This window comes from Protopterus annectens, chromosome 4.part0 (assembly GCF_019279795.1).
Source record: "Protopterus annectens isolate FY-2018-M chromosome 4.part0, PAN1.0, whole genome shotgun sequence".
Lineage (NCBI taxonomy): Eukaryota > Metazoa > Chordata > Ceratodontiformes > Protopteridae > Protopterus > Protopterus annectens.
The window spans coordinates 785,841,301-785,913,389 of record NC_056733.1 but is presented as its reverse complement, the minus strand read 5'-3'; positions in this window follow the sequence as shown (position 1 = coordinate 785,913,389).

The following is a 72,089-nucleotide window of genomic DNA, read 5'->3' as shown; positions in this document are numbered from 1 at the left end:
GTACCTACATCAATGTCTACAGTGTAGGAGTTTAATAAGAGTGTTAAAAAAACAGTAACAGGCATCAATACAATAGACAGGTAACCATAACTGAGGCAACTATAGCAGCAGTCACATGCCCACCATGGTATACACTGAAAAAGGAACACAACAGTCATGATGCTGTACCAGCAGTGATACATAATGTTTGTTAAAAAGTAACATGGCAGGCATGATGCGTCATGGCAGTAAAAAGGAGAACAGCAGCCACGAAGCACAGCAGGAATAAAAATGAATAAACGAACCATGACAGGTAGTGGCAGTGGAAAAAGAATCAGTGAAGTGAAAATGAACGCAATAACTGTGCTGCAGTGTAAAGGGAACACAGAAACCATGACAGGCAGTAGTTAGGAATACCATATTGAATATGCTGCTAAGATAAAGCCTACAGCAAAAGAAATACAATAATCCATACATTAGAAAAAATAATAATAAAAAAAAAATAAAATAAAAAAAACAGCAACGGAAAACCCGGTAAGTGTAAACCACCAAAAAGAAATAAAAAATAAAAAAACACAAGAATCCATACATGTGTACCATGTCATAAGCTAGCAGGCAATACAGAAGTAAATTATTCACTGACCATATCTGAAAGACAAGATCTGAGAAGACGTACCTAGGTAACCCCAGATGGAAATACAGACAGCAAAATAACCCCAAAACATGAAAGCAGAAACTGAAAAATGCAAGATGACCATGACAGTGAGACCACTAATACCAACACAAAGGCACACCACAACATGCATACCTAAACGATACAACACAGTAGCCTCCCTGTGGTCAAAAAAACCCCAGCACATGTAATTTAATTCTGCTCACTGGCACATCTCCTAGGGACTACACGTAGCCATGCAAATGATGCCATGTGGACAGCAAGCCCAACAACATAAAATGGTGCCCAGAAAGTAGTTGCAGCAACTCTACAGTATGGGAGATGACCTATACTACAGAAGGAACACAGATATATTACATATATATTATGTCAATGATGTTATGTGAAACCCTACAAACACAGACAGAAAAAAAAATTCCAGCTGGCAGTGTATGTGTGTTAACACCAGGAAAGAACTTCCACTGAAATGAAAGGCATGCAGCCAGCAAGGCAACCAACACAAGAAATGGTGCCCTGTTTTTGTACCAGCCAAAACAGACCAGTGCTAAGACAGTTACAATGTGGAAGACTATCTGTACTGCAAAGCAAACTCATGTTAATGACCATTTACTGCAGTGATTAGAAAAGAACATTACTTCTCTCCTTACCACAGTGATGCAAGTATGAACAGTCTTTAGACTCACAGACAAATCCCCAGTGGGAGTGGGTACACATGTGGGTAAAGCTCTGAGCCCACTGCTGTTCATTCTGGTGATAGACTACATCGGCAAACAGATTGGAGTGGACAGACCAACACACCTGCTCTATACAGACAATGTGGCATTGCAATCAGGCTCTGAACAGGAACTTCATCACATTATAGGGGAATGGAATGCAAAACTGAAGGCACATGGGTTGAAATGGTGTATAGACAAGACATTTATCAAGGCAGCAAATGGGGAAAATGAGAAGAAGTTGAAAACTGAAATAGAATGAAAAATAGTGGAATGGGATAACAGTTTCAAGTATCTAAAATGGGGTGAATGAGGAGAAGGGATTTCTGAATGAGGATGTCAAAGCTAGAATCACAGGCATTGCAGCCAGCTGGAATGGAACCTCAGGGGCAGTGTGCAACAGAATAATGTCAAAGAAGCTGAAAAGGTAGGTGTACAAACACTGGTTCGACCAGCAGTATTGCATGGTACAGAAACCTGGACAGTAAAGGAAGAGCAACTGAGGAAGCTAGACAAGATGGAGATGAAGTGCTTGAAATGGGCAGTAGGATGCATACTAAAGAAATTATGACATCAGAACAAAAGACAGAGTTATTCAAAGTACAGTTAAGGTAAAAGAAAACAGATTACTGTGTTTTTTGCTCATGTGCAGGAAAGCCAAAGATATGTGACATACAGAGGGAAGGCAAGAGTAAGCAAGGATGTCCAGTAAAGAGTTAGATGGATCTTGTGAGAGAAGACCTGTGACAGTCAGGCAGATAAGGTAGGAAAATGGCATTGACTTAAGAGAGATGATGACAGTTGATACAACACCCCAACCCCATGTAGAAAATGGGAGAAAAGTGGGTTGATGATGATAGTGTTGCCAAGCTAGGATGCTTAGTTGGAATGGCACACTGAGCAAAACAAGGCTCCACTAATTCATGGTGTAGTGCAAAATGGTATACTGAAATTCTTCATCAATGATTCATGTGAGCTATACTTCAAACCCCATTTCTAAACTGCTGTCTTAGAGTTGTTGGTGTCAGAGATTTGTCACAGCCAAACTCCATCTCACACTTTGGAAATGCAGCACACACTGTAAGGCATTCATCTTTTAGGTGAGATGCTAAAAATAGGTACCATCTGCTTGCGTTGGCAGTAGCTCAGCTGAATGTAATAGATCCCACAACAGCTATGAGAAACAGTAGGGGTTCTTTATTTAAAAACCATTATGTATAATACTATTTACAAACTTGTATATCTACATATTTACAAATCTATACAGTAAACATTTCCATTCCTTTCCATTGTCATATAGTCATACATACCTAGCCTTTCATTGTTATGTTAAACTTTCATTACCTTATTTGAACCCCACTCCTTTTTCCAAAACCTCCATCTAATCTTTCTTAAAATTACTGCTAGTCTCTATTTAATTAAACATGATTTCATTTAGCCTTTAATTCCAAATGATCCGCACAACAAAAAATAATCTTTTATCTATTTTACTTACATATTTCTTACTTTATGGCTGTAATATCCATATATAATCATATCTATATTTATTTTATTTAGCTCTTTATATTTTCAAAGAAATTTTCTTTACACAATTTTCCCACAATTTTGCAACCCTTATGCATTGTAAGAAAACAGGTTCTGTAGTTCCTTATTTACCACAATACATACAAACTCTTTCACTGATTTTTTTATTGTATATTTCCTTTTACTGGTAATTTATTAGCCACTAATCTCAATAAAAAATCTTGAAAAACTATTTGCTTATTATACCATGCTTTTCATACTTTTATATCTTTAACTTTTTCATTCACTAGCTCATCTCAGGGATCAACATAATATTATTATATCATGATATTTTATACCAGATTTTCCTCTCATTTCTATTTCATAGATTTTTATTTTCCGTAACAGATTTTTTTCTTGATAACATCTCATTTAAAATGCTTTTCATTTTTTTAACATATTCAATGTCACTTATATTTGTACTTTAGTAAATTTACCACTAACTTCATTTTAGCATTCACCTGAAAAAAACTTTATACAAAATCATAAAAGCAGCATAAACAACTGGGTTTATTAATCCTAAACCTCCATCTTCCTTGTTCATGTATAAGAATCCTCTCTTCATCTTCAATGGATTCAATTATGAACCCTATATAAAAGAAAAAAAATACTTGTAGTATTTCTTTTTCATAGATTATTGGCAACATATAGGCTTTAGCCAAACATGTAATCTTTCCCACTATAAATTAATTGCTCAAACCTTTTTATTAAATGATAGCTTGTTTGTTTTTCAAAAACAAAAAAGCTCCTTTATTTCATCTAGTATCTATTCCATTGCTCCTCACTTACATTTTTACCCCAAACCTTATACATAACACAGAAATTTATTTAATTGAGAAAGATCCCCCTCCTATCTTTACTATATCACCCAGTCATTTTTTTCTTTATTTAAAGTCATGCTTATTATATTTAAACATTGATGTATATAACATATAACTTCTTTCATCTAGACTTTGTTTCTCATAATCAAAATGACATCATCTTCATAAGTAAACATGATTGGAATGTTTATCCTTTCATTAGTAATGTGCAAATGTACATCTCTAACACATTCATAACTAATGCAAATAATTGCATCATGGCTACCCTTTTCTGTCTATAATACTCCCCATAATAGATGTAATTATGTAATTCTAGAACAATGTCCATAAATTCTGTGAGGAGGACATCATCCCTAATCCTATCACTCACCCCCCTCTACTACTAATATAAATCTAGATATTCATCATCCCTTATACAGGAAAAAAAATCCTGTACATCTATTGTCACATAAATATTATTCAATATCATATAGGGGACCAGAAACTAAAAAAAAACCCAGGAGTCTTTTCATATAATGTAATATGTTATGCTATATCATTTTGAGTTTGAGTTTATAGTGGATTCCTAACAAAAATTAAAACTTTGCCAGATATATATGATGGGATAAGTGGATCAAGGGTATCCTATATCCTTGTGGACCTTAGGAATGTATACTCAAGTCAGCGTAGATGGGAAATTCAACTTTAGAAATTCATATATCTCACATCCACTATGAAATTCTCTATTTGAATCTTTCTAAGTATGAATCAGAAGCCAATTCCTCATCATTGACCTCATTTATAGAAGGGGAGTATACTGTGATTTATTAGTTTTATTATTGTTCCTGGGATCATAGAATACATTTGAATACCCTTGTCCGCAGTAGATTTAAATTATTATCACAGTCATTTTGAATAGCATCCATCATTATCATAAATTATGAATAGCATATAAATTGTTGCCCTTTGTATGCCCTGATATAATATTTATATATATATATTTATTATCACATTTTCAATTTGCAATTTTTGTAAGATGTGGTGGGAGTGAAAATTTTAATTATGTAAGTAATCTTTCTTGGAACTGTCTAAGTTCTGATTTTTTCTAATATAATTCTTTTAATTATACCCAAATTGAATTAATTAAAAAATTTTATTTAGAATATCAAATAATACATCACTTATTAATTTCATCAATAGGTAGAGATTGGAATTATTTAGAAACTTGTCATCCACTTGGACTCAAAATATCAAATGATATAGTGATATAAATGATATAATTGACCTTGATATGAATCCCTGTCTAAATTTTTACACAGTCCCCATTTACTTGAATGAATTCAGATGTAAATGATTTATTTTTTATTATTTGTATTTTGATTTATTAGATTTGATATTTCTCAGTATTTATTAGATGTCTAGGCTGTGATGAGCCTGTCACCAGGATTATGGACATTGTTCTCAGTCATTATATACATCTATTATGAGGGGAGTATGATCTGTTTGAGGGGTACACTATATGACGCCTGGTAATAATTTACCAATATTCCTTCTGTGCTCCCTATAGTGAAATAATTTTAAATTACATTGATTGTCCTTTATTAAAATTAATTCTGGGGATTTGGACGATTAAGATATACTTTCCGTTATTGATGTCGATATATAATTTTATAGTTACGGAAGGTGAAGTAAAAGTGTTTGGGAATTCACCCATCACATCTATACCTCAAGTATGAAATTCAAGTGGATAGATAGATCTTTAGCGAGGAGTAAATCCATTGGACTAGCGGTCTGGGTGAATTTCACTGCCAGTATTTGGCACCAATGACTTACTTTCAGTACACACATATAGGTGACACCAAATATGCACACACAAGGCATCTTATAAGGGGCAATCAATTAGGACATAGTGCATACTACTAGTGCACATATACTGATTGTTCTGGGACAGTGGACCAAGATTTGGAATATATGAAAGACTGTACAGACAATAGGGATATCCACCCAATAAAATATAAGCCATTAGAATAATGAGGGTAGAATTCGTGGTAATGGGGGTGGCTATATTTTGAGGTGGATTCACCAAATCTACACCGAGGGTAATATAGAAGAAATATAAGTTTATACGGTGCTGCATTATAAACAATGGTAAATAAGAAAAGAACACAATTACTATGAAGGTAAAATTATGGTATCATGACCAGTGATAAGACCTGATGAAGATAGATACCAACATGATTAGCCATGTGAGCCATATTGATAAACACGCTTAACTTAAAAGAATAAAAAAAATAAAATCTATATAAAATAAAAACATTAAAATGAAGAGAACAGGAACTACAAGAATGTAATATGTGAATTAATGCAATTATAGATCCAAATCTAAGCAACATATTTGTGATATTGTTTAATAAGTTTCGGATTTTTTTTTAACTTTTGTTATTGTTTATCTAATCATGTATGTTTATTAATTGTTTATATAACAAGAGAGGTGTTATATATAAAAAAAGGCGCTGGAGCTGTATTAGATACAGGAAAGCTCATATCTTAATAATAAGATATATGATCATATATAACTATATGAGAAATCTTTTCTATAAGTACAGTGCAAGATTACATCTTAATGTTATTCTAGATACTATTTGTTTCATAAGGTAAATTTGTTTTCCCAAAGCCCCCAACGGGAAAGGAAACATAAAAGTGTTGTTGGTTGAGGTGGAACCCCCAGGAAATAGAAGCTACATTCCTACAAGTTCACTAGTCAGGGAATGTAACAATAAATTTTGCAATATGTAATTATATATTCATTATGTATTTATATAATGTTTGTTATTTATATGTATGTATATATGTCATGTATATACTAATATTATATATCATTGCATATATTATATCATATTATATGGGCAATAACACTACATGGCATATATATTTTATTTTATATATATATATATATATTTTATTTTTTAAATATCAAATACCAATATTTTAGTATATTATGATTGATTTGAGTTGATTATATATTAAGATTGCATTTTTTTAGAAAAATTGAAAATGATAAAATGGCAAAATATTATATAATTTAATTTTTTAATATTTTTGCTGTATATTGTATATTATAATATATTTATTGCTTTTAGATATTTAGTTTTTAGATTATTAGGGTTGTATATTTTTATATGGTTTATATTTAAGTGTGGTTATGTAGCAAGATGTACATTGCATTTGTATGAAATGTGTAAGATAATAATTTTTAATAATTGATTGATTTACAATTTAATTATTATTAATGACTTTTTTACTTCAATTATGATATATAAGCGTCATGATTATGTATGATGTTCTGAAGAAGACAGATTTATCAGAAGAAAGCGCCAACCTATTTTTATATAAATTAATTGTTTCCAGCACAGTATCCTGTATTCCTACTGTCGTTTCACCTTTTTGGTGTGTGTTTGCAATTTTGTTGTTTCGCTGGGATTATCATCTTTAACTAATGCAAATAATTTACTATGCAGTGGACATCCCTGACATGTGCTATTCTTTATATTTCTTTCTTTGCTTAACTATTCATTCACTAAAATTCTTACTTTTTTATTATATGCAGAACAACACACATTCTTAATTTTCTTACTAATGTTATACTCTTCCATAATTGTTCACAAAAGTTTATGTTGTACTGTATGAAATGTTATATTTAAATCTCGTATCATGATCTTGGTTTGTTCAGTCCTGTTTATAATATCATTCACAGTCATCCTTACTATGAATTCCTGACATCCTTTTCCCTTTAAACTATACTATGAATTCCTGACATCCTTTTCCCTTTAAACTATATAAGCTATTTTACTTTTCATTTTTACTTTCAATTCTCTTCTGAATTATTTTCATAAAAATCTTATAATCTGTATTCTTCAATATTGTAGGTCTCCAATTTTCAATTGTATTTTTATATTCTTTTTTCCATACAACTTTAAGTATATGACTGCGTAACTCTTTATACATAAAACCTTCAGTTAACCACTGTCATAAGTTTTAAGAAGTATTTTTCTGCCAATCCATAAAATTGTTATAAAATCAGTATCATCCTATTCCATCTGATCCTGAAAATGAATGTAAATTAACTTGTCTAAGAACCTTATCTAATTGATTTAAGAAAATTGGTGAATGTAGACACAAAACAAAAACCAAAGAAATGTTGTAGTTCCAAAACAGCCACAGCAGTCAAAGTATGAAAATCCTAAACGTAAGTTTATTTCAACAAACACAAATGTTTTTGTTACTGTTATGAACAGTAACTTCGTCAGAGAAACCAACAGGAAAATTGGATAGCGCCAAATTTAAGAAAATCTCATTTTACAATTCCTTATTTCCTTCTTCTGTCAATTTTTTAACATCATTCTTTTTAAACTTTCTATCTTGAAACATTTTCGTTACATAATTTTATTACAATAGTCATAATTTGTTCCTAAGATCTTCTTACCTCTTGTGACACCCCTACATTGGCTCAGTAATCAAGGAGCCTCAATCTTCCCCACTGGCAACAGCAGGGAATGTACACACTGGGAGGATGACAAGTGCACAAACAATAAAGTACAACTTCCCTTAAGAACAAACAGAGATCACCGTCAGTCTGGGGATGGTTTCTCCCTCTTTCTCCAAATCCCCAATAAGACTCCCTACTGGCACAGCTATATAGTGGATTTCTTAGCCAGGGTTCCAAGCCAAGTCCTCCCAACACTCCCTCTGTCCAACCACTGCTTCATGTCCCTGCCCATGTAGCTGACACTCACACACACACACACACACACACACACACACACACACACACACACACTTTGATATTTGATTTATACACAAACACACACATGGGGAAGGCTGGCGCAGGTTTACTAGCTATGCCCACTTCTGCCCAGACTATAAGATAGTTACCACTGCAATCAGAAACCCTTAATAAAGGGTGTCCAATCCTACTGTGTAATGTTACTATTAATCCAAATGGTAATCTGACCAAGAGCAAGGCTATTTAATAGTGGCTTGTACAGTGTTTACCATATAGATATGCAAGTACTCAAAGAGCTTAAATATCTCTAAACAGACAAGCCACAATTAAAAGGTTTAAATATATTTACTAATAAATAATAAAAGAACAAGACAATACTCAGTAAGTAATCAGTGAAATCAGAGTTCAAAATCACATGAAATATTTAAAACAACTTTGCAGGACAGTCTGAAATAAATAAAGAAAACATCTAAGATATACTTTACTATTTTTCTATCTGAATCTAAGAGTTACTATGCCCTAAAAATTTACTTACAGGAAGGCAAGTGCAGGTGAATGGATCTTCTAGCTGATGTTGTTGTCAGGTGAAAAGACAGATACAAAATGCTCAGTTTCTCTCAAAGACTTCCTAAATTAATATCAAATATTACTGCTAGGTTAGCTTGGATGACATTATCCTTTGTCACCTGACTTTAGTTCCCAAGCTAAACCCCTGTTGTCAGGACTAACAGAATTTAACATCTCCCTGTGAAAACTTCATATCTCTCAGATCTTTGCAGATCCTGGAAGTCATAAAACAGTCAAACACTTCTATTTTGTGCCCCTCTACTCATCACTCATCAGGCCCATAATTGAATACAATGCCCCATTTGGGATGTACCTTACCCGACACCTGCTACAACTAGAAAGACCCTAAAAGTACCTCACCAAGAGGATCAAGGGACTCAAACAGATGCCCTACGCAGTTAGGCTAAAGAAACTCCAGCTCTACTCAGTTGCTTACCGCCCACTCAGAGGCGATCTGTGCCTGACGTATAAAGCCATGTCCAACCCAGAATTAATGGACATGCTCCACCTCAAGAAATCCAAATCCATCAGAACTACACGCTCCAGTTACTTAAACCTCAGCACAGAAATAAATAGAACATGCTGGAGGGACAAATTCATATCCCAGAGGCTCCCCTCACTCTGGAACAAAATCCCAATCCATGTCAGACAGAGCCCCTCAATGACACTCTTCAAGAAGAATCTTGACGTTTGGATGGGAGATCGTAAATTTACCCCTGAGATCTCTTCTGTGTCACTGCTAGACAGAGGCACAGTAAACTAACCTTAAATGGGCTATCTTCTGTGACCTACTATACAGAGGCACAGTCAACTAATCGAAGAAGGGTGGCAAAAGCGAAACACACTCTGGCTAGGCTTGTAAATGCCCTAGGGCAGATAGCCTAGTATCAACCTATGAACCTATATCTCAAACCTAGTAATTACTTCTCTTTCAAGACAATACAAAAAACTTCCAGCTCTAGACATTGTGTCTGCAACTGCACTGAAACTGAGAGATAACATCTTCAGTTTATGGCCCAGCAATTAAAAAAAACAATTTAATTTCAACTATTTTCTCTGAATATTTTCAAGTTAACCGCCTGTATTCCAGTTTCCATTAAACATATACATCTAATCAGTCGCAATAATGCAGGTACATTCCTGTTCTATTCCAATAGGGCAACCTGTGGTTACATTTTAGCTCAGTACTTTACACATACTTCTGTATAAATGATATCAGTATTCACAAATGACATAGGATTATTTACAAAATTCCCTATAGCTGGGATGGCAGTGTGACATTTCTTCCCCCCGAAAACTCAAGCTAATTTTTCAAGTGACCCCTTGAGAAACTCTACTTGAGAGGGTTGACTATCTGGGAATACCTCATTCCATTCCCTGTCTTGAGAGCCCATCTGCGTTGGCATTGTTAACCCCATGCGGTGCTGCACTGTCATATATGCCTGCAACCCTAGGCTCCACCTTAGTAACTTGGTATTTTGCTGGCTGGCTCAATGTAGCCATGTTAAGGGATTGTGGTCTGTAACTACAGTGAATTTCCTTCCATACAGATAAGGATGAAGCTTCTGCAGTGCTCACACTATAGCTAGACATTCCTTTTCTACAGCTGCATAGCATTCCTCCCTGGGCTGGAGCCTATGTCTGAGATATACCACTGGGTGCTCTTCTCCCTCTGAGGAGACCTGGCTGAATACAGCCCCCACCCCATGGTTTGAAGCAACCACCTGCACAGCAAATTCTTTGCTGTAATCTGCACAGGCTAACACAGAGGGCTCTCCCAAAGCTCCTTTAAGCTTCTGGAATGCCTGCTAACATGCTGGGGTCCACACTACATATCTGACTTGTTTTTCCTTGTCATGTCTGTGAGGGGAGCAGCTATGGAACTATAATTGGGTACAAACTTTCTGTAGTATCCTGCTGCCCCTAAGAATGTCCTCACCTGCTTTTTGGTAACTGCGGCAAGCCATGCCTGAATGGCTTCCACTTTGGTAAGTTCTGGCCTGATCTTACCACTTCCCACTCTATATCCCAAGTAGGAGACCTCTGCCATACCCACTTGACATTTGCTGAGCTTAATGGTCAACCCTGCCCTCTGTAGTCTGCCAGGCACCTCCCTGACATGCTGAAGATGCTCTTGTCAGGAATGGCTGTAGATGGCAATATCATCTAGGTAAGCAAGGGCAAACCCTCCTGCTCCTGCTAGGATATAATCTACCAGCCTCTTTAAAGTCGGTAGGGCATTTTACATCCCAAAGGGCATCTTTGTGAACTTATACAATCCAAAAGGAGTCGCAAAGGCTGACCCCACTCTCTAGCACTGGGAATCAAGGGCACCTGCAGTAATCCTTGGTAATATTAATAGTGGTAAGATATTTAGCCCCACACAGGTGCTCTAGGGCTTCATCTGTTCTAGGCATGGGGTAACCATCTGACTCGGTGTGACTATTTAATTTCCTGTAGTCCACACTGAACCTGGTGCTGCCATCCTTCTTTGGTGCCAGCACTGCTGGGGAGGCCCAGGGACTGCTGGACTCATGAATTACCCCTAGTTCCAACATTTCTTGTATCTCTTCCCTCAGAGTCTGTTTGACCCCCTCAGGCACCCTATAAGGGCCTGCTTAATAGGACTTTGGTGTCCTGTATTCACATGGTGTTGTATCAAGTGGATGCACTCTGGTTTGCCAGTGAACATATCCCCAAACTCAAGTAACACTGCTCGGATTTCTCGAACTTGGGTAGGGGATAGCTGCTGGGACATTGCTAACCCTTCCACTGAGGTGTCAGTCTGAGCCTCACTGAGGAGATCAGTCACCAGATCCCCCACAGCCTCCTCCTGTCATCCACTGCAAATACTCAGCACTCAGGCCTCTCTTTCATGGTAAGGTTTCATCATGTTAACATGGTACAATTTATGCCCCTGCCTCCTGCCTAGCAGTTCTACCATGTAGCTGAGATCACTGACCTTCCTTACTACCTTGAAGGGTTTCTCCCAAGTTGCCTGCAGCTTGTTGTGTCTGAGAGAAATGAGAACCATAACCTGCTGCCCTACAGCATATTCTTATGCTTAATCATTCCTGTCACACCAGACCTTTTTCTGCTGTTGGGCTTCTGCCAGGTTCACGTGGGCCAAGCCCATGAGTTCCCTGCACCGTGTCTTGAGGTTTAGGACATATGCCACAACAGACTTCTTATGGGATTCACATTCACCCTCCCACTCATCTTGAATCAAATCTAGAGGCCCCCCTCACTCTATGCCAATATAGCAACTTGAAGGGTGAAAAACCTGTGGATTCCTGGGGCATCTCTCTGTAAGCAAACAATAGATGGGGCAAATATTTGTCCCAGTCCCTCTTAAACTGGTCTGAAAATGCCAGTAGCATTGTCTTGAGTGTAAAGTTTAACCTCTCAACAAGACCACTAGTCTAGGGATGGTAGGGGGTGGCCTTTAGGTGATTCACCCCACAGTGCTTCTAAAGACAAGCCAGCAGGCCTGACATGGAATTGGCACCTCTGTCAGTCAGTATTTCTTTTGGGAAACCTACCTTGCTGAAAATCTCTAACAAAGCATTTGCCACCTTTTCTGCCTCAATGGAGGACAGAGCCATCACCTCAGGGTATCTGGTAGCATAATCTAGTGCCATTAGAATGTACTTTTTCCTTGTGGAACTTGGGTTACTCAGAGGCCCCACAATATCCATAGCTACTGTCTGAAATGGCTCCTCAATCACAGGCAAAGGCATCAAAGGAGCTTTCAACTTGTCTCCTGTCTTTCCTACATTGTGGCACTGCTCACAGGTCCTGCAGTACCGTGTTACATCTCAGGAAATTTCAAGCCAAGAAATCTTTTGCATAATACGTCTCTTTGTCATTTTATGCCCATATGACATGCAAAGGGAATATCATTGGCTATGGCTAGGAGTGTCAGACTGCAGGCTCTGGGCACTACCAACTGCTATATTCTCTCACCCTCTAGCCTTCCCTCAGGGGTCCTCTCTCTATACAGTAACCTTTTGTCCCAGTATACAGATTCCCCCTTCCATTGAGAATCAGGTGCCTCACTGGGTCATCTCTCAGACCTTGTAATGTAGGGCCTAAAAGCTGAGCCTGTCTCATCTCTCTCTTTGTAACCCTTTCCAGCTCCCCTTCCACAGGAAGTCTGGCATCCTCTGACACCTGTGCCTCACTGTCAGCCTGCATACTACTACTCACCTCTGCCCTTGCAGTTACTCTGTCCAAGGGAACATCAGTACCACAAGCAGCTGTGGCTCACCTTCAGTCCCATTGCTATATGGTAGCTTCCTCCCTGAAGTAACTACCTCACCAGTCCTAGCTGCATGTGTGCAGTCTGTCTGGATCTCCCCCAGGCTGCCAGACCCACATGCTTGTCTACAAGCCTGACTGCATGTAACTGCATGTGCCCAAGGTACTGCATTATCAAAATCATTCCCTATCAATACATCTGCAGGGATATCCTCCAGCAAGTTCACTACAAAATCCCAAAATACTGAAATCCTGAATTTCAGTATTTCAAAATTCTATAGCTAAAAGCTTGAAATCCCGAACCCTCATAACTGTGAAATTTAAAATTGCGAACCTACACTACAAATGCACCACACACATACACATGCACACACTCTCCCCCTACAATCAAACATACAATCCTACACTACAGACAAGCAGGGGGGCAAGCCCTCCTGCACCTCCCCCATGTAGTGGGCTGCACCCCCCACACCCTCCTACTTATATATACTAACTCCGAAATCACACAATCACACCCACACATGTCACAGCCCCTTGCACACACACATAGGTTCATAGGTTCATAGGTTGGTAATAGGCTATCAGCCCTAGGGCCTATACAAGCCTAGCCATAACAATTCCCTGGCTATTTCTTCCCACACTATTTACTTCCCTGGACCCCTGTCTAGCAGGGCGACAGATGTGATCCCCGGGGTGAATTTCCTTTCTCCCATTCAATCATCAAGGTTTCTTTTGAAGAGGGCCAAAGAGGCACTCTGCTTGACATGTATGGGCAATCTATTCCAGAGTCTGGGGAGTCTCTGGGTCAGGAACCTATCCCTCCAGCATGTTTTGCTTATTGTGATGACAAGGTTTAGATCCCTGGAGCGTGTGGCTCTGAGGGATTGGGATTTCTTTAAGTGTAGCATGTCTAACAGCTCTGGGTTTGACATGGCCTGTATGTTAAGCAGAGATCGCCTCTGAGTAGACAATATGCAACGGAGTATAGCTGGAGTTTTTTAAGGTGATCAGCGTAGGGCCTCTGCTTTAGGCCTATGATTCTTTTAGTGAGGTATTTCTGCAGCCTATCCAGTTGTTACAGATGTCTTGAGAGGTACATACCAAACGAGGCATTGTATTTTATAATGGGTCTAATGAGGGATGAGTACAGTGGGACAATGACCTCCTTTTTTCTGGATGAAAAGCCCTTAGTGATGAGGTGTGCCACATAGAAGGATTTCCTTACTGTTGTGGTGATGTTGTTATTGAAGGTGAGACCACTGTCCACCTGTGTCCCTAAGTCTCTTATCACACTTTCGGTGTTTAGTGTACTGCCATCTATATGGTAATTCATGGGTACATGTTTTTTCCTAAAAGGGAAAACTATACATTTCTTGGCATTGAGCTTGAGCCCATGGCTCTGGCACCAAGCATCTGTTTCTGTAAGGCCCTTTTGTAAAGTATCCACATCATTTGGGGATTCAATAATGGCTCCCAGTTTGCAGTCATCTGCGAACTTTGTTATCCAGAGTCCCTTAGTGTTGGCCTGTACTTCAGAGAAGTAGATGCCACACAAGAGCGGTCCCAGGTCTGAACCCTGAGGTACTCCACTTGTCACTTGCCTGGAGCTGGATTTGGAGTCCACTACTTTTACAGTGTGGGTTCTATCAGTAAGCAACCAATTGGGTGACGTAGGGATTAATGCCCAGCTTAGTAAGTTTATCTATGATTCCAGAGTGGGGGATGGTGTCAAAGGCCTTGGCAAGGTCTAGATAGGCTGTGTGGACCACCTTACTCTTATCCATGGCTCTGGAGACTGATTCGAAGAAGTCAGTCAGGTTCAGGAAACAAGATTGGCCCTTCACGAACCCAAACTGGGTGGGGTCCAGTGTTTTAAGGTTGCCAATGTCTTTGTTTATAAGTTCCATGATAATACACTCCATGGCCTTGCAGATAATTCTCATCAGACTGATGGGATGGTAGTTTCCGAGATCCAAGGTGGATTCCCCCTTGTGGAGTGGGATAACTGTAGCTCTGTGCCACTCACTGGGCATGAAACCTGAGGTGAGGCTATGATTAAACATGACACTTAGGTGAGGTGCCAGTTCATCACAGCCAAAACACACACTAACATACACTAAAGCCCCTAACCAACACACTCATACATACTTACCTGAACTCACACCTATCCATTCACAAACTGCAACACCAGAAGCTCTGAACTTTGGTATTTTGAATTTTGCACTTCTGGTGTTTTGGGATTTCAAGACTTCGGTGTTATAATTTCAAAATACTGAAATTCGGGATTTCAGTATTTCAAAACTATGAAGGGGAACCCCCTCAAGCACACAAACTTGCTGGCTCCCTTTTCCACCCTCCTAGTCAAGGTGAACCCTAGCCAAAGATATTTGGAATAGAGTCCCTCCTAAAGCTCAGACTGGAGTAGACTGCCCATGCAAGTAGTACTCCTCTGTAACCATTATAGGCTTTGCAATGGTTAGGTCAGAGGCTGTGTCTCTCTTAGCAATGGCCTCTTTCCCATTTACTAAGATAGGATATAACCTCTTGTGGTAGTTTGGTACCCTTCTTGTTTCGAGATAATTTATTGCTGGCATTCTGTCATTCCCACTTACTGGCTCTCCCACCTTTTGCTCCCCACCTTGCCTCTGTAGACATCTATATCCTACATGGCCCCACTGGTTGCATTTAAAACATTTAACCCTTGGTCCTGGACATGTACCTGGACTAGTGGCTTCCCTTGCTACTGATGGACTCTGTTGGGGCAGTCTGGGCTGCCCACCATGGGTTCCCTTAGACCCATGAGCAGCACTGGATATCACATTCCTGTAGAGTGATGCTCTGCTTGCTAGGTATAGGTCTCCCTTCTTCCCCAAATAATCTGCAGTACTGTGTTGCCTGTCTTCTAACCAGAGTCTCATGTCCTCAGGCAAAGTACTAAGGGCTTGTTACCTCATCAAAAGGTCTGCCAGCCCTTTAAAAGTGGTGACCTAACATCTACTCACCCACCTATGGAAATAAGCGCTTAGTCCAGCAACATATTCACACACACTTTCACTTCAGGTGTTCACTTAAAACATTCTAAAATACAGTTTTTGCAGTATTATAATTTAAGCAATCAGTATCATGCAATTTAGATATAGCAGTTACAGCTTTACCATGGAGTAAGGGGGTCAGGAACCGTACCTAGAGCCCTTGGGCAACAGTATACTGTTTACATACCCATTCAAACATATGAATGAAACTATCAAAATTATCCCCCTCTGTAAATTGTGGAGGAATTTTACTGACCTTTGTTGTTTTTGAGTTTGGTTACTCCTAACCCATTACCTCCATGACTCTGGTGGAGAGTCAGCATCTCATAGGTTCATAGGTTCATAGGTTCATACTAGGCTATCTGCCGAGGGCATTTACATTTACAGGCCCCACTATTTTTTTGTGGCTTACGCCACCCCTTTAGTATGGGGAACTATACCCATTATTTTGCCTCTGTCTCTGTCTGACGTGACAGAGGTAATCCCTGGGGTATATCTGCGATCTCCTTTTCATGTTGCCTCTGCCTCTCATTCTCTTCAGCTTCCAGACATCTCAGTCTCTCAGCTGCTTCTAATTCCATTTGTTTCTCCTGCTGCAGTCTCTCTGTTGATTCTATTTTGAACCTCTTGGCCTCCAGTTAAAGTCTCTTTAACTCTAGATGGATTTTAAGTCCTCTGTGGAAAGGTTAAACTATCCATTTTCAGTGAGTTGCACATCTCCAAAGCCAGCCTGGTTGTCTTCCTGGTTGCTATTCCGTGATGCAGCTGTGACTAAAGCTGCAATTATTCCTGCTTTAGTCAGGATGGCATGTACCAGTCCTTAAGCTTGGCAATCTCAGCTAACTTTATAAGCTTGCCATACTTCTCTGCTGACATGCTTGTCTGCTCTCCCTAGCTAACTAAGCTACCAAAAAAAATAAAACAATTGTGACATAAAACTCTGAATGTTCACTGTGTGGCTGATTGAGAGTACAAACATCTTCCTTAGTGAACACTGTTTACAGGCTACATGAATTCAATATCCACACCCCTACAAGCCAATTAATATATGATGTGGCTACCCACCACTGCCACCAATTAATATGTGATGCCCCTACACTGGCCCATTAATCAAGTAGAGTCAGTCCTCACCACTGGTAACAATGATGAATGTACACACTGGGAGGATGACAAGTAGACACACAGTAAAGTGCAATTTCCCTTAAGAGCACACAGAGATCACAGTCAGTCTGGGGCAGGTTTCTCCCTCTTTCTCCAGATCCCCAGTAAGACTCCCCAGTGGCACAGCTATAGCGTGGAGTTCTTAGCCAGGGTTCCAAGCCAAGTCCTCCCAACACTCTCTCTGCCCAATCAGTGCTTCATGTCTCTGTCCAAGTAGCTCACACACACACACACACACACACACACACACACACACACACACACACACACACACACACACACACACACACACACACACACACACACTTTGAGATTTGATTTATACACAAACACACACATGGGGAAGGCTGGAACAGGTTTACTAGATATGCCCCCTTCTGTCCTGACTATAAGGTAGTTATCATCACTGCCACTACTAGAACCCCTTATCAGCTATGTTAAGGCCCTTAACAAAGAGTTTCCAATCTTACTGTGTAGTGTTACTATTAATCCAAATGGTAGTCTGACCAAGAGCAAGGCTATTTAGGAGTGGCTTGTACAATGTCACCGCATAGATATGCAAGTACTCTATGAGTTTAAATATCTCTAAACAGACCAGCCACAATTAAAAGGTTTAAATATATTTAATAATAAATAATAATAAAAGAACAAGACAATACTCAGTAAGTAATCAGTGACATCAATGTTCAAAATCACAGGAAATATTTAAAACATTGCAGGACAGTCTCAAATAAATAAAGAAAACACCTACTTTACTATTTTCCTATCTGAATATAAAAGAGTTACTATGCCTTAAAAACTTACTTACAGCAAGGCAAGTGAATGGATCGTCTAGCTGATTTTGTCAGGTCAAAAGACAGATACAAAATGTATAGTCTCTCTCTCTCAGGGAGTTCTTAAATTAATATCAAATATTACTGCTAGGTTAGCTTGGATGACATCACCTTTTTTCACCTGACTTTAATTCCCAAGCTAAACCCCCATTGTCAGGACTAACATAATTTAGCACCCCCCTGTGGAAAATACATATCTCTCAGATCTTTGCAGATCCTGGAAGTCATAAAACAATAGAACACTTCTAGTTCTCAAACCTAGTAATTACTTCTCTTTCAAGACAATATAAAAAACTTCCAGCTTTAGACATTGTCTGCTACTGCACTGAAATTGAGGGATAACATCTTCTGTTTATGGCCCAGCAATTGTAAAAAACAATTTAATTTCAACTATTTTCTCTGAATTTTTTTCAGGTTAACCTCCTGTGTTCCAGTTTCCATTAAACATATACATCTAAACAGTCGCAATAGTGCAGGTACATTCCTGTTGTATTCCAATAGGGCATGCTGTGGTTACATTGTAGCTCAGTACTTTACACACACTTCTGTATAAATCATATCAATATTCACAAATGACAGAATTATTTATAAAATTCCCGATAGCTGGGCTGGCAGTGTGGCACCTCTCCTCGATCATCTTTCATTTCTCTCATTATACTAGTACCCCCTTTAACTATGCTACTTAAATAAATTGATACCTCTTCTTTTTTACCTTGCAAATACTATCTTGTTTAAATAATATGTTTTTTTTTAATTTTCTCTTTATTCTTTACTCTTTATTATTTCATAAATTCTCCATTCTATCACATAATATTCTCTATTGTTCCTTTCCAAATCTATTAAAGCATCCATACACATTGTTTTATAATTTATTTTTTCTGCTTTTCTTATATCTGACTGACATTCTAAAAAACATTTTTGTATATTTTTCTTTCAAAGCTAGCCATCACTCAGACCAGTTTTTATTACACAGTTTAGTGGAAATGTGATCTCTTTCTGTAAACACATACTTATTTTTTCATCATATAATTTCTCATTTCTTTTTATTCCTTTTCCCAGTCTGATATACTCCTTATTGTCTTATACTTCTATCCATAAGGCTGAATGAACTGAAAAGCCTGTTACAAGTGTCTCTCCATAGGTATAGTTAAACCTTGTGATATAATAAAATAATCTGTTTCCATTATATACCGTGATTATATGTCCACAAATTATTATTACAAATCTTTAAATTGCCACATTTTATAAGTTCAAAAATTTCTTAACATCATTTCCTTTCTTCTTCTTTTTTCTCTCAAATTGCAATTAAAATATCAATTTAATATTATATTCATACCAATTACTGTATAATCCAAAATGAAATAAATGTCCCCTTTCTTTACTTGTAACAGATACATCCCATGCTATAATTCTATATACCTGATTATGCCATCTGAGATCTACAATTGTTTATCTTCCCATCGTTGCCAATGTTATGTTCAATATTTTCACTGACTGTCTACAAAGTACAATACAGGTCCTTTCCTAGGTTGCATATTGTATTCTTCCTCAAAGTTTCTTTGTTTGTAATGTCTTCTTGTGTCAAAAATCTTACATATTCTAATATTACATCAACATCATACTGCACCGGTTTAGGATGCCTATTCTTCTGCTTATATTTTGATGCTATTTACATTTACTGAAAGCACTCTAAAGTTGTCATTATGTCTGTGTTGTAGCTTGCCAGAAATTGTGTAAAGTTGAAGTATTTATCTCATTCGCATTATACATTTCCTTTCTTTTTCTCATGTATACTTATCACATTAAAATGTCTTTTTCTGTCTCTTACTTTTTTTTGCCATGAAAATTCTTTTTACTTTTCACTTTTTTCTAATTTATGTCTTCCTGGTCACTTGTTTCACAACCTTTTTTTTATGTTATCTTCTATTTCATTTTTATCTTGATACTTATCTTTATTTTTATACTGAGCTTGCTTCCCTACTTCTGCTTTATCTTTTATTGGGGTTGTTTCTTCTCTTTATATACTTCTGTTTTTGTCTTTCTCATTCTTTTTCTCTAGATTGCAATTCAGCTATAAATGCCCAATTTTGTTACATTTGTAAGATTTCAGTTCACGCTTTTTTGCATCATGACTTGGATCCCCACAAATATAACATTTTCTCTTATCACAGTTACTTATCAAATGATCATCTTTTCCACAGAAAAATAAACATGTTTTTGGTTGTCCCCGGTAAATTACAACACCTCTGTTACCCTCTACATTTATCATACTATAGATATGAACAATTTTTTCTTTCTTCCTTTTCAGTATAATGTGACAGACCCATCCCCCAGTCCGTAATCCTCTGTAACCATAGACTTTGCTAATGTCCATAACTTCTTTACAAACCTTGCTTAAATGTCTCTTTAAAGTCTCTTTTTCAACTTCAGTTTGAAATTGAAATGTATTTTCATTTTTGTTTCTCTGTGAAATGCTTTAACCAAATAAAGTTAAATGCCAAAAAATGCATAGTCAAACCGGGGGGAAAAAAAGGTACCCCCCTATACCAAATAGGTGGCAATCCACTGAGCACAGGGACCCAGGTTACTCATCACTCATCAGACCAATGATTGAGTACAATGCCCCTAGTATGAACCTATGAACCTATGAACCTAAGAATTCCATGGATTACTGTTCTTTTTCTTCTCATACCCCCCCAAAACTTCCCAGAACAGATCCAGTCTCAAAAACAATGTCATAAAGTGTCTCTTTACAAATAAGAATAAAAACATCTACCTCTTGAGCCTTCACTCCCAATGGGAACATTAAATTATCCCAAATGCCATACCTGTCCATTTCCTTTTATTTGTTCTGAATTCTCACCATAGATCTCCTTTGATTGTTTACATTTCCTTTCCTTTGTTGATCTGTCATCATTTTCTTTACATATGATTTCTTTGTCTAGCAATCTTCTTTTAAAATAGTTTCTGATTCCTCTGATTGAATTCAGTCCATAATTTCACCCTCTGAAACATCTTTTCCACTCTCCAACTCACTCTGCAACAACAATTCACCCAAAATATCATCCCACAACCCTCCTGACTGGAGGGTTGTGATAAAACACCCATCGTTCTTTTGAATACTTGCTTCCGATGAAACAAGCAAATTCTTCTGTAACAGCTCCTCCCTTGTAGACCTTCAAGCACTACATTGGAATTCACCTCTGAGCTATCCACCATCTTGGATCTCCAAACAGAAGAAGCCCTCCACTAATCAGTAGGGGGAACTTCCCCAATGCCCTGGCCAAATTTCCCACTGCAGTATAAATACCACCTTGGGTCTCCCCTGAAAAGAAGCTATTAGCCTAGTGGGACTAATTTGGTCAACAAAGAATAAATAAAAAGTAAATAGATGTGCTTGTCATTGTGTACAACCTGAGAGGTGGCTCTGCTGTGCAACATGCTACTTGATATTAACTGTGATGGCTCAGTTGTGCATGTTAAATAGAATATGCTGATGTGACTATATACACAGTACAGCCTGTGCAGGACAGTACACTGATTTGTGGGAGGATTCAATAACTTGAATAAACCAATATCACGCAAGGTGGAACAAGTGCCCGGCTCCAACCATACAGATTCCAAATACCACAAACCGAGCTAGCACAGAGGAAAGACAAGCCAAAATATTTTTATTGTGGCATCATAAAACAAAAAAGTAACAACTGCAAACCGGTTTCGGCTATAAGTCCAGCCTTCATCAGTGCAAACAAAAAGTTTGAATGGTACATCCTGGTACTCCTTATATACTTAAGAGCTTAAAGGTGTATGCACCTAAATCCAATATTTAAGTGCATACTCAAAAAATAATAATGTTGAAAAAATAGCTCCTCATAAATAAAGTGAACTGCAGGCCAACAAACTCGCAAAAATATCCCAATTCAGATGAATAAACCATACCATGAACAAAATGATCCAAATTGAAGTAAATGATCAGTCCAAATACCTAAGATGATCGTCAAGCCACAAAAAATGCTGCCATCTCTCCCAGGCATCCCCAGCATGTGAAAGAGCAAACAAGAATAAATCAATATCATGCAAGGTGGAACAAGTGCCCGGCTCCAACCATAGAGATTCCAAATAACACAAACCGAGCCAGCACAAAGGAAAGGCAAGCCAAAATATTTTTATTGTGGCATCATAAAACAAAAAAGTAACAACTGCAAACTGGTTTTAGCTATAAGTCCAGCCTTCATCAGTGTAAACAAAAAGTTTGAATGGTACATCCTGGTACTCCTTATATACTTAAGAGCTTAAAGGTGTATGCACCTAAATCCAATATTTAAGTGCATACTCAAAAAATAATAATGTTGAAAAAAATTCTTCTGAAACAGCTCCTCAGAATATTGTAGACCTTCAAACACTACATTGAAATTCACCTCTGAGCTATCCACCATCTTGGATCTCCAAACAGAAGAAGCCCACCACTAATCAGTAGGGGGAACTTCCCCAATGCCCTGGCCAAATTTCCCACTGCAGTATAAATACCACCTTGGGTCTCCCCTGAAAATAAGCTATTAGCCTAGTGGGACTAATTTGGTCAACAAACAATAAATAAAAAGTAAATAGATGTGCTCATCGTTGTGTACAACCTGAGAGGTGGCACTGCTGTGCAACATGCTACTTGATATTAACTGTGATGGCTCAGTTGTGCATGGTTAAATAGAATATGCTGATGTGACTATATACACAGTACAGCCTGTGCAGGACAGTACACTGATTTGTGGCAGGATTCAATAACTTGACACTCGACCTCATTAAAAGCTTCTTTTGATCACTGTTTATTTGTTAAACAAAAGGTCCAAATGAGCAGACTACATCTGCAGCAAAGCCCTAAGAGAAAAGCTCCAGAAATTTAAGCTTTACAAATGAACATTCAAATATAAACACAATTTCTACAGAGAGAGAAAATTGAGTATGCATTTAGGAATATACAGGGAGTCCAAAGGGAGTGACAAAAACAGGTCTATTTTGTCATTTGTAAGTTAGCAACAACTGAAGAAACTCTACATTTACACTATGTAATAACAGCTTTCCTTGCTTACAGAGCTACTGCTCCAAGCAACCTGACATTAAAGTGACACCTTACTAATGGAAGGAGCACTTGACATGCTTCTAAAATGAGTGAGTAAACAATTTTTATATATTTCCTCTTAAAGAAAAACAAAACTTGCCTACTGAGTGTTGTGTAAAGAGGGACAATGTCATCCCTAGATATAGAGACAATCCTTTTGTTTATAAGCAGTGCAATACAGAAGGACATTCTTACAGCAATGGACTCTTTGGTCAAAAGTTAGGTGCTATTACCCTATTCCAATTTTATGTGTCTTATCTGTTAGCCAGTTGGTAATCCAATGGGTAATATAGGGGTTTATTCCTAGTTTATTTAGCTTTCTACTATGCCTGCATGTGGGGTTGTGTCAAATGCTTTTGCCAGGTTGAGGTATGTGGTATGTATTGTTTTACCTTCATCCATTACTTGGTGACCTTTTCAAAAAAGGTATATGTCTATCGTGCACTGCTATGTCCATGCTGTATGACTGAATAGCCATGTCTATATTATGCTGTGCCACATTGTCCCATGCATTGTTATGGTTCACATCACATCATTCCAGACAGGAAGATGCATTTACCTTTAGAATTACCATTTTGTAAAAAAGTAACATTACCCTGCATCCCCATATAAGGGACAGCACCCCTGGGTCACAGCACACATCCAAATAGTACAGAGGCTGCTTAAACTGCCACAGTGGATATGATGAATACGGACACCTTCAATATACTGACTGTCACCATATACCTTTCATGCAGGCCATATACACTCCCTGTGGGTATGCTCACATGAAAGATCTACAAGTACCAAAGGATGGTAAACATGAAGCCCACATCATTAGTGATATCTATATCAAACCAGACAATTCAACGGAACACTTCATTCAAAATAAGGCCAACATTTTCAGAAGGTGATGGAACAAAGTCCTCCAAATCCCCTTGCAAGAGGATTCATGCCCTAGTTCTCTTATATTTTTATACTGAACTCCAAATCTCCAAAAAAACAAGGAAACCAATTTCACCCTTCACAAACAGAGCATTCATTTCAGAGGTCCAGTCTTTTAAGTTCCAGCCTTTGGAATTTCAGATTATTCCATTTAGTAGACCCAATCCTACTCCTATATTTTAACGCACTATAACAGTGCACTTCACGCATATGATCGCTTATACAACAAGCTCACTAAAACTTATGTACTATAAACATACTGTAGTTTGTACAGATACTTATCTGTATGTACGACAATGCAAAATGTGTTCTGCACCTCCACAAGTATAGACCACAACACACTGCACATTATTACTTAGTAACAACAGAGGAAATAAACATTTAATACATTATCTCACATGCAGTATGTGCTCTGTATGGCTGTTATGTCATACAACTGTTGTATGTCTTATATCTGTAACCAACAAAAAGCACCCAGTTTCCATCAATGAAAAAACTCCTTTATTAACGAACAATAGAAAATAACCTCCAAAATTAGTTACGGGCTTTCATCATAGTATAATGACTTCATCAGAACAGGTTAAGTAGTTAATATCCTTCAAAATGCACAGTTTATATATTCCAGCTGATTCATAATTAATTGATCGATTAAAAGTTAAAAAAACAGTGCAAAATTTCATAAAACAATATGTTCAAATTTGTATATAAAATGTAAAATGTTAAATTCTGGAATAATACAAAATATAAAATTCCGGTACTTACGTATTATCGCAACCAGATTTCTGCACTGACATTATTCTGGCGGTGTGCACAGAAACAGGTTGCTTAACCTAAAAAGGGGTCTGTCGAGAATTAAGCATTAATCTGTCTCAGTGGGTATGAGCCCAGAAGAGGAGTACTGGTGACATTTTGTACTTGTGGATGACGCGCTTCATTGCACCTGTAACTCCAAGTTGCCGAAACGTTTGCCCTGCTTTTCGTAAATTGATTCATGTTCTTGCGAATCGCTGATGTTTACTGTTTGTCTATAATGCCAGGCTTAAGATTTTCATACTTACATGGATCTTACTTTATTTGCTGTAGAATCAGGGGCAAATCCAAAAAGTAATTGGGAGTCATCAGGAACCTTTCTTTGATATTACTCTAATTCACTTTAAAAGTTAATAAAATACAATGCTTAACATCAAAGTGCATTTTTTAAAGACACAAAGTATGAAACTTGGGTATTATTGACATGTCTGTAACCCTCACCCCTTCACCAGAAACTCTAACATTTTACGAGGGGTAGGGCAAAAGCATGAGGCAAAATTAGGGAAGTTTTGCCTTCTCTGAAGGAAGCCTTCCATTCAGTGCAAGGAATCTGTTCATCAGAACGGTAGCAGACATGATAACGTAAGTGTGCATGTGTAATGCATGCAAAAACTGGAAGAGGGTTTTCGGAAACGTTTCTTTTCCTGAAGGTAATGCAAACTTTGTCCACAGCAGTAAACACAGTAAATACCACATTGCAGTGTTTCATGGCTTCCTTTCTATAGAAGTATGCAAAATTCGGAACCGCGAAAATCTGGTTGCGATAATACGTAAGTACCAAAATTCCATGTATAAAGAATATTAGAAATAAATAAAACCCATAGACATATGGAAATTGATTGTTCAAAAATAGAAAAAAATATATTGTAGTTAACGAAATGTTAGTTTAAATGTGGAAATACATGCAAGGATGTTACAAAAACAAATCGAGAATATAATCCTGTGTTCAACACAGAACCACACTTCTTAATAAATGTTCTATCTTTAAGGGCTGGTACTATAGAGTAGAGAAAAATGCCAGCACCAAATACAGTGAAAAGCACCAAACAAGACTAGTAAAGTAAATACATAAGTATTTTATTCACAAAATAGTATACATCCCAGACCGGATTCAGCCAACAGGCTTTCCTCAGTGAGAATAAAAGTAGTTACTGATGTGAAGTGACACACATACATATATAACATGAACCATCCAATAGGATTCTTCCCAAAGTATTCTTCCCAAAATTCAAATTGTTTCCTGTATGGAAAATAAAAAGAGAGTGAAAAGTTATACAATGAGACAACATTATTAGTGATAATATATGTAATTTAAATAGTAAGTAAATTTATATACTCGCTGCAATTGCATGTTAAACCATTTTTTCAGAAAATTTAAATACAATAAGGATTTTATTTTAATAGTTTGGTATTAATCGAGCTGGACTGAGTTTTATTAAGCCGAACAGGCTATACCATTACATAAGGTTGGGCAACATTTACAGATCTTTGGTTGTCTTGTATTGTTTGTCAATTTATTTCACTTTCATGTAATTATAAGTGAATATATACACTTTCGGTTATTGTGTGAAAAGTATTTTTTACATTTAATAAGGATGTTGTTTGTTATGGCTACAGTCACGTACAAATTTAGCTGGATTGAGCTTTTTTAAGCCAATCAGGCCACACTATCACATAGGGCTGGGCAACATCAATACATTGTTGATTGCATAGTATTACTTACCATCATATTTAATTCTTAAATGAATAATATATAACCACTAAGATTATCCCTCTTGTCTTGATGGGTCATTATACCTAACAATCTAAATAAGAGACCAACTAAACATTTCTCCTCTGAATGTGGAGTGGCACAAAGGCCTTCAGTGATTAAGAAGACGGTGTGTGTTTGATTCTATAAAATATTACCTATTTTCTCAGGACAAAAAAATTTTGGGGGGGTTATTGGACCATGGATGCTATCATTGGTTCAACTTTTCAAGATAGTACATTGTCATATAATTCAGAACAGGAACTTTTGGCTGTAGAAGTTGCAACCATTGTGCATATATGGCCACTAGCAGTAGTTTTATTTACTTCACTATCAAGAAGGTATATGAGCTCAAACACTGTGCGGACTGTAAAACCAGGGATTTGATATATTTAATGCATTGTACTAAGTCCTGCATTTTATGTAAGAAAAAAACAATCGTACATTGAGGGAGCATGTTAGGGAACATCTATATGCCATTAACAAGGAGGATGAAAGTAATGCATTGGCTAGACATGTCCTCATTAATGATCTGTCCCATAGGTTTGTGTTTTTAGTCCTGGAACTGGTTAAAAAAAAGCTGTAGATTAGGTGATTTTAAGAATTTCACCATAAGATTGGAGACAAAGTGGATAATTAGGTTACAGGCAGATAAAGCTTTTGGTTTGAATGACAGGGTGTCTTTAAAGCCTTTTTTTAATAGCCAGACCCTTGGAACATTAATGTTTTTATTTTTACTTACTTGTGTCTGACATGCATAATTTTTAGGGTATACATATTTTATATGTGTTTTGATCGCTTAGGTTTTAGGTATTTATAATAGATAGCATGAGTGATTTATTTCATTTATGTAATAGTTGTTATGTGCACTTTTGCTGCAACTGAGAAATGTATGTATATATATATATATATATATATATATATATATATATGCATATGTATATATATATACGTATATATATATATATATATATGCATATGTATATATACATACGTATATATTTATATATTTATGCTGCAAATTAGGTTGTCTTTAGCGTTAGCCTAGTGTATTAGCTTTGTTATTAGATTTCATTATTGCTATGACTCTGTTGTCCCCTACTGTTTTTATATGGAAGTTAGCAATTATTATGCTGAATTATGCTAGTTATTTTTGAATGTGAATTGCTATTATTGTTTTATTATTTATGTTTTAAGGTGAGGCTATGAAAGCAATATATCATGACATAAGATTTTTTTTTTTTTACATATTTTTATTTGTATGGTTTGGTGAGTTTTAATGTATGATTGATTTATTGTTTTATTACTTGCTTAATTGGTTAATTGTATAATAAGAGGTGCTCTACTTTATATTTAAAGAATGGCCATGGTGTTATTAATTATGTCTGAAGAAGGATCCTTGTTAGACACAAACGCACTTACATTGTCTCATATTTTATTAATTAAATTTATCAGTGCCAGACCTTGTTTGTCACCTCTTTGTTGCTTTATTCTCAGCCTGGCATATATTTAACCCCATGCCAGTTTTATTAATTAACTATTTATCTCAACCATATCTCAACCATATGTTGATTATTGTGTGTACACACTTGTACACTGTTTATTACTACCATTGCATATAAATATGCATGTACAGATATATGATATGATATACATATACACACACACACATATATATATATATATATATATATATATATATATATATATATATATATATATATATATATATATGTATATATGCAACATAAATTTAACACTCACACTAACATGTTTTTATATTATATCTATCTAGCTATGGGTTGCCTGCAGGAATGTCAAGCGTGTGTTTGGTTGGCAGCTGTTTAGTCAACCGCATATGATTTACTATGCAGCTGATCGACAACTGTGGAAGTGTGCAAAACTCCCAGGGCTGGGGAGTATACCCTTACCCTGCCTCTGTGTGATCTCAAAGTTTATATGTAAAATTAGCAGGGGGGTGTGGGGGCACAGACCCCCACAAGGGAGGGGTGCAGGTAGCTTGCCCCACAGCAACAAATGATGTATTTATTTTTTTGGGTTTTTTTTTTTTACATTTAAGTTTTCCATGTACCAAAGCTGTTTCTCTGTGCAGGTGTAGTGGCATGTTAGCATTTTAAGCCATTTGACGTTGAGATTTTGCCAGCTGACATTAGATGTATTCAATCTCTCATACTACACACATTTTATACACACACACACACACATATATATATATATATATATATATATATATATATATATATATAGATAGATAGATAGATATATAAAATAAGCCGCGGTGGTGCAGCGGTAGTGCTTTTGCCTCACAGCAAGAGGTTCTTCCATTCGATTCTCGGCTGGAGTGCCTTCTGTGTGGAGTCTGCATGTCCTCGTCGCAGTCAAATGGCATTCAAAAGACATGCATAAAATGGGTGTGCCTTCGCTGAAGGTTGGACATTGAGCTGGCACCTCGGCACCCATTAAAAATCTCCTGCCAATCATTAGCGGACCGGAGTTCTGTTGTGGCGACCCCTAACCGGGAAAAGCCGAAAGAAGAACACACATATATATATATATATATATATATATATATATATATATATATATATATATATATGTGTGTATGTAAAACAGACACACATAGTTATATGTGCGTGCATTAAATACACTCACAAACTTTTTTCCCTTCCATGCATTACATCTGCTTAATGGCATAAAGAAGCCAATGCATATCTGGTCTGCCCTTTTAAATGCATTTAACATTCTACATTCCCCCCTTCTCCATGTTCCCCATTATCCTTTTTCTACATCTCCTCTGTCCTCTTTGATGTCTGTGTAGGTTCACACTTCACCACTCATTCTGGTAGTCCATTTTATGGTCCACAATCCTCTCTGAAAAAACTACTTTTGAAGATCTAGGGAGAAGTCAGTCTCTCAACTCTAGTGCCTGTGTCACTTCTTTATTCCTTTGTACTACCTGATCAGACTAAAAATCTTACACCCCCTTACATTCCCCTAACATGAGCATATTCATCAGTATCATATCTTCCCTAGCTCTTTTGGTCTTCTCTAGCCTGTAATCACATTTCATGTCGTCTGTCCCAAAGAACATTCTGGAAGCTTTCCTCTAGATTTCTTCCTGCAGCTTAATGCTCTTTTCCTTATATGACATCAATAATTTCATATGTTAGCCATGGCCTTGCAAAGTGGAATCACTTCCTGTCTCCCCACTGAGAATACACCCCAAACATTCTGTTTGCCACTGCCACAGCCCTCCATGTCTGACTAACAACCCCAAATCCTTTTCCTGTTCCATTGCTGTTATTTCCACTCCCCCAGCTGATACTTTACAGCATGTTTATTATAGTCTAAGGGTAGAACTTTACATATTTTCTCACTGAACCTCAGCTGAAACCTTTTTAGCTTGGTCAGCCTTTTCAAATCCTTTGCTAAATTCTTCCTTCCATCCTCCCCTGATGCATCTATCTTCATATCGTAAATAAACAATGTAGTGCTGTTCTCTACTCTTTCAGATACAGTAAGCCTTTGAGACGATCTCTAATCAGAAACTCCTCTATCAGATTGTCAGCTTAGGACTAGCCTTCCTACTGCAATTCCATATTTACCTTTCAAATATAGCCCAAGCAGTAAAATAGCAAAATGACTTCTCCACTTTTCTCCCACTAACCATCAGCATCCCACAGGTATCTATGTTAGGCCCTCTCCTCTTCAAACATACAATAAATTATCTACATACAGCCTCCAAATATGCATCAACAGTCCAATATGCTGAAGTCTCTATTTTGATCTGCTCAGCCAAAACTGACACTGAATTTCAACAACTTATAGTAATATCCTTCTCATCTGTCAAAGCCTGGATGAACAATTCCCAATCCCAACTATTAGTAAACCCAAACAAAAGCAAAACTAATCCTTTTCACTTTAAAAGAATACTACAGAAAAGATTAACATGTCAACATTGTATCTGCCAATAACACCAAAAGTGAAAGGGTTACTTATACTAAACTTCTCTGTGTCATCATTAATAAACAGTTAAACTCTGACCAACAGATATTCCCAAGCTGTAAAGAAAACATACTAAAACTAGATTCACTATGCAGATTGAGACAACAAGAAAATGTAAAACAACTAGTTATTACAATCTCCCATGTATGCTGCCACATCCTAGTTAACCGACAAGCCACCCTATTATCTAAACTTGAACAATGTTACAACAAAGCAGCTAGAATTGCCATCAACTATCCCCATAAAAACCACCACTACTTGACACTGAAAACACTAAACTGGCTAGAAATGCCAGTTGAACACTGAGCATTGTGCAAAATCTTATTTATAGGCCAGAAATGTGCCCTACCTTAACCAATATTATTCAGCTCTATTCTCCTCAAAGACCCTTATGTTTAAGAAATAAATCTGCACTAGCAATAACCAAATCATTTAATAGAGCTGGAGATTCCCTGTATTCAAACAAAGTTGCCAAGTTCTGGAATCTTATCCCTCTTACACTGAAAAGTATCCAAAATATAAAACACTTCAAGTTAAACTTAATAAATCAACTATCCGCTAACTGGCGCTGATCTTGTACCCCATCCCCCTTGCCTGATCTCATGCAATACAAAAATAACAACCACCGTATGATTTTCTAATACAACTTCCTTCTTCTAGAAAAAAAAATTACCTGTAGTTGTCATTACAGCGAAATAGTCTTGTATAGTATAAAAATATTGTTCTGTTACTACGTGTCTCTTATTCTATTTTTCAATTCCCTGTGCACATGTTATCATTAACTACATTTGCATTTGACAATGAACTTAAATAACTATTTGTTAACATGCACTGTAACCAATTTTATGTTATTTAATACGCTGGAGCTTTTCTCCCCAGGCCTCTGCTGGAAAAGATCCTTTTCCAAACCTAGATGCACTTTACCAGTAAACAAATGCGATCAATCAATCAATCAAATAAGTAAATAAATAAACAGACACACTGCAGAGTACTGGGTCAAGAATAGATCCTTTCAGTACCCATTAGTCAATTTCTTAATTCCTGTCATTGCTACAGTTACAAAAACCCTCTGCATCCATCCATTTAAACATGGAGCTATCCAGGTGTTTGTGTTTCACCGTTGCAGTCATTACATTTGGGTTATCTGCTTGCAGTAGCTCTCAGTCGGCCTGATTAACAAAGTCTTGGGTCCTGCGTCAGTTGCTGTCCCTTCTTCCATGACGTAACATCATCAGGGGTATAAAACATGCAGCTGACACCATTACATCAGTCTTTCTTGACATGCGGTGCCCAAAGCAGAAGCATTTCGCAAGTGCCGGTCGTCCAACTTCTGAAATTTTCATTTTCGAGCTTCAGAACCAAAGTCTTCAACTAAAGCTAAGCACCCCGTTGAGGAAACTTTTTCTTGCTCCTTACCGATGTCAGTAAAAGTTAATAATTGCATTACTTGTGGAAAGCAAATACCTCACAAAGATTTTAATTCGTACTGTATTCCTTGTCTAAGCCCTGACCACGATGTACCTTGCTGTCAGTTTTGTGCCTTATTTAATCAGCACACTATCCTTCATCAGTATTGTGATGACCGTGCCCTGGCACAGCAATCAAGGCACCTCAGTCCTCACCGCTAACACCAGGGAGGTCGTCTCCAAAAGGAGGAAAGGATAACTAATACACACAGTAAAGTACAACTTCCCTTAAGTGCACACAGAGATCACAGTCAGTCTGGGGCTGGCTGCTCCCTTGTTCACCAGGTCCCCAATAAGACTCCCCACTGGCACAGCTATACGGTCCAGGTCTCAGCCTAACTGGGCAAGCTAGAACCTCCAGTACCCTCTCTGTCCAACCAGCACTTCGTGTCCCTGCCCAAGTAGCTGACACAACACACACACACTTTGAGATAAGTATTTATACACTTTGCAGACACTCCTGGGAAAGGCTGACACAGATTCTCCAGCTGTGCCCCTTTACCCAGACTATACGGTAGTAATTACTGCCACCACCCAGTTAATAATATCAGCTACTAAAAGGCCCTTAAAAGGGTGTCCAATTATTACTGTGCAATATTAATATTCAATGGTAATGTGACTATACAGTCTAAGGCTTATCAGAGTGGCCTATTACAATAAACTCTATATAAATATGCAATGTACTTTAGAGCTTATCTCTACACAAAGCAGCCACAGGTAGAAGGTTTTAAAAATATTTAATAATAAATAATTAAAACACAAGACAAAACTTCTACACCACAGAGATATCTAATAGTCCACAGATCATACAGAAACTTAAAATAATATCGTAGGAAAGATCTGATTACACAGAAAAATACTTAATCTAACTTTCCAATCTTTGGCTAATCTTAGAGAAAACACAGTGCTACAATCCTACATAAAGAGCATAGGCAGTGCTGGTAAGTTAGATGTCCAAGATCAAAATGCCTCCGGTCTCTTGTGAGCAATAGTATTTAAACATTACTAACAAACATGTCTTTAAGGCCCTCCCAAAATTACATCATTTTTGACACTTAGGTTTTCCCAGTATTCATATTGCATCATCTTAACACCTGGTCTGAGTTCTCAGGCCACAAACTGCATTATTTAGCAATCTAACACCTGCACGGAAACTTACAACAATAGAAGACATTTCACATGTATATACTAACAGAAACTAAAGCAATAAAAGCACCTTCCATATCTAAATTCTAGTCATAAACTTTAGCCTAAAACAGCCGCCCTCGGGTCAAATTCTAACATGAAAGGATACAACATGCTTCACTGGGCCAGTAGAGTACAGTGTTGCCACATATTTTGCAGTTTCAAATTTCACAGTGTTTTCTTACATTTAAAAACACAAGCCTGTATTTTACATTTATTTATACAGTTGATAGAATTATATATTAAATTCTATTTGACTAGGCTGGCAGCCTTCTCCCATCTCTCCACAGTCGTCACATCTCTCCCCCCCCCCCCCCCCGGGCAACTCAAGCAAGTTTTTCAAGTGCCCCTTGAGAAACATTGCTTGAGAGTGTCAGGTCTATCTGGGTGTACCTCACACCATTCCCTGTTTTGAGAGCCCATCTGCACTGGCATTGCTACTCCCACTGCGGTGTTGCACTGACATATCATATGCTTGCAACCCCAGGCTCCATCTTAGCAACTTGGCATTTTGCTGACTGGCTCTGTTTAACCATGTTAGAGGGTTGTGATCTGTCATCACAGTGAATTCTCTTCCGTACAGATAAGGCTGAAGTTTTTGTAGTGCCCACACTATGGCTAGACATTCCTTTTCTACTGCTGCATAGCATTCCTCCCTGGGTTGGAGCCTACGACTGAGATAAACCACTGGGTGTTCTTCTCCCTCTGAAGAAATCTGGCTAAGTACAGCCCCCACCCCATAGTTTGAAGCATCCACCTGCACAACAAATTCTTTGCTATAGTCTGGACTGGCTAACACAGGGGGTCCTCCCAAAGCTTCCTTAAGCTTCTGAAATGCCTGCTTACATGTTGGAGTCCACACTACCTTATCTGGCCTGTTCTTCCTTGTCAGGTCTGTGAGGGGAACAGATATGGTACTATAATTGGGAACAAACTTTCTGTAGTACACTGCTGTCCCTAAGAATGCCCTCACCTGCTTTTTGGTAACAGGTGCAGGCCATACCTGAATAGCTTCCACTTTGGCAGGTTCTGGTCTTATCTTACCACTCCCCACTCTATGTCATAGGTAGGAGACCTCTGCAATACCCACCTGACATTTGCTTGGCTTAATGGTCAACCCTGCCCTCTGTAGTCTGCCCAGCACCTCCCTGACATGTTGAAGGTGCTCTTGCCAGGAATGGCTGTAGATAGCAATATCATCCATGTAAGCAAGGGCAAACCCTCCTGCTCCTACTAAGATATGATCTACCAGCCTCTGGAAAGTCACTGGGGCATTCTTCATCCCAAAGGACATCTTTGTGAACTCATACAAGCCAAAAGGGGTCACAAAGGCTGACTTCTCTCAAGCACTGGGAGTCAAGGGCACCTGCCAGTAACCCTTGGTAAGATCAATGGTTGTAAGGTACTTAGCCCCACCCAGCTGCTCTAGGGCCTCATCTGTCCTAGGCATGGGGTAAGCATCCAACTCTGTGTGACTATTTAATTTCCTGTAATCCACACAGAACCTGTTGCTGCCATCCTTCTTTGGCACCAACACCACTGGTGAGGCCCAGGGACTGTTGGACTCTTGAATCACCCCTAGTTTCAACATCTCCTGTACCTCTTCCCTCAGAGTCTGTTGGACTCTCTCAGGCACCCTGTAAGGGGCCTGCCTGATAGGCCTTTGGGGGTCCTATAGCCACCTGGTGCTGCACCAGGTGGGTGCTCCCTGGTTTCCCGGTGAACATGCCCCCAAGCTCCTGCAACACTGCTTGGATTTCATGAACCTGGGTAGGAGATAGCTGCTGGGACATTGCTACCCCTTCCACCGAGGTGTCAGCCCGAGCCTCACTGAGGAGATCATTCCACAGATATCTCTCAGACTCCTCCTGCAATCCACTGAAATGCTCAGCACAAGGGCCAACCTATCATGGTAAGGTTTCATCATGTTAACATGGTACAGTTTGTTCCCCTGCCATCTGCCTAGCACTTCCACCATGTAGTTAACAGCACTTACCTTTCTTACCACCTTGTAGGGTCCCTCCCAAGCAGCTTGCAACTTGTTGTGTCTGACAGGAATGAGAACCATCACCTGCTGCCCTACAGCATACTCTTTAGCTCGAGCATTCCTGTCATACCACACCTTTTTCTGTCGTTGGGCTTCTGCCAGGTTCTCCTGGGCCAAACCCATGAGTTCCATGAGCCTTGTACTGAGGTTCAGGACATATGCCACAACAGACTCCTTGTGAGACTCACACTCATCTTCCCGCTCATCTCGAATTAAATCTAGAGGTCCCCTCACCCTATGCCCATCCAGCAACTCAAAGGGTGAAAAACCTGTGGACTCCTGGGGAACCTCTTTGTAAGCAAACAACAGATGGGGCAAATATTTGTCCCAATCCCTCTTAAACTGATCTGCAAATGCCCGTAGCATGGACTTGATTGTAGAGTTTATCCTCTCAACAAGATCATTAGTCTGGGGATGGTAGGGGGTGGTCTTCATGTGTTTCACCCCACAGGACTTCCACAGACAAGCCAGCAGGTCTGACATAAAAATGACACCTCTGTCAGACAGTATTTCTTTTGGAAAACCTACCCTGCTGAAAATCTCTAGCAAAGCATTTGCCACCTTCTCTGCCTCAATGGAGGGCAAAGCCACTGCCTCAGGGTATCGTGTACCATAATATACAATCACTAGGATATACTTTTTCCCTGTGGAACTTGGGATACTCAGAGGACCCACAATATCCATAGCTACCCTCTGAAATGGCTCCTCAATCACGGGCAAATGCATCAAAACAGCTCTCACCTTGTCTCCTGCCTGCCTACCTTTTGGCACTACTCACAAGTCCTGCAGTACTCTGTTACATTTCTGGATATTCCAGGCCAATAGAAGTTTTGCATAATACGCCTCTTTGTACGTTTTATGCCCATATGACCTGCAAAGGGAATATCATGGGCCATGGCTAAAAGTACCAGACGGTAACTTCTAGGCACTACCAATTGCTGTACTCTCTCATCTTCTAGCCCTCCCTCAGGGGTCCACTCTCTGTACATTAACCCTTTATTCCAGTATACAGATTCCCCCTTCCAATGAGAATCAGGTGCCTCCCTAGCTACCTGCCTCAGGCCTTGCAATGTAGGGTCTGAGAGCTGAGCCTCTCTCAAGTTTCTTCTTGTAACCCTTCCCAACTCCCCTTCCACTGGAAGTCTGGCATCCTCTGACAGCGGTGCCTCACTGTCAGCCTGGGTACTACTACTCACCTCTGCCCTTTGCAATTACCCTGTCCAAGGGAACATCAGTACCCACAAGCAGCTGTGACTCACATTCAGTCTCACTGCTACAGTGTAGCTCACTCCCTGAAGTAACCACCTCAGCATTCCTGGCTACAAGTATGCAGTCTGTCTGGGTCTCCCCCAGGCTACCAGACCCACATGCATGTCTCCTAGCCTCACTGCATTTAACTGCGTAAGTACATAGTACTGTCTCATCCAAATCCTTCCATCTCAGGACATCTGCAGGATGGTAGTTCCATACCCCTGTTGTCTCAAGACAACCCACTATTTGCATTTTGTCTTTACCACTTACTGGCTCTTTCACCTTTGGTTCCCCACTTTGCCTCCATGGACACCTGTATGCCACATGGCCCCACTGGTTGCATTCAAAACATTTAACCCTAGCTCCTGAACGTGTACCTGGACTAGTGGCTTCCCCTGCTACTGGTGGATTTTGTTGGGGCAGTCTGTGCTGCCCACTATGGGTTCCTTTAGTCCAATGAGCAGTACTAGGGGTCCCTTTCCTGTGCAGGGCTACCCTGCTTCCTAGGTATAGGTCTCCCTTCTTCCCCAACTCCTCTGAAGTAGCACACTGTCTATCAGCTAACCAGATCCTCATGTCCTCAGGCAAAGTGCTAAGGGCTTGTTCCCTTACCAAAAGGTCTGCCAGCCCTTCAAAAGTGGTGACCTGACATCCACTTACCCAGCTATGAAAATAAGTGCTCAGTTCAACAACATATTCATATACATTTTCATCTGCCTTGCGTCTATGCTCACAAACCTTTTTCCTATACAATTCAGGTGTTAGCTTAAAACATTCTAACAAATGTATTTTTACAGCAGTATAATCAAAACAGTCAGTGTCATGCATTTTTGCTAAAGAAGTTACAGCTTTACCATAGAGTAAGGGGTTCAGGAACCATACCCAGAGCCTTTGGTCAACTTCATACTGTTTACATACCAGTTCAAACATATGAATGAAGCTATCAAAATTATCCCCCTCTTTAAACTATGGAAGAAATTTACTGACCTTTTGTGCTTCTGGGGTACGGTTACTCCCTTCCCCCATTACCTCCATGACTCTGGCGAAGAGTCAGCATTTCCCTCTCATGCTTTCTCTGCCATTCCTGTTCTTCAGCTTCTAGGCTTTCATTCTCTCAGCTGCTTCTAGTTCCATACGCCTGGCCCCCAACTCAAGTCTCTTTAGCTCCAGCTGGATTTTTAAGTCCACTGCAGAAAGGTTGAGCTCTCCATTCTCCGAGAATATTGTATCTCCACTGTCAGTCTGATTATCCTCCAGGCTGCTGTTTTCTGATGCAGCTATAACCAAGGCTGCAATCAGGTCTGCCTTAGTCAGGTTTCCATGCACCAGCCCCCTAGCCTGGCACATCTCCGCCAGCTGGCTCCATGTCAGCTTTCCATACTCTTCTGCTGACATGCTGCCTGCTCACCCTGACTAACACTAAGCTAACAAAAGAAATAAACAATAGTGATCTGAACTCTTGGTATACACTGCATGGCTGTTTTAGAGTACAAAACACTTTTAGAGATCACTGTACATAAGCTGCATGAATTCACTCTACCCACACCACTACAAGCCAATTAGTATGTGAAGTAGATCCCACCACTGCCAAACGCTTGTGATGACCGTGCCCTGGCACAGCAATCAAGGAGCCTCAATTCTCACCACTAACACCAGGGAGGTCATCTCATAGAAGAGGAAAGGATAACTAATACATGCAATAAAGTACAATTTCCCTTAAGTGCACACAGAGATCACAGTCATTCTGGGGCTGGCTTCTCCCTTGCTCACCAGGTCCCCAATAAGACTCCCCACTGGCACAGCTATAGGGTCCAGGTCTCAGCCTAACTGGGCAAGCTAGAACCTCCAGTACCCTCTCTGTCCAACCAGCACTTCGTGTCCCTGCCCCAAGTAGCTGACACAACACACACACACATTGAGATAAGTATTTATGCACTTTATAGACACTCCTAGGAAAGGCTGACATATTCTCTAGCTGTGCCCCTTTACCCAGACTATACGGTAGTAATTACTGCCACCACCCAGTTAATAATATCAGCTACTAAAAGGCCCTTAAAAGGGTGTCCAATTATTACTGTGCAATATTAATACCCAATGGTAATGTGACTATACAGTCTAAGGCTTATCAGAGTGGCCTATTACAATAAACTCTATATAAATATGCAATGTTCTGTAGAGCTTATCTCTACACAAAGCAGCCACAGGTAGAAGGTTTTAAAAATATTTAATAATAAATAATTAAAACACAAGACAAAGCTACTACACCACAGAGATATCTAAGAGTTCACAGATCACACAGAAACTTAAAATAATATCGTAGGAAAGATCTGATTACATAGAAAAATACTTAATCTAACTTTTTAATCTTTAGCTAATCTTAGAGAAAACACAGTGCTACAATCCTACCTGTATACATAAAGAGCATAGGCAGTGCTGGTAAGTTAGATGTCCAAGATCAAAATGCCTCCTGTCTCTTGTGAGCAACAGTATTTAAACATTACTAACAGACATGTCTCTAAGGTCCTCCGAAAATGACATCATTTTTGACACTTAGTTTTTCCCAGTATTCATACTGCATCATCTTAACACCTGGTCTGAGTTCTCAGGGCACAAACTGCATTATTTAGCAATCTAGCACCTGCACAGAAACTTACAACAATAGAAAACATTTCACATGTATATGCTAACAGAAACTAAAGCAATAAAAGCACCTTCCATATCTAAATTCTAGTCATAAACTTTAGCCTAAAACAATGGGTATGAAATCTTTATCCAGCTGCCCTTGGGCCGAATTCTAACATGAAAGGATACAACATGCTTTACTGGGCCAGTAGAGTGCAATGTTGTCACATATTTTGCAGTTCCACATTTCATAGTGTTTTCTTACATTTAAAAACACAAGCCTGTATTTTACATTTATTTATACAGTTGATAGAATTATATATTAAATTCTATTTGTCTAGGCTGGCAGCCTTCGCCCTTCTCTCCCCAATCGTCACAGGTATATTTTCGCCTCTAAATATTCCGGTTCTCGGTTCAATTATCCAGAAATGTTGTTGGTTAGCCATCCGACTACCGATATTCCGAAAAAACACAAAGATAAAGACAGAGACAGGCCACCTAATTCCAAAGCTGCCGATGCCGCTTCTCCTAAGCCAGTTGCCAGTTCGCCGGTACTCAGTGAGGCACTTTCGCAGTTCCTGATACCCGCTACTTCTGATTCACAGGCCTCTTCTGAGACCCATTCGGAGTCCGGTATGCCGCGAGATGCTTCAACTGTGGAACCTGCAGATGTTTCTACCTTGGATTGGTCCGGAGCCGCTGTGCAGGCACCGGCTTCTGAGGGTGAATTCAGGCCTACGGACTTGCATATTAAACTGACGCCTCCTTCTTCATTTAGGCCTAAACCTCGAACCATGCCTAAGAAACCGACGCCCAGGCTGCATGTTCAGGCCTCTATGCCTAAAAAACAAATGATAAGAATGGCTGAAGATCTTATAACTCTAATCAGAGGAAGCCAACCAACCCTTCTAAGAGACCTAGGACTGAAGTTGCTTATGAATCTTCTGACCAGGATTCTGATTTTTCTGATTCTTCTGATGATCTGGATTTACCCTTATCTACTTATGAGGATTCTGATGCAGAGGACTCTATTTCCTCTGCTTCCCCTCCAGAGGATTTTTCTTTTGGTGAAACCTTATAAGGGAGCATTTCCACTGGGAAAGCCAGGATTTTTCTGATTCAAAAAAGAGGCTTTGGGATTCCTTACTCCTGCCTCAGCATAGGCCTTTAGCTATACCTCCTGTACTAGACATTGTTGATGATGCCTTTTCAGAATCTAGTTTGGCCCCTGATTCTTTGCCTCCTGCTCCCAGAAAATGACAGATATTACAGGATTCCTGATTCACACAAGTTCCTTTTTAAAAATCCTATTGCGGATCCGGAGACTATTTCTCAGAGACCCAAGGGTATTAAGGCTTCTACTGCTAAAAATCCTACCCCTTCTGATAGAGACTCCAGGGTGCTGGATAGATGGGGTAAGAAGGTTTACACTTCTGCAACCTTGGCGATTAGGGCTTTAAACTGCCATTTTCATATGTTAAAGTATCAACAACATGCTATTGGATTGCTTAAACAGAAAATTATGTTGATTCCTGACTGTGCTGAAAACAAAGAATTACAGGACTTAATGCATTCTGCTGAACAGCTTGGAAAACATACTTTCCAATGTGGATTTGATTCATTAGAGGACTGCTGCAGGGCTGCTGTTACTGGGTCTGTGCTCAGAAGGCATGCTTGGCTTAAGGAGCAATCTTTGCCTGTTAAAGCTAAACTTTTGGATGCTCTCTTAAATCAGGAGCGCCTGTTTGGCAACAAAGCTGAGGAAGTCCTTAAAAAGATGGAATATAAAGCTAAATCTATATAAACTGTTAAAGATTTCTTACAAGTTCAGCCTCCAAGGTTTAGTAGGCATTGGCCCTCTAAGAATTGGTCATTTCCAGCCCCTTCCAGGTCTTCTCATTCCAAACCCAGACACAGCAGAAACCCCAGGTTTCAGTCCCAGGGGACGCACAAGACTAAGCAGTGGGGGGTTTCTGCTTCCAAATTTGGGAGTAGTAAGACTTCCCCCTATGGAAAACTGTCTCAATGACTTGCTTTTAAAACTTCCAAGCACTTCCCAACTGAATGCTCCTTTAGGTGGAAAGACTGGTCTGCAGGCAAAAAACTGGGATCTCATTACCCAGGACAAATGGGTTTTAAATATAGTGTCCCAAGGATACAGATTTCACTTCCACATGTTACCAGCACCAAGCAGGTGGCCAGACTTACCCCCAAATCAGCGGGCAGAGGCCCAAAATCAAGTACTCTCCCTCTTAAGCATGGGGGCTATTCAATCGGTACCAGAATAGGAAAAGGGACAAGGTTTCTATTCGAGACTTTTCCTGGTACCCAGAAAAGACAATTCATGGTGTCTCCTCCTGGACCTTTCTACTCTAAAGATCTTTCTGGTGATTCCAAAATTCAAGATGCTGACTCTTCACAGCTGCTTCCTATGCTAGGCAAAGATGCCTGGTTGGCAACACTAGACTTAAAAGACGCATACCTGCACATCCCTATCAGGGAGTCTTGCAGAAGATACCTATGCTTCAAAGCAGGCTACATGCACTATCAGTTCTCTGCACTGCCCTTTGGCTTATCTACTGTGCCCAGGGTATTCACAAAGTGCCTAGCTTCAGTCATTGCATTTTGCAGGCAAACAAATATTCAAATATACCCATACCTGGATGATTGTCTAATTCAGGCAGAAAGCCAGGACATACTTTTGAATCATCTGGCTTTTGTTCAAAGGGTGCTGACTTGTCTGGGGTACACCATAAATGAAAAGAAATCACATCTGGTACCCTGTCAACAAATTAAATTCCTGGGAGCAAGCTTGAATACAACGTCCCAGATGGATTTCCTCATGCCAGAGAAATGGATTCATTTGACAACCTACTTCAAACAAGTGGCCACAAAAACCCAGCTATCTGCCAGGCAAATACTGCAAGCCTTGGGGTTCATGGCCTCCTGCATATGAGGAAACTACAATGGTACTTCAAAAGCCTATGGTGCCAACATTCTCAGGATCTAGAAGCAATGATTCCTATCATACCTTGCCTATGCCTAGAGTTCCTCTGGTGGGCAGAGGCGTGCCACCAAAACAAGGGACTACCATTCACACAACCCCCTGCTGCCCAAACCTTAACAACAGACGCATCAGACTAGGCATGGGGGGCTCACCTGGCAGGGAAGTGCATTCAGGGCAAATGGAAACCAAGTCAAATGCACCTGCACATAAATCAAAAAAAAATGCTAGCTGTACAGAATACTCTGACAGCCTTCCAGGACCACATTCTTCCAGGACAACTAATGGTAAGGACAGACAACACCACTGTCTTGTAGTACATAAACAAGCAGGGTGGTACACATTCTTATCCCCTCTGCAGACTAGCCATGGCATTGTGGAACACAGCCTTGAGCTACCAAGTGAATCTACAAGCTCAATTCCTGCCAGGAAAACTAAATACACTGGCAGACAGAAAAGGCAGAAACCTCATAGACCCACACAAGTGGAAACTGGAACCAAGTATTTTCAACATGTTGACAAGCAAATGGGGGAGCCTAGATATAGACCTGTTTGCCTCCCCCCAGAACCATCAATTGGACAAATTTTGCACAAGGATTCCCCACAAGCTAGCTTGGAAAGTGGATGCTCTGTCCTTCAGCTGGAAAAATCAGTTTATGCCTTTCCTCCTCTGCCTCTGCTCTCCAAAGTACTACTAAAGATCAAACAGGACAAGACAAGGATGATTTTAATTGCACCAGACTGGCCATGCCAACACTGGTACCCCCTCTTGCACAGTGTGTCATGTTTGGCCCTATGGCACCTGCCTCAGACTCCTTCCCTGTTGTCTCACCAGGAGAACCAGATTCTGCACCCTCAGCTGCAAACCCTGAACCTAGCAGCCTGGCTAATTACCTAATCTCTCCTTTACCATCCCTCAGTAAATCAGTGATGGATATCATTTTATAAGCAAGGAGGCCTAGTACTAGAAAATCTTATGCTGCAAAATGGAAAAGATTCTGTGCCTGGAACCAATCTCAAGGGATGAGCGCAGCAGCACCCAATTTACCTCAGATTCTACAATACTTAACTGAGATGCTTCATAAGGGCTTGTCCTTTTCCTCCATCAAAATTCATGACATTTCAGCTCATTATAGCACAGAGCCTCCCCTCTTCTCTCACCCACTGCTCAAGCAGTTCCTTAGAGGGGCCAAAAATTTAAGGCCACCCAGGAGAGCTCCAACTCCAGCCTGGGACCTTAACTTTGTCTTGGAGAAACTCACTCTTTCTCCTTTCAAGCCAGCTGCTACTGCAGATTTAAAATTCCTTTCTTGGAAAACAGCTTTCCTTTTAGCAACCACTTCAGCAAGAAGGGTATCTGAATTACAGGCCCTTATGGCAGTGGAGCCTTTCATCATCTTTCATGCGGACAGGGTGTCCCTCAGAATCAATCCCTCCTTCATGCCCAAGGTGGTATCCAGTGTGGCTCTTAATCAGTCCATTCATTTGCCTACCTTCTTTCCTAACCCACAGAACAAATGGGAATGGATACTGCACTCTTTAGATGTGCACAAGCAACTTAGATTCTACTTGGACAGGGCTAAACCTCAAAGGAAATCTGAACAACTGCTGGTACCATTTGCTGCAGGGACAGAAGGGAAAGCTATTTCAAAGCAAACTATTTCAAAATGGATAGGCAGCTGCATTCATTTCGGCTATAAGCACCGTGGAAAACCTATCCCACAGGGCATCATACCCCATTCAACCAGGGCTGCATCTACCTCTACCTCTACAGCTTTTCTCAGAGGTGTCCCTACCAGGGACATCCTAGAAGCTGCTACCTGGAGTTCTGTACATACTTTCACCAAGCATTATCATTTGCAATTTTCTCTAAATCCAGAGCTGGCTTTGCCACTGCAGTCATGCAGGGCCTTATAGCTGATCCTAATTCTATTTAAATTCCTCCTCCCAACAGTGAAACACGAAGAACATAGTACAGTTGTGTACACTTACCATAAATGTAGATGTTCGAGTGTATTCACTGTTGCAATCCTGGTTACCCTCCCTCCAGCCCCCTTTCTTTTTTTGGCTATACCTCTACTTTCCCTTACTATGCTCCAAAGCGTTTTGGTGTATTTGCTTTTTTGTTGGAGGTATATCCTTGTATTTATAGATTTAATTGCTTCCCATTAGGGGGGCACCTGACATCTGGGGTGAGAAAATTGATGTAATGGTGTTGGCTGCATGTTTTATACCCCTGACGACCTGATGTCATGGAAGAAGGGACAGCAACTAACACAGGACCCAAGACTTTGTTAATCAGGCTGACTGAGGGCTACTGCAAGCAGATAACCCAATGTAATGACTGCAACAGTGAATACACTTGAACATCTACATTTATGGTAAGTGTACACAACTGTACTTTCCTCAGTCTTGGTCATACCCCCAGTCGATCTAGTTTTCCTATCAGCCTCCTGTGTGGGAATAAGTTAAGGACCATTCTGAAGTCCACTTAAACTATGTTTACTGCTGCTCCCCTGTTAAGGTCACCTGCAGCCAGTCATTTAACTGGGTCAGGTTTGATTTGCAACTCTTTCTGTCCATGAGCTTATCCTGGTCATTTGTTTTTCTTCTAACTTGAAACAGTCTAAACTACAAGTTGGTGAGGTCAACTCCTTTGAGTATGTGCTGGCAAAAGGAGTAAATTGCAGATTCTTTCTGGCACACAATCCACCTGGTTACTGGGGGGGGGGATGTCTGCAGTACTTTGAGGATCTTCTCATCAACCTTATGCATTTGTTGACTGGGAAGTTCTGACTGTGCAAAAAAGCTTTTTTCAGTGGATGGTTAGTTATCAGTGACTTTAATGGGTAGGTTGACAATGAGACCTGCAAACCTGTCATGGAGCTCCTTAGTTTGATGGGATTCTATGACTTTACAAAAATTGTTCTGACTGCTGCTTATAAGTCTGGCCACTCACTGGACTTGGTCATGCAGCTGAAGCTCTTTGTCATAATCTTGACCATTTATGTGAAAAAAAATTAATGTTGCTGATCCACATAAGCTTGTGGTGTATTACAATCAAGTCATTACAAATGCAAGGAATTCAGTTACCCCAGTGAATGTGCACCTTTAGCCTGCATGTCACCCTGAGCCATGACTTTACTGGGAACTGCAACTTTTACACAGATGAGAGTGAAGGTTCGAAAGGAAGTGGAGAGGCATGCGCCTGCTTAAGGACAGGTATTCTGGGTGACCACTATGTTCCTTACTAGGCTGAGATGTCTGGAAAAGAGCTGTTTTTCTCTTGAATGAAATCGCAGCAAATGACCCTCTGCACTCCTTTGGGTTGTTGAGAGACTGTGCAGCCTGGTGTACCTTGCTTCCAAAAGAGTTTTTTCTGCAGTCAAATGCCATAAGATGGCTCAATTTTTTTGCTAATAAGGTTGCCAAAATCAGAGGTTCTGTTAATACTGTAACTCAAGATCAGCAGGTTCAGTAGTCTGAAATTACTAGCTAGGACTGGTTATAAATTTAGTTTAAACATGTAGATTTAGACAGTCTCACAGATAGGGTTTCAGCTATGCATTCTCCTGGGCGTGAATTGGACCAAAGACCTAAAAAAACGGATTAAAATATGTGTTGTGACCCTCAACCTGTTAATTTTCTAATCTGTTAGCACTTCTCGGAGGATGGGAAAATTCCTAGACATCTTGAAGGAAATGCTGGTGACTCCATTGTTCAAATAAATCCCTTAGTTTCCAACATTTTAGAGAATTGCTGGCCAGTCTCTAACATTCCCTTTACTGGTAAGGTTATTAAGATGGTGGTTTATGTGTATTGTTCTCCTTCCTGCTGTCTCATGAAGTGGTATATCCTTGTCAGTCTGACAAGCACAACACAGAAATTGTTCTTGTAAGATTCATGAATGATCTCCTGATGGCAAGATATCCCAGGAAATAGTCCATCATGATACTACTTGAACTTTCTGCAGTGACGACACATAGGATCATGGGAGCTTGATGGAGTAAGTGAATCTTTACTGCACTATTGCAGGTAGAAATCTTAACTGTTTTCAGGCCTACCTTTCCAGGTGCACATAATGCATAGTGTCTGTCTTGCATTCACTACACATTTATGCCTCAGAGTTTTATATGCAGCAGGGCTTGATCTTGGCTCTTTTATTAGTCACTGTATATATGCTACAGTGAGGGAGATTGTTTTGATAAATGGTATTTCCTAGCAGTCAGAAGCTGATGATACACAGCTTTACCCTTCCTTCTCTCCAAGTTTAGTGCCAGACTTCACCACTCAAGAAGTGCCAGACTTCACTGTTCTAGGAAGTGCCAGACTTCATCACTCTAGAAGACTACTTGGAAGTCCATTCTTGACTGGACAGGTGCTAATTGACTGAAACTAAGCCTCATCAAGACTGAGGCTTTACCTGTGCAGGCTACTGTTCATCATCTAATATTCCAGAACTACCACTATTGATCATCTATGGCAATAGCCAGTTGGAATTTGTTACTCAAGTTCATAATCTGGACATAATTATTAATCACAAGCTGGCTTTTCAGGATAAGGTCTTAACTTTCGTTAAAACATCTTATTTCCAGTTTAGAAATCTTGCCCAGATTAAGCATTGTTTATCTATGTCCAGCCATCAAACAGTTGTAAATGCACTAGCATTGTCCTACTTACAATTCGATAATGCTTGCTACCTTGGCTTTTTTGACTTATCACACTTGCAGTGGGTTCAGAACTCAGTTATCAGATTGATAACGCATACTTCAATAACTAGTCATAACACACATTTTTTAGAGATCTATACTGTCTGTCTGTTGTGGTGCAACATATCTTTAAAATTCTGATGTTTACTTTCTGTGCCCTGCATTATCTGGGTCCTGTCTATCTAACAGAGTTGTTGAGACATTATATCCTGGCTATGCTCTTTCGACAATCTGCAGCAGGGTTACTAGCAATTCCAAAGGTGCTGTTGGAAAGATCAGGCAGTCACTTTTTCATATCTTACTCCTGTCCTCTGTTACAGATGGAATCTACCTTTTGGAAGTCTTTGAGATCTCATCTCTTTGGGAGACTCATTTGTAAGCATAGCAGAATTTATACCAGTTTTTAATTTCTGAATTTTTGATTTAACTTTTACTGGGATTTTATCTTTTTAAGTTTACAAATTGACTCAAAACTGTTTAAATTTCAATATCTCTTATTCTTGTTTCTTTTTATTGCACATGCTTAGTGAAAAGCATTACATTTTTAAATAAATTGGTTGCTGTCTTGAAGATTGCTGTCATCTACAAATGCTACCAGCCTTCCCTTTATGATTATCGCCATGGCTTTCCTTGCCACAGGTGTTAAGGCTAACAGACTTGTCATTTCTTGCATTTTTTCTATTCCCCCCTCCCCTCATAAAAGGGTACCACACTTATCTCTCAATCCTGTGTCATGTCTACACTATCCAATGATCTGTTGAAGATCTCTGTCAGGGAGTCTGCCAACATACTGTCCTGACTGCAGGTAGGCACCAAGGTATGTGCAACATGTATTAAACTAGCTATATGGGCTTTCCAGAAAAAAGCAGTAGATACACTTACAACACACATCAGCCTGCACAATACTCAGTACGTTCCTCAATACACTACTTCTGCATGTGGATCAGCGTACGGTTTCCCCAATATACCAAGAGATACAGCCACCACCATTCATGCTTTCTATGATGTTACCTGCCACCCTGAAGTAATGGATACTACCGACTGCACTCATGCAGATAAAGGATGTATCTGGTGTTCATGGACTGTTGTTTGTCAATACGATGGGCTATCATTCCATCAACTGCTGGGTAGTCTGCAATCCACAGGGCTTGATAACCAATGTTTTTGCACAGCACCCTGGCATTGCCCATGATTCTCACATATTACATATAAATTATCTACATTTCTGCTTCCTGTACACTGAAATTGTACAGGGCCAGCTGCAAGAACTGTGCTAATCAGAAATATACAGGTCTAAAGACAGTGTGCACAAACGTCTCACACCTGCATATGTTCCCACTGTGTTTCAGATGATGCTGATACAGATCCCATACAGGATGGCTGAAATGCAGTATAATAGCACCCACATGCAAATCAGAAACATTGCAGAGTACAGGCTTGGCCTGCTGAAGGCTTGGTTTCACTGCCTGGATATATCTGGGGTGTGGATGCAAACAGCAGTACCAAAGTACAGTCCAATATGTAAGTGCAAGAGAGAAGAAACATGGATATGTGCAACAGTCTATGAGGTGTTTGTAGCATAAACCAAGCTATGTAATATGATTATTAGGAATCAGGCAGATCATCCACTCATCCTGGGAACCTCCTGACTTGCTACAGCAGCTCCTGTCACTGCCAACACAGCGTGCTTATCCAGCAATGACAGTAATGCTGAGCAACAATGAGCAGCAAACACACGCACCCCAAAAACAGAGATGGGCCTAGCAAAACATATGACTGTGCAGGGTAAACAGCAGCAGCATCTAATCCAGCTCAACAGGCCCATGCTGAGCACAGAGTGACAGTGTGGTGTCATGTAGCACACAAATGATGCATACAGTGTTAACTAAAGGCTATGCTGAGCAGTGTGTGGTCCAGTCACACTGGTAAAGCAAGGTTGTTCAGTTGTGAGTTTGCAGGTAAAATGCCAGTTTTCTTTTGGTTGCTGGTAAAATGTCAGTTTTCTGTTAACTTGCACATACATGCAACCTATCTCCAACAAAGGATACCCCCCGTCTTGTTGTGCAACAGCCCACCCCTTTTGCATTTCCACTCCTTCCAATCAGCAATTCTCTGGCCCTTGTTTGTCTCTTTGCAGCATTCATCTCCCCTACCTGGTGAGTGCATATCCAAAATTTTGTCTGTACTGATTTGTTTTCATGTGTTTCTGTGTTGCCTGCTTCTTCCCTTTTCCTCCCAATTTCCCTGTCACCCTTCTCATGACACCTTCTTCTCCATATATATTAAATGGGGTACCTATCCCCACAAAAAATGTGCCCTATCTAACTTCCTTCTATGTGTACGTCTGCTTTCTAGGTTTCCTCATTTCTTACTTTCCTATACTCCCCTTTCTTCCTCTTTCATGGAACCAATAATGTCCAAATGACTGGACACCAGACAGCAGCTGTTGATATCACCCCTGTATTACTATGTGGTGATTGCTGCCGGACTAAAGTTATTACTATGTGGCAATTGATGCCAGCCTAAACTTATTATTATGTGATGATTGCTGCCAGCCTAAAGTTATTACTATGTGGCAATTGCTGCCAGCCTAATATTATTACTATATGGTAACTGCTGCCAGCCTAAAGTTATTACTATGTGGTGATTGCTGCCAGCCTACTCTATCACTCACCTATTTGGTCTATCTGCTCTCATGTAGTCTTGCACAGTTCACAGTAATTAAAGAGTAGCTGCTCCACTGCTGTATATTTATTTCTTGTTCTTGCCTTCTGTAGTTGGTTTGAGTCTCCAGTTGTTACATTAGATGACAGCTAGCTGCAGTTTCTTGCCACTTGGATATTGATGTGTACTGTACATTCTAATGCATCACTACTATGTGCTTGCTCCAGTTTGCATATCCCCATATATTGGTTGGCATACTTACCTTGGTGGCCTTCAGTAACATTTTGTCATCTAACATTTTGAATTTATGACATTTTCATTATTTCCCAGCTAAGCTAGTAATTATATTTAAACTTCTTACATAATTGAGCAGGTTAATTGGAAAGTTAGATATGGGGTAGTTTAACAGAGTATTTGCATTTTAAAGAAATTATTTTATTTTAAAATTTAATATAGTGATTTCATATAGTTTAAATTGTGGATCTAACTGGAAGATATTTTAAAATAAATTATTTTTAAATTATAACTGTTTTAATCGTTTTAATTGATTCATGACATCACTTCCTTTGTGTGTATATTTAAAGGTGGTTTGCATGTACGTGTTTATGTGAGTTTTTTTCCTTCCGGGGAAGCTTCTGGGGTTGTGTTTGGGGAATAAACTTTGGTTGTGATGGCAATCCATGTAGTTGTATTTATTTATTGTCATTAAGATAGCTGGATTTCTGCAGTGCTAATGTGTTGAGTTCCCATTTAATGCTTCCTCTTGAGTTTATAAAGCTGTTTATTCATATTTTGATGGACATTTTCTTTAAAAAATATATTAATTTTTTAAAAACAAAAATGTGCAAACCCATATAAAGAAAAATATAACAAAAACATAACTATTTACAGAGGTCCATAACAAAAATTCAATACACTAAACAAAACAATTAAAACTTATCTAGTAAATCACTTAGTTTTAATCAAGACCTATATTGATGAGTAATATTTGATGTTCTCATTTTAATAGTTGAAAATCCCTTTTTACAAACATCTTTAGCCAAATACATGAATTCAGTAAAAGACAGAGAAGTTTTGCACTTCCAATTCTTTGTAACTTCTTTCCTTAATATGGCTAAACAGGACCAAAGAAGCAGCACTTATAATTTAGGGGTAGAACGGGGAACTGGAGCATTAAATAAGATCAAAGAGTTAGTTATAATACAATTATCTAACCACACTGCTTGAGTGAAATTTCTAAATTCAGTCCAGAAAGCATTCTATTGTCATATGAAGCCAATCAGTATTGAGAACTTCCTTACATCTCCAGCAATTAATTTTTCCAGATTTGTATATTAATGCAACTTTATGTGGAGTTAGAAAAGGTCTGTGGAGATATTTCCAATTATAAATTTTCCAATGAAGAGAATATGTAAAATTTCCTGTAGATTTTAGAATTAACCTTTTATTTTTATCAAAAAAATCACTGTCATTAATTTTGATGACCAGTTCCAAAATGACGAATCTGAAGAAATGAACCATATTCTTATAATTTTATAAATTACTGATATACAAGATTTATTGTTACTTAAGTTACAATTAATTTTAAAGAAAAAACACTCGAGTATCTTAGGAATATGTTTTATTTGAAAATTCATATAGATTTTAATTTTATCACTAACATTTTTTTACAAAATAGTATATTTAACCAGTTATTTTTCTGTAAAAAAAATCTTGCAAGAAGATAATCTGCAGTATATATTTTATTAACAATTAAAATTGATGCCAAAAGTTCAAGTCATTATGTTTAAGAGCTAACATTTTAGTTATATTTACTTACATTAAAAGTCTCTAAACATCCAGTAGTATTAGATATAGGGAATAAAAAAAACAGTAAAACTTTAACTATATAATTAGAATTCAAAAATCTCTTAAAGAATGTAATCTGTAAAAAGGGAAGAAATTAAGTTTTTCTTTTTATTCATAAAAAAACTTTCAAAATCCAATACAATTTATTAATTTTAAATTGATAATAAGAGTTCACTATTTATCTATTGTTAAATAATATTTCATGAATAGATCTGTAATTAGATTGATATAAAGAATTCAACTATAACAATATTACATTGAGAATTATAGATATGGCATAAAATTCAGTATTTGGAAAACTTATACCACCTTCTTGCCAACTTTTCAAATGCCAATCATCAGATATTCTTGGTTTATTAGGGAACCATAGAAAGTTAAAAATAATATAGTTTGGTTTCTTAAAATTTTTAGGGTGAAGAATAATTAAGGACTGTATATAAAATAGGATTTTTGATAAAATTATAATTTTTATCAAAGTAAGTCAATTTTTGCATTGTTAGAATAATATTTCAGTTAGTAGTTACCTTGATAACAGTATATGTTAAGGTATTATAATTTACTGATATTAAATTTTTTACAGTAGATTTAATAATAACCCTAAGATAATTAATTTGTGGATTGTCTCACTTAAAAATCTTATATTTATTTACAGTAGATAGTTATTAGTTTTTTTTTTTTATAAGCAGAGTTTCTGTTTTGCAATGATTAAACATCAAACCTGAGGCCTTTTCAAAATATTATATGGAGTTAACTAAATGTTCCCACAAAGATTTAATATCACCACTTTTTATCAAGATATCATCTGCAAAGAACTGAACTTTATAAATTATAATTACCACACAAAATCTGTGAACTTTATTATTAGATATAATATAGCTGGCAAAAGGTTCAATAGCTAGTACAAATAATAGAGGGAACAAAGGAGCTAGACAGAAAAACACCACCAATTTTAACAAAAGAGAATGAGTTGGTGTAAAGATTTGTTACAATATTTATAATTTTTTTGGAAAACTTATATGCTTTGAGTACTTTAAACAGAAAAGACCAACTAGCAGAATCAAAAGCCTTATCTAAATCTAAATTTATTATTATTATTTTTTTTTGTTTTTATTAGCTATCTCAATTAAAGTGTTAAGCCAAATTATATTATCTTGAACTTTTCTATGTAAAACAAAACCAGTTTGATCATAATTTATTAATCTTGGCATAATGAGATTTAATGTTTTTGCAAGAATATACATAAATATTTTGTAAACTATATTTAGCAATGATATAGGATGATAAGAGGAACAAAATGTATAATGTTTGTTTTGTTTTAGGATAGGAAATACAAGAGAATATCTTTATGAAGGGGAGATATTTGCAGTATATTTCACTTGTTTGAAGACTTTCAGTAAAATAGAGACTATATTATCTGGAATAAATTTATATAACTCAGGAATTAGACCATAAAGACCTGGGACTTTGATTTAAGATTATTAATTTGATCTTTTAACTCTTTAAAAAAAATGATTTATCAATTTTAGATTTTTGTTCTTTAGTTAACATATTATACATTATTTTTCAAAAAATATCAGTTATATTATTATTATCAAAAGTAAATTTCTTATTACGTTCCTCTTAATATTTTCTTAAACATTCCAATATGTTTTTTAATCAGTTGTTTTTTTTAACTCTATCTCCTTACTTACATGTTATTTCTTTAATATGATTAGTATTTATTTTTGTAGATCTAATATCCAATCTGTGTAAACTTTTTGGATTTATTAAGTAAGACTGTAGTTTCATTTTTTTCCAAATTTATTGAAATTATATGATAAGGTACCTAAAGATATTTCGGATTTAACTTTTTTAACTCAGCATTTGCAGATTTGTCAGATTGTTTTAAATTGGAATTTAATTTATCTATATTAGATTGTAAAGTATTTAATTCCTTATCAAATTCCCTTCTCTTACTTAAATACCAATTTTTATTTTTTCCATATAAATAAGCTTTTAATTAATCCCATGAAATAACTTCTGTAACTTTACCATTATTACTAATTTCAATAAATTGATTTAATTCCTTTAAAAACACTCTTTAAAACATTTCATTCTTATTAGATAAGCAGGAACTCTCTGACAATAAATCAAAGTACTAGGTTTCAAAGTTAACATAAAAGTAATAGCACTGTGTTCAGACAAAGAACATAAAGTTATCAGTACATCCTCAATTTTAGTATATAAACTACTGGAAGTGAAAACTTTGTCAATATTAGTTTGAGTGCCAAATATATATGTGCATAGTTAAGAGAATTTACTGACTTTATATCATAAATATCTCACATATTTAGTGAATTAATAAAATGTCCTAAATGTTTAGTGACTGAGGATAATCTGGGTTTTCTATTATTAGTAGTATCCTCATAACATAAAATGCAATTGAAATCTCCTGCAATGATCACTTTACCTTTTTCATTTAAAGTTATAATATTTAAATATTTCTTAGCAACTTTAGCTCCAATCCCAGGTATCCAATAAGTATTCACAAAGATGTAATATTTTTTATTAATTTCTACTACTACTAATCCCCACATGCTGTTCTTATCAGAAAAGATATTTAATACTTTAGGTATAGCTAATGAATTTCTGCAAAGTATGAGAGTGCCCTTTAGGCATAGCTAATGAATTTCTCCAAAGTATGAGAATGCCTCTTCTTTTTGATTTAAAATGAGAGCTCACAAGAATTGACTAGTCCTTCAACAACAATCTTTCGACATCTTCTGTTAATAAATGTGTTTCTCATCAGAAAATTATGCGAGCCTTATGTATCTTTAAGTATTTATTTAAACTACTCCTCTTCAAAGGGCTATTAAGTCCATTCATATTTAATGAGAGACATTTGTAAACCATTTAGAAAAAAGTATCAATATAATATAAAATGGTTTTGTACAAAGAATAATAACCAAATACTAAAAATATCTGTTATTGACAAATGAATAGAGACTATAAGCAGAAATTTGAACTTAAATACCTTTAAACGTACAAATCATCCCACTATTACCACACTAAATAGTTTCCACTACTTCTTAATATTAATACAAAAGTGTTAGAAAATAAATAATTAAAGCACACTCAATACTTCTTATATAGCATCATTAGCTATAATAAAAATATGTTATGCTCCATCCAATCAAGCAACACAATAAAAAAGAATATATACTTAGATATGCTAATACTTAAATATGTGATTACAGAAATATATACATATTAAATAATTAGACTAGCTAATAATAAAACTATTAAACTTTGACTCCTATTATCATTACTGCAAACATGTATTATATTTCTAAATAGTAGTTACTAATTTACTTACTCAGTACATCAAAGTTAAGTTTTATCACTCTTAGTTACAATAATTCATCAGTTACCAAATCTGACTCCATCTCTAAGTTATAAAATGCCAAAAATCAGAAAGCCGTAGATGTTCTTGCTGACACTTTAACACTGAGCTGCAAACGTTTAAAATGTTACAGCTCTAAATATAGTACAATAAAGTATTTGAACACGAAACAATATTTAAACTCATTATATATAAAGATTATAGTCTTCTTTGTCCTTATTTTATTATATTAATTTAGAATCACTTCAAAATTTCAAGACAAAGTATCATTCTCTGTATTATATCTTCATAACACTTAGGTCTTTAGTAACTGCCATACCCCATTATATTCACAGACCTCTACACATAGAAATATTATGGATTCTCTAATAATTAAAACATTTACAAAGAAAAGATATACTGAACTGTTTTACATTTACATGTTAATCAATGTACATCTTAACACACGACACATAAAATATATTTGAAAATATTGAAACTTTTTAAATAATATGAGGAAAAAAATGGAACATGAGAGTTTGAATATCAAAGTATAAAGAAAAACTGCTATATTTTTGCACTAAATATGTGTGTGTGTATTACGTGCACTTACTGAAGTGTGCTGTACTTGCATATTTGTATGTATATGCATCTGTTCACACGTGTGTCATGTGCACAAATCTATTTGTGATTAGCATTATATGTGTGCATGTATCTTATGTACATGTGCAAATGAATGGAGTGAACAAGTGTGTTCCTGTATTATGCATGCATACCCATGAATGTTATGAATGTATGTGGGTGTGTGAATATGCCTCAGAAATTCTTCATATCTAGCAATCTAGACAATATGAGGTTAAAAGCTTAGGTATTGAGCAGCAAGATAATAGTAAAAGTGCCTTTGTTAAAATATCAAAGTCAGAGTTGAATAAAGAGTGACAAATCATTCTAATTCACAAGTGGAAACAAGGTGTGTCTGAGTATCTCTAAGGTTTGTAACATACATATTATAGTGTTCAAAACCCATGAAATACAGTTATAACTCTGAAATGACAGTATTATCAAAGCATTAAATAAAGGCCAGTTAAATATTTCATAATCAAACTAATTTATAAATACCACCTGACCTTTGTCTTAAATAAGAGATGCTTCAACAGGTATTACTTAAGAGTCTGACATAAGGTGATAGGAATCAGATCAAGTATAATAAACAAAATAAATATGTGCTAGAGACTATTATAGATTAATATAGTAATATAGATTAATATATTCATTAAGTATGCTTCATAACGTAAGGAAAGACCTCTATCACAAGTATGTTAATTTTTAACTGTTATCTGAACCATAGAAAAAAAAAAACAAATGAAATTCAATGTTAAAAAAACGAAAATGAAAATTAAATCTAGCTGCTCCATTAAAAACTAATTTTGAACTTTGCATTTATATATGGGAATGAAGGATCATTCCATTAAAAGTATTCTTTGTCATATAGTGCATCAAATTATATCAGCAACAAGAAAAACATAGTGACTGTACTGAATTTATATATTTGCTTTATTGTTTCTTTCCTTTGCTGTCTGCACTGATTGTTTTTCCTGCCCTCCCTGCCAAGTGTTGCACTCTTAAACTTGGTGGCTTTGGAATTGCACACCCCTGCTTTAAATCTAATTTTGGTCAGTCCTCCCAGTCCAATCTCATTTGATCACTCAACGCAGTGCAGTGAGATCATTTGGATAGGACCACCCACTTACTTCTTTGACTTTGGACACTCCTTCCTGTCCTATCTCATCAGCTCAGTGTACTGAGTACAGAGAGAGCATTTGGGAAGGCCAACCCCCTTAGTTCCTTAATCTTGCACTATCTTCTCTTTCCTCCCTCTCCATTTAAAAAATTGCACTTTATTCAGCTGCTTTTGCTATAATTGTGTTCTTCCTACTTTATTACCTTATCTTTGCTGTGTGCTCTTAAGTATTCAAGTGCTTTTATTCTGCTGCATTTATTACTGCTTGTTAGTAACCCGATTAAATTTAATGGTTATTCTAAGCAACTTAACTTTAGTTTTAGCACTTGTGCTTCATGTCAGTTACTTTACATTTAAGAAGGTTCTTGTGGTCTACACTCTTGTGGACAAACCCTTATCAAAACCTTCTCTCCATATGTCTGCCCAAGCATTTGGAACATTATGTCTAGACAATTCCCATCAGTTTCGCCTGTCAGCCTGGTCGATGTGGGCATACTGAGACAGCGTAACAACTGCCTCATGATTACTGACAGATGTCTTTTCCTAGCACATAGTTCTTCTACCTGCAAGAAATGCATGAACATCAGTAACCTGCAGTCCATGCTCTCTGTATCTTCTTACCACCCCCCTCAGAGGATGCAGACAGCTATGCTGAACAGTACACCAATACAGTATACAAGCACCTGTACAACTGCATGGTCTCAGCCATACCCAATAGAACTAAAACATGCTCCTCAATGAAACACAAACCTGTTTGGTGGACATCCTCTATAAACAGGCTTTACAACAAAAGGAAGAGACTGTTGTCCAAGGATAAAAAGGAACAAATTCCAAATTATAAAAACTCCCTCCTTAGCCTCAACAATCAAATTAGATCACTAGTGAAAACCTCCAAGGTCAATTATGAATCAAAACTAGCCTCCAAAACAAAGGGAAACCATAAAGTCTTCTTCAGTTACATCAGGAACATCCATGGCAAAGCCGGGTTTGTTCCAAATTAGTACTTACACTGATCCTGTTGATTTAGCCAACCTGCTAACACATAGGTTCAGTGCAAACTTCACCCCCCTGTCCCCTGCAAAGGTCCTTTTAACATCCCTGATACTTGTCCCGCACCTCATATCTCTTTAGATCAAGTGTTACAGGCCCTATCCAAGGTAAAAAACACAGCTTCCATGGGACCTGATAGTATCCCAGGATGTATTCTGCACCATCTCCATCAAGAACTGGCTTCGCCATTGAGCACCCTATTCAACCACAGCCTAATTACAGGCTTCATCACAGCAGAGTGGAGAACTGCCATTGTCTTCCCCTTGCACAAAGATGGTGCCACTACTGACCCTGGAAACTATTCCCCATTAGCTTGACAAGTCTGATCTGTAAAGTCATGGAGCGTATTATTATGCATCTCATAAACAAAAACATAGGCAATCTCCAGGCTATTGACCCCACCCAGTTCAGATTCATCAAGGGCAGATCTTGCCTGTTTAACCTGGTTGACTTCTTTGAGACTGTCACCAAGGCCCTGGATGAGGGAAAGTAAGTGCATACAGCTTACCTTGGCTTGGCCAAGGCCTTTGACACAATTCCCCCACTCGGGCATCACCAAAAAGCTAACACAACTTGCTGTAAATCCCTATCTCATCAGGTGGGTGGCCAACTGGCTCACAGACAGGACTCTCAAAGTCAAAATAGGCCACCTCTGATAGCAGACCTGTCACTAGTGGAGTTCCCCAGGGATCTGTCCTGGGACCCCTATTGTTTGGCATCTACTTCTCAGAGGTCCAGGCAAAGACAAAAGGCCTGTGGCTGACCAAGTTTGCAGATGAGTGTAAGTTGGATGCTGTCATGGACTGCCTACATGATGTTAATGTACTGCAAGAGGGCCTCACAGCAACTAATGACTGGTGCTAAAGTCATGGCCTCAAGCTAAATGCAAAAAAAAAGTATTATCATACCATTTGGCAAAAACATGACCCCTACTGATTACCACATCAATGGCAACCCTTAAGCACACAACCTGTGGTGAGAGACCTGGGCACTTAGGTCGATAACAACTTCACATTTGACCATCATGTGGCGGCAGTGGTCAGAAAAGCCTTTTACTTGGTTCATCTCATAAGTAAAGGGATTGAATCCAGAAAAAAGGAGGATATTATCTTTCTATACTCCTCCCTCATTAGACCAATAATTGAGTATAACGCCCTGTTTGGTATGTACCTCTTCAAACATCTGCACTAACTGGAAAGGCCACTGAAATAACTCACAAAGAGAATCCATGGCCTCCAACATCTGTCCAATGCAGACAGGCTCAAATCACTATCACTCTACTCAGTATCATGCAGATTGCTCAGGAGTGATCTGTGTCTTGCCTACAAGGCAATCTCTTACTGGCCCTACTAGAGATGCTCCATATTCATAAGTCTAACTCCTCACATGCTACACACCCTCAAAAGGCCTGAATCTAATATGCAACATTAGCAAAACCTACTGGAGAGACAGGTTTGTTGCCCTCAGGCTGCTCCGTCTCTGGAATAGACTTCCCATACACATCAAACAGAGCACCTCACTGACCCTCTTCAAGCGCAACTTTGATGAGTGGATGGGAAATCACAAATTTGTCTTGGGGTTCCACCTGTGTCCCTCACTGACAGGGATGACAGGCGCTGACTGAGGTTTCTTTCTGGGAATAAACTCTTGGCTAGGATTGTAAGGGCCCCCAGGGCCATTAGCCTAGTGATCTCCTATGATCCTATAAAATATTGATTAAGAGTAAAGTTTACTATCTGTCCCTTATCTGCTTTATGACATCAAATATAAGTTTCTATTAATCATCCAGTTGTGCCATATTCTACACAACACAGTGGCAAGATGCATTATTTCCTTGGCATATAGCAAAGTACAGCAAAATAAAAAATCCATATTAGAATTATGAAACATAGCTGTGCATATCAGAGCTGAAGACTATATGCAACACGGTGTGAGTTAGAACTAAGATGAACAATATATGTGTTTCTGCACAACAAAGTTAATACAGCATCTAAAAACCAAATGAATTCAGTTATATATCGTCTATACCTACTGAATCTCATCTGACTACACTTTCCATACAAGAACAAAATGCTAGAAATAACTTATTTCTTCTTCACTATGTCTGCAACACACACAGTGAGTCACTAACTCATATTTCTCAAGTGTACCTCATTAAGAGGAACTCACCTCATTTGGGGGTCTTAAAAAGTTCATGTTCCTCAAACTTCCACATTGAAAGGGTCTGTCACACATTCAGTGTTAGGATTTTTTTTAACTGATATCCATTGTAGATAAAAATGAATCAGGTTAATTCATTAAAGATCTTTTTTATAAGTTAAAGTAGCATATTTAGCCATCATATGATCTTCCTAGTTGAAGTTGTTAGTAAGCTGTTAGTAAATGTTCCACATTAGAGGGCTAGTGCTCCTCGTTTTGGAGATGAAAGGTTAAGAGCTATGGTCATCATGAAGCTGCATGGCTTGTAGAAGAATTGCAACAATTATTAAAAATGAAGAAATTAACATTGTCTCTTTTTTCTTGTATTTACAGATGACTTGGTGTTTTATTGTGAACTAGAACTTTAAATGGATGATTTAACACAAAACATACTTAAATGACTCCATATCCCTTGTTTTTGCCTTCAAGCTGCTCGTTTGTACGTTCCAAAGATTCACTTCCTGTAAGCGCTGGGTAAGTAGAAGACAGCATGAAGACAGTATCCAAACAGCTGCAATTCCAAAACAAGCTCAATGTATTAAATAATGTAATTTTTAAAACATAATGAGCTCTGAGCAGGAAAAGTGAAGGAAAAAAATCTAGTTATGTTTGAAAATGGTTCGCAATTATGTTTGGCAAATTGAAAAAAAAAGGTCGTTGAGCCGTTTTCAATGAAAACAACACAGAATCACCAAATAAATGTACACAGAAGTCTGTACTAGAACCTATAGTCTAAACAGAAATACCAATGAACCAAAAAATGTATTAGAAGACACACACCACACATATTAGAATCTATTAATAATAAAGCAATATTAAAGATATAGTTATAAATATACCTCATTCAACGTAAACCATTCTAGACTGTACTCTGTTAAAAAGCTTTTGTTGAGGCGCTAGAGACTTTTACTACTACCATTCTAGACTGTACCCACTATAGAAACAACAGCCTACTGTTAATAATTATATTTAAAATACAACATTTTCCTAGTTAATGGAATATTACTAAAAAATAAGGAAATAAAATGCATTAATAAATAAAAGTGAAGCAGATATTCACTTTAATGCATCCCACCTCACTATTAATACTGTACCCTCTAAATTAGTAAATAATTAAAAGAGAATATTTAAATAACAATAAATAATATATACATTCACACACACACACACACACACACACACACACACACACACACACACACACAGACACACTAACAATCACGTTTGTTCATGGGTGTGTATATATATATATATATATATATATATATATATATATATATATATATAAAACAAAAATAAATCAAAATAGAAAGGTATAATGATAAATTAAAAAAAGACTTTTTGTTTTTACCTTATGTATGATGATGAGCGTTTACAGTTGGCAAAATTAAATACTTGAAGGTAAGTTATTTAAACAGAATAGAAAATTGATGATGCTATCACTTTTCGTTGAGTTTTTAACTATTTTTATCTTTAGTTGACCAACCATTTCTTGTTGCTTGTCTCTTTAAACTAGTAAGAGACCAATCCATATCTTCATCTTGATCAAACAATTTATTTTTTTCTGAAAAACAATCCAAGACATCTTCCAGTGTATTAAAAGTATTTTGTCTCTCAGGTAAAAAAAAATCTTAATTCTGGCTGGAAAGATTAGCTGTGACTTAATGTTTAGTTTCTTTAAACTTTTTATGAATGGAATACATGCTTTCCTTTTGGTCATAACAGATGTAGTATAGTCATTAAAAAAAATTGACAGTGTTTTCTTTCATTTTTATCAGAGAATTTGCCCAAGGTGACTTCAGCACCAGGTCCTTATCTTGACTGGAGATAAATGTTTTTCTGTTTACCTAATGTATGCTTTCTATCAATGAAAGGCTGATGATTATACTGTGAAGTATTTGTCCTGCATTGTGGTGTCGTTGGTGAAAGATTTCTCTGTGACTCTTAACATGTTGGCTCTTTACAGCTCTGTTTTCTGTAGTTGCTAGGAGCTCTAGCACCTTGCGACCACAAAAGCAATACTGGCTGTACTTTATTCTCTGTACTTCTGATGTTTTAATTGCTGAAAAATGGAAGTTTTTTCCTGTGAAGTTTTCTTTTTTTTTTGAATGTTTTAGAGCCTGTTTTCTGTAGTCGCTAGGAGCAATAGTACCTTACAATCATGAATATACTACTGGCTGTATTTTACTCCCTGCATTTTGATGTTTCAACATAGGAAAATTGAAGTTTTTCTCCTGTGACATTTTAGAACAGTTTTATAGCCTGTTTTCTTTAGTTCCTAGGAGTCGTAGCACCTTGTGATCACAAAAGTAGTATACTCTGCATTATTGATGTTTTTAATGAAGAAAACTGGCCCTGTTGATTTACTACCTAGTAAAGTTTCTACATCGTACTGTGTTGATAACTATTGAGTTTGTACTGCACTACTTTGAATTTACTTGCAAACGCTGCTGTAGTTCCTAGCTATGTATGCATATAGGGCACTCATATAGTGGAAACTGTGCTCATTTAACTGTGTCTGTTGCCGTAGTATTACCTTGGTTTGTCTCTCTCTACCCTTGGTGTTTATTTCTCACTGTTGCCTGAATGTTGTTCTCAACTTACCCCCTCCTCTTTGTCTTTATAGCCCTAGTGGATCTTAACCCTGTGATTTCTCCTGGCCACAAAAGCAACTTTGTGTTGTGGACCCAAACTGAAACCCTGCAATTTATGACCATCAGTCCTGCAGCCACCAAATAAGCTCACAGAATTACAATTAAGTATGTGTCCTAGTACTTAACTAGTACATGATAAAGTAGCCCTTTTTAGTAACAGCATTTTTCTTAAATACCATTTTCTGCAAGTTTTCTGCAAAAGAGGACGCCAGCAGCTCCAATCATTTTTCTCCTTGACTGCCCCCACTCCTCTCATTTTTACTGTAATAATTTTTCGTTTCCTATACCTAACTCTTCTCTACATCTCCTGTTGTCTTTCTAATCCTACCATTGCCAGCGTTTCTGCCCTGCTTTATAGTCTGTTGCCTTTCTCTTGCTGCCCTTTACTAATGGTCTTTGCCCCACTCTTGCTGCTTGTAAATACCCCTGTCTCTCTTTCAAGCCCCACACTTTAGCTAACTTCTACTTTCCGACACAGGTATTACCTCAAATATATACTACCAGTGCAGCTGAGTCTAGCATTCTCCTGAAAGTGTTATCTGTACTAAATCATTGTGACTATTTATCCTTTCTTTGCTTCCCTTCTATCTCTTCTCTCTAGCTAGTTCTTTTTTTCTCCTTAATGATTGTTTTCTGGGCTGTTTTTCGACCTGGGTATTAGCTCTGCTCCATTCGCCCTTGCTACGCTTGGGCTCACTTCACTCCCCTAGCCTTCCCCCATTCCTACTCACCCCCATTACAGTTTCTTTATACCATCCAGTCCCTCCCCTTCCTCCCTCACAACCCACTGACATGCAACTTCCTGTCATACTTAAAATACTTCACTTCCTATTCCCAGCCTTTCTCCCCATCGTTGCCTGACTAAAAGTTTCCTATCTTTACTCTATACACTCACTTCCCCTCCTAAAAGCCATCCTCCTTCCCCTTTACCCAATTTCATAATGCAATACCTAATCTTCACCACCTCTCTCCTCTTTCTTCTAGCTACCCTAACCTCATACCACATCCACCTTCTTTCTCCACTGCTATACTCTCCTACATTCTACACCTCTGACACACTAACATCACCGTCTTTCTGTACTATCCCCCCAGCCCTATTTAACCTCCCCAACACGTCTTCGTAAACTGACTAGACTTGAAATACTCCCTCCTCCCTACAAGTCTAAACACAAGTTATATAAGTTACATCTATCTATCACTCTACTCTCTCTACACAGAAATAACATATCTGGTGACATTCACCCTAACCCTGGTCCTTCTCCCTCTGCAACAAGCCACCTCTTTCTCTTACTCCTCTACCTCCCCCTCTTCTCCTACTACCTCTGTCCACCCTCAGTCTAGTATACTGAAATCAATCATATCCAAACACCTAGCCATATATTCTCTAAATATTCAAAGTCTAACCAATAAAATTACTGAGATCCATGCCTGGATTGCCATACAACCCCTCACATCCTCTGCTTGTCCGAAACCAGGCTTAAGCCACATATCTCTAACAATGAAATGCTCCCACCAGGTTATAATAGCTACCGATCAGACAGACTTAAAAAAAAGGGAGTGGTGTAGCCATCCTACACTCTAATAGCCTCATCCTCTCACCTTTCATTGCACCCATCCCTGACTTTCACCCAGCCAAACTCATTATCAATAACTACCATCTTAATTTACACAAAAAACTAGCAATTGCCTCCATCTACACCCCTCCTGGAGACAACTTGCCCATCCTTGAGAACATCCTTTCCTGGTTTTTCCCACAATATACCCTATGAAACCCTCATCTTAGGGGATGTCAACCTAGACTGGTCAAAACTCAAAACGGACTCTCCGCAAAACAGTATTAATCTCCATGGTTGCCATCAACTTACAACTTCTCCCACCCGAATCCATAAAAACACTACACCTAGCTCTATAATTGACTGGATACTCCCCAACACCCCTAAGCTATATCATAACCCCACTACCCTACCAGATCAGCTTAGTGACCACCTACCCACTTCTGTCCTTAGATATAGCTCTCAACTTCCCAAACCTAACCTCTATAGAGACTGCCACAAACTTTCTAACTACAATTAAACTCATCTCAGCACTATACTCTCTTCCACTGACTGGTCTTTCCTGAAACAAATCTGTTTAAATGATGCAGTAAATAGTTTCAACAGTATCTTTCTAAATAACCTGAACTCCCTCGCTCCCTCTAGAAAGGTTCAAATAAAATCTAACTATGCTCCTTGGCTTTCCAAAGACTATAAGTTCCTTATGCTCCAAACAGATAAAGCTTGGAATGCCTGAACCAAAACTAAGGAATTATCCTTGCTCCACAATTATAGACATCTCAAAAACCTTACCAGGAAACAAACCAATATTGACAAAAAGTCCTTCTTTAACTCTGCTCAACTCATTAGCAAATCCAACCCTCAATAATTCTGGGCAACCATTAAAAACATTCTTTCTCCTGGATGCCCCTCAAACCCCTCCCCCTACCCAGATATATCCCCTCTAGATACAGCTATCTTGCTTAATAAATACTTTATCGATACTATTCAGTCACTCTTACCAACAAATGGTAACACTACTCCTCAATACACCCCTTCCAACCCACCAAACAATAATCCCTTCTCCTTACAGCCTGTTCCAACTTCCTACATCCAATCTCTTCTACTTAAGCTCAAACCCTGCACACTGTACACTGATAATCTACCCCCTATTTTCCTCACACTAACTGCTGGCTCTATAGCTTACCCAGTGTCTATATTAATCAATAGGTCCATTCAGAAATCCATTGTACCTACCCTTTGGAAATCCTTTTTCTATTCCCCTACACAAAGGGGGAACCCCACAGACCCATCAAACTACCATCCCATAACCATCCCACCCCCCCTCTCCAAAATACTTGAAAAACTCATCCACTCACAACTTCTAAAATACCTACTCCAACAAACTCTTCTCACCCCTACCTAGCACGGCTTCCATCCTCACCACAGCACAACTACTGCCCTTCTATCCTTGACCCATATCATTGCTAAGACCCTAGATAACAATAAACTTATCTTGTGCCTCTTCCTAGACCTTTCCAAAGCTTTCGATACTGTCACCCATCCCCCTGCTGCTATCTAACCCTGCTAGTTCATAAGTTCATAGGTTCATAGGTAGGTACTAGGCTATTGACCCAAGGGCCTAAGTAAGCCTAGCCAATAAGGTTCTCTGGCCTATGCCACCCAAGAAAGTTATTTTCCTGTGCCCCTGTCGAGCAGAGCCACAGAAGTGATCCCTGGGGTGTATTTCCTATTTCCCATCCATTCATCAAGATTTTTCTTGAAGGGTGCTAATGAGGAACTTTGCTTGACATAGATGGGTAGCTTGTTCCAGAGTATAGGAAGTCTCTGGGACAGGAATCTATCCCTCCAGCATGTCCTGTTTATTGTGGTGACAAGGTTTAGGTCCCTAGAGCGTGTAGCTCGGAGGGATTGGGATTTCTTTAGATGCAGCATGTCCAACAGTTCTGGGTTTGACATAGCTTTATATGTTAGGCAGAGATCACCTCGGAGTAGGCGATATGCTACGGAGTAAAGCTGGAGTTTTTTGAGATGGTCAGTGTAGAGATCTGTTTGAGGCCAGTAATCCTATTTGTGAGGTGCTTCTGTGGCCTTTCCAGCTGCTGCAGATGTCTTGTGAGGTACATTCCAAAAGGGGCGCTGTACTCTATAATGGGTCTAATGAGTGTCGAGTAGAGGGGAACAATGACCTCTTTTTTCCAGGATGAGAACTCTTTTGTGATGAGGTGTGCCACATAGAAGGATTTCCTGACTACTGTGGCAATGTGATTATCAAAGGGGAGACTACTGTCCACCTGGGTCCCAAGGTCTCTTGTCACACATTCAGCTTTAAGTCAACTGCTGCCTATGTGGTAGTTCATGGGTATAGAGTTTTTACCAAAGGGGATGACAATGCTCTGACACCAGGCATCTGTCTCAGTCTATCTGCTTGCACCCTTACCTGGTTCTCCAGTTACCTATCCTGCAGGCAGCAGTCTGTCAAATGGCTCTCTTCCTCTTCTTCATTCTTATCTGTTGCAAAAGGAGTACCCCAAGGATCCATCCTGGGTCCCTTCCTCTTTAACATCTTCATTAACGACCTACACACATCATGTGAACAATCCTCCCTCATCTGATATGCAGAAGATTCTACCTTCATTTCCATCTCCAACAACATCTCTCAACATACCTTCTTATCTACTGAACAGTAGCTCTCTAAAAACCTACTCATCCTCAACCCCCAAAAAAACAAACTCCTATTATTTCTCCCCCGTTCACTTACTCACCACAAATCTTCCTTTTATATCACTTCCTCAAATAACACAGTTATTAAACCTCATGTTCACATTAAATTCTTAGGAGTCATCATTGATGATGAACTCAAATTTAATATGCACCTTCTCCAATGTATAAAAAAGACTAACCAGAAACTAGGTTTGCTATATCGTAACAAAATATTTCTAACTGCAAATGCTAGGCTCTCCCTTGCTCAAGCTCTCCTCCTACCCTCCCTTCTGTATGCTGCCCCTATATTCACCAGTATCCAAACCACAACATTAAACAAACTCCAACAAACTTATCATAAGATAGTTAGATTTATAACAAACTCTCCTTATAATACACATAACTGTCTACCCCTCTCATCCCTACACTGGCTAGAATTCCCCCACACATTGTTACTTTCACAACTACAAATGCTACATTTCATTCTTTACAAACCTTCATCTTGCCCAACTCTTTCTTCCCTCGTCTCTATCTACACACCTACTTGCACTCTCCATACCTCTAATCAACAACTTCTACACACCTACCAACCAAAAAAAAAAGCAGTAGGCAAATTCTTATATAAATACTCCATTGCCCAAAACTGGAACAAACTGCCTCGTGAAATATGTTCCACTATTCACCCAGCCCACTTTAAGGAAAAACTCAAACTCCATCTGCTCAGCACCAAAATCTGTCCTTGTACAGCCCCAACCTAACCTCTTCTCTCCCTCCTAGGCATACCCTCCTTATTAACCACTCTCCCCTCAACAAAGTAATCCCTCTACTAGGGGTAACAAACTGTACTGTATACTCATATCTGATCAATCAATCTGTGTGTAAATATGTAAAAAAGCTCTACTCTGTAAACATAGGATAGATATAACGAGAATGGTTTGCATTCTTTCTTTTGTATTTGTATTGTTCTTGAATAATTTTTAATATCTTATCATATGTTAATGTAACTGTTACCATTTTATTTCTGTATACTGTCTGTATTGGAGCTTTTCTTCTCGGGTCTCCACTGAAAATGGGCCAAAAGCCTGGAAAGAGACCTATGAGCTCTCTCAATTCTAAAAGAGAGAGCTTCGGACAGGTTTAAAGCTTTAGGTAACCAGTTATTCAAGAATTGTAACATACTGTCACCTTCTTCCTTCTCTGGAATTCTGTATATCCTTGTATTATTCCTTCTAGATCTACTTTCTAGATCTTCTACTTTCTCCATAAGCAATGTATTCTGTTTTAAAATTAATTCTGTGTGATTTTTCATTTTCTGCCACTTTTCCATTTACTGCATCCTCTATTAATGAGAACTGTACAGATTGCTATTTTATAACTTCTTTTAACATATCCATTTTTTTTAAATCTTCTTTTATGATGTCCATTTTGGTCTCAAGTTTGTCCAACTTTACACAAAGCTCCTGGATACTGCCTAATATAGATTGTAGTTTCTTTTATACTGTATTATCCTGAGAGTTCACTTTAGAGTGGCTCATTTTGTCAAAAACAGTCAATACAATTTTTGACAGGAAAAAGTTAAAGAAAAATCATACAAACTTGATTTTTCTTGCAAGAATTATTCCACGATTGTTTTTAAGGTTTAAAATATAGTTGTAGATACGTTTTTGTTAAGTTTATATGATAAAATTCTGTCAGAAAAAAAAATAAAAGAAAGCAGAGCAAAATCTTTATGCTGCTAGCAGTTCACCATCTTGGCCACACCCCTTGATGGACATTTTCCTTCAGTTCGGACAACATCATGACAGCCATAAGTGAACCCATCCTGCACCTGTGTGGACTATGACTGAGATGTTAACTAGGAAATGTTACAACAGCGAGTCTAAGAGAATGCTAAATGATTTTTAAATTGTTTTGACAGTTATTAGATCTTTGAGGTTTGTTCTGTTTGTATTCAAATTTTCTGTAGAAGGAGTTGGGGTGGTTATTGACTTTTTATTTGCATCATGCTATTTGTGTACCAGAGATTTGCATTAAACCCACTGTAATTTTCTCACTTAAGGGAAATTAAGATGGCAGCACTCCAGGTGATACTTATAAAAGGCTCACTCCATTATGATTTCTGTGCATTTATGTAACTAACTACATCAATTCTGTAAGAAGAGAGGCTAGATCTATTTAAATATGAGCACACTTTATAATCTCACTCATGTTATAAGCTCAACAGGAAGAACTTCTGTATCTGGCATAAGACAAATAAGCTATCAACATCACACTTAAGTTGCCTCTCCAGCTATGTAAATATCTACAAAAGATGCTGTCATATATAGGGACTTAATAATTGACAGAAATCTGAGATGGCTAGGTACAATGCTCCATATGCTGACAGTATACAAAAACTACATGTGCACATACTAAGGGCGCTATACAGGAGGCAAGCAGGCTATTTTACTGCATGAAGTTACAGAACTGTGTCCAGGATAGGTTCAAACAGCAGGAATCTACTTTACTAAACAGACATATGAAAATGCAGTTTTCTACATCATTTCTAAAAGGTAGACATGAAAATATATAATATTACTTCTCCAAAGCATCTGGAATTCATATCCAGAGCAAAACAGTCCACAGGTCAATGGGTAAGGTGGCTCATAATTAGCCTTGTATCTAAATCATTTAGTAGAGTCTTAATGGTTTCTTCTTCCTAATTCATGACTTAATTAATGGCTGTCTTCAGTTTGTTGTGAAAATGCAAGTATATGTGGCTTAGGGCAAAGTAAGGGTTAGGTAAAGGGATAGAGTCAGTGTTGTGCATGTTTTGTGTCATTTGTAGCCTGTATCCTATTATCTTGTTTGATGGTTGCAAAGGGGATTTTCTTTGCCCTAACAGCACCACTACTGAGACGACACCTGATCCTGGTTTTCTATCTGGGGGTAACTGATAAATGGCTTCTTAGTGGGACAGAATCATTCAGTGTTTTGTGATTCTGTTTTTTCTACTATTGGAGGTTCACTCTTTGGAGTATTCAAGTTTGAATTACAGAATCATACACACACACAGACGGGCACACACACGCACACGCACAAACACACACACACACACACACACACACACACACACACACACACACACACACACACACACACACATATATATATAAATGAATGCACGGTACAAAAATATGAAATGGTGAAACATTGATCCCAAAGGATCAAAATGCAAAATAACAAAATAAAAAAGAAAATACATGTTTTTGCAAGGGAGAAAACCCCCATGCAGCCACCACACCCCTTCCTAATTTTATATACCAAGTCTGACATCACCAAAAAACATTCCCATTTCCTGCAGCTCTACAACCTCCCACAAAATAATTCTGGCAGAAGTGATCAAATAAATATTTGATAATTTAACAATATCATATTATCACACATGCACACACACACACACACACACACACACACACATATATATATATATATATATATATATATATATATATATATATATATACATACACCAACTTCACAATCACAGTACAGATGGGAAGGGCATATTTCCTAATCCCCACTGTACTACAATCTCATAATGAAAATGATTTGATAATTTCTGCCAGCAGCAAAAATGTTTGATATTATGACCGTTCAATTATACATAGTGTTTCCATACATAGATATAGATATATGGATCTACTTCAGTAGAAATTAACAGAATACTGAAATTAAAATAAATGAGACGAAGTAATTGAAAGCTCACAACAATGAAAACTTAAAAAAACAAAACTTGCAATATCAAAGTTTTTTAAATTCCTTCATTTGTGCAATATTACTATATATTAACATTGTAAGTCTAGTGGTTTGTATTACATACTGGCAAAACCTCTGGCAGATATTACGTATCTCGCACATGGCACTCTCAGTGCTGTATACACTACTAACACTACTGACGGCGCAGTAGTGCAGCGGTAGCATTGTCACCTCACAGCAAGAGGTTCTCCAGTTCAATTCTCGGCTGGAGTGCCTTCTGTGTGGAGTCTGCATGTCCTCCCTGCGTTCATGCGGCTTTCCTTCCACGTAACAAAGACATGTGTCTTTAGTGCTTTTCCCCAGGTCTCCACTGAAAATTGGCTTTGTTCCAAGTCAGACTTTCCCAGTAAACAAATGTTAAATAAATTAATAATAAACAAATCTCAATAAGGAAAGGGAGTATTAATCTTAGAAGGATACATACATCAACACCATTTGGAAAAAGTTTTAAAACATGTTATTACTGGGCATGTAAGTATAAAGCAGGAGACAAATGTAAAGGTAGAGCTGTAATGGCATGTGTTTCTAATGGAGAACTACTGAAATCGGCTGGTCACAATCATACCAGAGATCTTTCAGAAGTATAAAAGTATGTAATTTGCCTTGATTTAAAAGAGAGACCTTCTTTGTCAAGGGATACTCCTTGTTTAAAATCTTGTTGAAAGTGTAAAATGACCAGTTTATGAAAAATACAGTTCTAGCCCTTTAAATTACGTACTGGTTGACAGCAGTTCTTTCAGAATGCATTGAAAAGTACTCACTGTGTAAGTTTCTTTCCACAGATATAAGGAAAATGTTTTTATGTCTTTTTATAACTGTACATGGGTGTTAGGAGTGCTGTGTAACATCTGCAACTTATTTTTCATTGTTATGGGTTTCAATTTTTTAAGTTTTTGTTGTTGCGAACTTTCGGTTACTTTGTCTCATTTATTTTAATTTCAGTATTGTAAATATGCAACAAACAAACCAGGCATCCACCAAGGCTGGTAACTAACATAGAAAGTCTTTAATACACAGGATTAGCGCTTCCACACAAAATGTGCTTCATCAGATCCACATGATAAAACAATAAAAGCCATTAAATAATAAAACACATATTACAAGTAGCCAATCATCATTTACAACCAATTACTGATGTATATTACATTTTTTAAGAATTGGTTTTAAAGGTACAGAGGCATTTAAACCAGGCAGCTTATCCGCCTGTAGTTTAACAATCCATCTGGTTTCTGCAGTTTCAAGTCTAT